Source organism: Oculina patagonica, chromosome 2 (genome assembly GCF_052425735.1).
Source record: "Oculina patagonica isolate OP01 chromosome 2, crgOcupat, whole genome shotgun sequence".
NCBI classification, from domain to species: Eukaryota; Metazoa; Cnidaria; class Anthozoa; order Scleractinia; family Oculinidae; genus Oculina; species Oculina patagonica.
The window spans coordinates 2,586,945-2,647,892 of NC_135759.1; the positions used below are offsets into that span (position 1 = coordinate 2,586,945).

A 60,948-nucleotide genomic window follows, 5' to 3' on the forward strand; every position below is an offset into this window, starting at 1 on the left:
GGCTGCCCTTAGCCAATCATAAGGCAGAAATGGTGTTTTCCCGCGAACCTAACTACAACTACCAGAAGTCTTTGCGCTTTTACGTCATAATGCAAATGGTCTATTGGGAGAGTAAAACAATTATCTTAGTTAAAATAACACACAAACCTCTTCTGACTAGTACTTTGCCCCTAGACAACAGACTACCAAATTTGACACTCTCTTCATCCCAATCCTCCTCCTCGCTCTCTTCTTCAAACTCATCTTCTGTCACTTCCTCACTGTCAATTTCTTCTCTGTTTTTCTCATCAGGTTCAGAGGGAAAAACTAGGGACATAAAGTTATACAATGAGGTTTAATCACATTCTCGTCCTCATAGCCCTTTCGTTTCTCTTAGCCGGCTAGGCCTTGGCAAGAGGAAACAAAGGGCTCTGGGGACACAGGATTTCCAGTCCTAGATTCTAGGACTTCCAGTCTTCATGAATTGTATGCAGTCATGAAGTTTCAAAAGAATGTATGAGAGAGTTGTTACGTTTTCGACTTCCGTTTAGGAATTCTTTGTTCCAAACAGCCAATCATAAAAATTCAAATTAATTCAAAAATCCTATGTCCCCAGAGCCCTCCGTTTTCTCGTGCCAAGCCAGCTAAGAGAAACGAAAGGGCTATGGGGACGAGAATGGTTTAATCACAGGTGGAACACTATGCACATGTACCTGTACATTAACATTATTAAAATCCAATTACAATAGCAGAGTGGTTTTCTAAGTTACATGAAACAATAGACAACAACTCTTTCTTAAGAGAGTTGTTCTCTTGTCCATGGATCTGGAAAATATTCATTCATTTCCACATGAATTTCTTTCAAGTTAAAAGAAATTATTCTCAAGGGTAACTAACGTCACATGGTCTGAAATGGGACAACAAACAAACAAATTAAAGCTAAAAGGTCTATTGTAGAGCCAATACCAGACCTGAAGATATAACAACTGCTTCTTCAAAAGCAATCAAAACACATTTTGGATTTTAAAATTTAATGCAAATAATCAGCAGTTGGTTCATTTCAAGATCAATTTTAACTGTACAACATACAATATGCATGTAGACAGTTTAACTCATTCCTGTCCGGCCCTTTTTAGAACCTAAATAGCCTAAATTTGTGTTAACTACCATTTATGTAAGAACCTGTTTAGGCTAACCTGATAAAATTAGGTTATCTATTTTTATTTACTTTTTTTTCATTATTATTTTAATGTATAACATCAACTAACCTCACTCGCCACTCAAACCCTAACAGCTCATACTCCTAATATTTAACATCTTACCTAGTTGAAGTCCAGCCTTTATAGTAGCAATCACAAAATAGCAAATAATCTTGTTGAGTGCTGCCTTAAGCATGGGAGGTGGGTCATCAGGCCCAAGGGTGTTGCTTATTCCTAGGGTGACTCCAATGTTGCCTTTCCGTCCACACTGTTGAATCTTTGACAGGAGTAGACCATTTAAATTGGCTGCCTGGATTTGGTACCTTGACAACTTTCGCACATTGGAATTTCTGCTTGTCTCATCTTCTTTGAGGCAAGCATTTCTTAAACTTTTCTCTTGTGATGCTTTAGCAAAAGCAGCCTTCAGATGCTTGGTACAGTCAAAAGTGGGTTCAATGGAGTGGTTCACAATTGCTGCCATCACATCAGGATCGTTACGGACATTTTGGATCCACCAACAGTACGAAGATGGGAAATCATGCTCTGCAAACTTTGAAATGCCCTGACAGAAACTTATTTTGCCAGTCTTCTTTAGCTTTCCTAGCTGTGTAAAATGCAACTGTTCAGCTACTCTCACATGATAGAGGTTTCCAAGGTTGCAGTCAGAACCATCTTTGTCTAAAGTCGAGCCATGTAGGAAGACCACAGTAAAGTGGTTTAGGTAATGTGCTCCAACTGCTCTGAACAATGCTGCCACTGAAGAATTGTCAGCTCCTAGAACCAGAGTAAGAATAAGAATACAAGTAAAAATGATAATGCACTTGATTTACATGTATCTATAGAAAGACACATGGGCAGTCAGTATAAAACACTGATTGGAGTATAAAAAGGGAGGTACAGACTGCAGACTAGGTATAAAATATAGACTAGGGTATAAAATGCGGACTATTAGCATATAAAATGCATATATAATCGAACTACAAAAATAATAATAATGACAACCGATCAAGGATGTAAATATAAAATCAAGGATGTAAACATAAAACTATTGTTTGCACCAAAACTGTACATGTGTTCTACATGTACCACAGTTGATTTCACATTACTTAACTGCACCGCATTGCCAAGTTCATTGGGAAATGATTGGGAACTATGTAGCGAAGTAGCCAATTACCACCGGATCTGCATAATTCTCCTTATTTAAAACTAGCAATGGTATATTGCAATTCTTAAATTTGGATTGGTTAACAGGCAATGGTATATGAGTTCATATACATGGAGCACAAAATATGGTAGGTGCACATGTCAATGAGAACAGCCAAGGAGCTCAAATATTGCAATTCTTTAATTGTTTTTAATATTTCCACTCCCACTTGTTGGACATGAGCAGAAAAATTCCGAATAGTATCCCACGTTACACCGCACAGACTATTCACAGCAAGAGATCGAAAATGGCGGCTTCGCACCGAGGAATGGTCCGTTTTTCTTTCGGGTAAATCTATGTTATTTGCTTTGGAAAAGGAAAGAAAATTTTAGTCAACTGAAGGTCATTTTTTAATCCCTCCGTATTCTATATCTAATGTTGATATAATGCACTCTACAATGTAATTTGCTGTTGAAAATATCATTGTTTTGACAATGTGTTCATTGACCCACAACGAGGTCATGAATATTCTTATTTATAATACAGATTACAAATCAATTCTTTGTTGAATATCAATAACATTTAAGTTATTTAGACCCAGCTTTATGCTTTGGCAGAGAAAAACCCAGTAGAACCCGCTTTTTGTACAAGTTTCGGGGGTTGAAAGTTTACTAAATTTTCACAGGTTTCGTTATTTTTCTTCACTGACACATGAACATGTGCTCACGAGTCACGTTGGGTTTCGACTTTATAAACCATTGAAAAAAGGCGTGGGATACTGCTCTTATTTTATGTTATTTGAAGCGGTCATTTTGATGAAAGCTAACCTTTTTCCCGGCTAAATGGAAGTAAATACAAGTATGTGTCCCAAATTATGTAACGAATTTATATACTTTGAATTCCTGACTTTTAGAGTGTTTATGGATCCATCGACAAATTGTTCGGGAAAAAGGAGTCACATCTCCACTGGCTCAACGCCGAACAAACCTGCAGAAAAAAAGACACGAGACAGATCTAATTGTAGAACTGGATCCCGGATTAGAAAGCCATTGGATTTATAAATAAAAATGTGCAGAATCCAGGAAACAGTCCATCAACCGATTTGCTTTCATCCCCTTCCAGTGTTCATAGCCCAAGACACAGGGTAAGCTTTTAATGAAAAACCAGGGTAACGCAAGTAAAACCTTTCAGGCAAACACTAAACTTTTCTTTCATTACACAATGAACGTAAAGTAATTCCATGTTATTGAAGGTCATACATGTAGCCTTCACGCCAAAAGAAGTTCGCATATGCAACATGGCGCCTGCTGTAGTTGTTATTGGTTCTGTGACTAGAAGACAATGATGACGTCACGATTCCAAGTGATAATATAAGATAAACCGCGGTGCATCCTGGGATATTATTCGGACTTCCTCTGGGATACGAGATAGTAATAGCCAACTCGGCCCTATGCATCTTTTTGGCTACCTACCATCTCATATCCATGTGCGCTCATGGAAATAATTGTTAAATATCATACGAAAGCTGAATTCAATAATATTGTTTTATTATTCATTTAAAATTCTTTCACGCACCAAAAACACAAATTGCATTTAAATACACTGTAGGTTCTCACTATGGGATAGAACTTTTGCAAAAGCATGGCCAATTCCTCCGCTGTTGCTATAATTTGGATGTTTTCTTCTGAAGGAAGATACAGTCAATAAGCTTTAAAAAATCAAATGATTTCCCTCCAAAGCTCTTTTTGTGTTTTTGCTATTTTTGTCAACTAATTACTTGGAAATTTTGCCATTGTCATTTTCAGGATTAGCAGGGGATTGTTAACAAATCAGAAATGAAAAAATACCTTGAATGAATAATAATGTAAATTATTTTGCACATTGTAACCTTTGCAATAAAGAACGATTATTAGCATGAAACATACCTTGAAAATAGGTGAAACATACAACTAAATTCTGTTCTTCGCATTTCACCACTGAATGGTAAGGGCTTATCATTCCTCTTCCCTGAGGCTTCACATGCTTTAATCTGGTGAACACATTGGGGTCAGCTTCCCTGAGCATGGTCAAAAAATAACCAAATGAAGCTTGGTCAGGGAGAATGATAGCATAGTCAACACCTTGCCTCAATTTTGCATCCTTCATACAATAAAAATAGTCCATTTGAACTTCTCTCCTCTTAACAAATGCATGTAAGAATTCTTTCTTGGACAGGACCTTTCCATCCCACTCCCATTTTCGACCTAGATCTTCCATTCTCAAGGACTCCGCTTTCCCTTTATGCCACACAAACTGAAGAGGTACAAGTACCACTGGACTTCCATCATCACGCTTTAACAAAGTGTACTGCTCTTGGAGTTTTTCCGCAGTATAGTACTTCTCCAACTTTTGCCTTAGTTTCAGTAGAATTTCAGGCTTTGACTGGGTGGCCTCTCTAATGATATCCCATGCTGATTTTTTTACAGTCTTGACAAGAGACATGGGGTCCTTTTGTTCAGCCTCGTGATGCTTCATAATTTCCTGAACTTTTCGATGGGTATAGTTCAGCAAGTAGGGCAAAATCCAAAATGAAAGAAAGTCAGAAATCTTGTTAGCTCCAATATTCCACTTGGAGTCATTAATTATCAAAATGGACATACATAAGATGCGTGACCCTTTTTGAGGGATCAAAAGTCCACTGTGAGGTGGATAAACTGTGTCATCATAGTTGCCATGAATGGAGGGATCAACCTCCATAGCCTGTGCTCTTTCTTCTTCTTGAGTCAGAGGGTCTCTTCCTGTTAGAGGATCATCAATATCCATCTTCTGGTCAAGATTGTGCAAGTCCAAAGCAGACAAATTGAGTATATTGAGCCAAGTCTTGGCATCTTTTGGACTCAATGCCATCCTGCCCTCCTTGTTAGCAGAGGTCCTGCCATACCCCATATGTAGACAGGTAATCTCTGGTACTTGAAAAGGCGTACAGTCTTTTGACTCTAATATATCCTTTGTCACAAGACTCAGGACTTTCTTGGCCCCCATTTCCAAATACCCTCCATGTCTTAACTCAGAATCTTTGAGGAGTACAGTGGAAGACATGAATACACGATTCTCTTTCTCATTTTTGCCATACTGATACAAAGGCTGAGCCAGCCCAAACTTTTCCCTCAAAACTGCCTTTTCTACACCTGTGATTTCTGATAAAGACGACATTCTGCAGTTCAGCCAGTAGAAATACTGTGTTTTGGCTCCACGTTTGTGTGACTATGCCCTATCTGAACAACCAGGATCTACACGGCAGAATGCTGCTAAAACAAACAAGAACCTTAAGTTAATTAAATTACAGTGTAAAAATGGCATTTTATTTCAGCCTTATACTCTGATAAAGATAAAGATCATAGCAAAATCATTACACTCCTGAGAGATGTCCAAGTGACAACCTGAACAGTAAGCTTAATTAGCTTATATGTAAGCTTAAATTTAGAAATGAACAGCTCCGGTCAAAAGATAAATAAAATTAATTTCGGCCACTCGATCTACGAAACCACTGTGTTTACGAGCCAGCAATCCCTGCTCCTCGTCTTCTAATTTTTCTATCTCTAATTCTTTGCCTATTTATTCACTGATAACTTTGCTCCAGTTTATTTCTTTCTGTTGTAAAGAAAAGGTAAGCTTAAGCTTATTGAATGCTGCCGATTTCGCTTGTCGGCGCGACATCGATGTCGTTGAGTGTTTTCCAATCAAACTCGAGGAGTAAACACATCCATTTCTCCTAAAGAAATCAGTGTTCGAAAACTGCTAGCAAAAATGCTCCTCCTCTCCTCATGTGTAACCTTAAAATATTATCACGAGATGTGCTAAAAGCGGAAGTGGCTTGCACGAAAAAGATAAACCGAGCCAAGCGTGACGGTTCTTTACATTGTACATTCACCAAACAAGACTGAACGATGGCACCATGCATGCCATAAATAGGCTCAAAACTAGTTTAAAACAAATATTGCGTTGTTCATACCTCTAATCCTTCGTGTTATTGGCGAAAATCATCCCATTCCATCCTAGTTTCGCGACACGCAATGGACATCAACATGAATGTAGGGTAAAATGGCGCCAATTTTGGTGTATCCCAAGATCCTTTTCCAATCCTGTCTCCAGTGTAGGTCTGCAATGCGTACACATATGTAATGCTCTCGTGTTTTATAATTAAGAACACTTATTTGAGAAAGTGAATCAAACTTGGAAATGAATTATTGAAACACCCCTTCATTTTTGGTGTGTAGGTAGGTTACCTTCGGGGATGAACAAAAACGAGCATATTTTGATTGACAGATCTATGGTAACCATGGTAACCGCACTTAGTCACGCAAGCCTCAGGTTCATGTTTTGAGTTAGAATTTCACTCTCAAAATATGAAAATATATGAGTCTAGTTCTCTAATAAGTGAGAACCAATTGAAACGAAATCCCAGCACAAAGTAGAGTCATTCTTCTAGTTTATAAAAATTATCGTGAAATTATGTTGCGATTTATGAACAAGGAAAAAACTGTCACTTTATCATAGTGTCTGTCTGCCATTTTGACAAGTGGGAAAACCAAGCACGACCAATTTCGCAATTTCTCACAAAGTGCTCAATTTCTTGAAACCAAATTAACAGCAGAATTAAAACGGTTATTGTAGTTTCTAAATATCATAAAATATTTTTGGGGAATGTTGTATTTTTGCCATGGGCGTTTAATACATACAAGACAAATTACAAAAAGTTGTAAGATTGGCCATTTTGAGTGCCGAACTATTTCGCCTAAAATGGCGCAATAAAAATGAAGTCGACTTTAAAATATTTTCTTTCACCTGGTATTTCACTTAAATATGACTAATACGGTTTTGGGCTTGCGAAATTGGTGAAATCTAAATTAATACAAAAGCCTACCTTGCAAGTTTTGGAAATTTCTTCAGGACGACTTGTTGCGAGTGTTTCGCCTCCGCTCCCTCCATTTTCTTGACCAAATTAGGCACAGCTACCAGCAAAAGGCCACATCTAACAGTTTGCCACATTAAAATCCATTTTCCCTGCTTTTAGACCACAACTGATGATATACATTATAATCGGCATGCTTGATAAACAAGAGTTCGCCATTTCACACTTCCCTGGTTTATATCGCCAGCCGAGTACCAAAATTCATTATACTGTCCATCCAGAGAGTTAAATAAACGCTTCGTGGTAACAGTACTCGGTAAATACGTGCCTGGGAATAATCCAGTCGAACATGCTTTGCTTAAATCGAAAGGTACGCGTTGATAGTGAAGCGAAGGACTTGTTGTTGACAAGGAATTGTACACCGGAAATGAGAGTAGCAAGACTGCTGACCGGATATACTTTCAAAATGTAACTTTCGGTTTTCTGTTTTATGTTCTGTTTGGTTTGATGACTTTAACCGTAACCTCATAAATACACTTAAATGTTGCACAACCTTTAAATTGTTTCTGGATTTTTATTTACTTGCTTATTTGTTGTTCGACATGAGTGATTTAATTTAGTGCATGTTCCGATCTGTCACATATCTGGGCGCAAGGGTACACATCAGAAATAACGAAGTTGGAATATTTAATCACCGTCTGCCAATTAGTAAAAAACGCAGTAAACTTGTCGAGCCACCTCTGCTTCTAAAAAAATATTTTTATTCTCTACGTCGATACTTTTATTAAGTAATTGTTACACGTATTTGGTGCTTTTCCGTTTTTTCTCTTTGATGGGGGAGTATCTGACCGGAAGTATATTTATCAACTTGTTCTGAAAAGAAAATTTGCATATTGGAAAGTGAGGTAAATAAACTGGTCACGTCGAAACAGTAAACATGGCCGAGAGATGTTCGTTTTCAAGTCACAAAGAGGAGGTTTGTGCGTGCACTGGAAAGAATGCAACACTAAGCGAATGTAACAAGGATATATCCAGGCACGTGCAAACATACGGACTTGGTAAAATTAGAGACGAAATACGCGACGAGATGGATCTGATTCTTTGCCGTGCTGGTAAGTAAATAAAACATTTGGCCTAATCTATTATTAGCTATTTATTCCTATTTGCATTTTCACACTGCGTGTTGTGCTTTTTTTAAGTCTGTTAACATCAAGGCACTCAACATCCGCGGACAATTTTTTTACTAGGATTTTTTGATGTTAATCAAAACGATGCAGGGAAGCTTATAATTTGTCCATACCACAGAGATCGCTTAGGAATTTACTGGAGAGGCCGAGGTAAATATTGTCAAGTACCACCTGAACTGGCGAACCACAAAAGTGCAGTAATAGGGGACCGTGGTCTGGTCAAACAGCAATCCATATACATCATGGAGACGACAGGAAAGCTAATTCCCGTAGGATCTGGTATGATAACAGAGACAACCAAAATTAAATTAAATTAATTAACTTTGTTTTATGAGGGTTATCACCTACTCTTTCGATTACTTTTTTTTATTCGTTGTTTCGTTCGTTGGTTCCTTCGTTCTTTTATTCCCTCGTTTATTCTTTGCAATTTGATTCATTCTCAACTCTTTCATTTACATTTTGTTTATTCACTATTCCGTTCGTTCGTTTTGTTATTCATTCTTTGATTCATTCGTTCGTTCGTCCGTCGTTGTTTGCTTTGCTCATTCATAGATTTATTAATTCCGCATTTGTTCGTTCGTTCGTACAGGTGCTTCTTCCGAGTAAAGACCCCCCCCCCCCACACACACACACACACACACCCCACCCCCACCCTCGATCGAGGGAACGTAACACATGCAGGGAAGTGTGAGTGTTGGTTTGCGGGTACATTCGTATATATCCGGCGGTTTACGGTCAAGAAATTATAGCCGTTACGGCCTTGAGGAGAAAAACGAAAGCTTCTTTGAGGTCTAGGAACTGCATAAAATATAGCATTTGTGGAATGCTCTCTACCCTCTTTAACAAACCCTTAGTGTGGAAGAGTAATAAAACGTAATTCTCGTAGATTAGGACCTAGAAGTACATTTAAAAATGTGGAAAGAATCACTTATACTAAAGTGTTAAAGACGATTTTTTTGAGTTGCATTTTTTCTGTTATATGTTGCAGCTGTCTGTAGAGAGTGCAGGAGGCTTCTTGCCGCATGCAAACAGCCAGAACTTCAACAGGTAATTACCAGTGAGTATATACTTAACAATTATTCCACGAGCGCGCGTTGGATGTGAGATGGTAGATAGCCAACAAGGCGCGTAGCGCCGAGTTGGCTACAACGATCTCATATCCAACAAACGCTGGTGGAATAATTGTTTTATCAAAAACACCCAAAGAATTGCAATATTTTAGCTCCCTAGCTGTTTTTGTTTACACGTATCGGCTACCACATTTGTGGTCAATGGTGTATGAGCTCATATACCATTGCCTGTTAACCAATTAAAATGCAGGGATTGCAATACACAATTGCTAGATTTTATAAAAATAATTCAAATCGTAAGCTTTCAAAGGGCTTGCATATTTATCTAAACGTTTGGACATTTCCGTTTTTTAGAGTCCCGTTGACCGCCCAAGTAAAACCGCCTGCATTCAGAGACTTCACGCAGTCAGTGCACTATCTACCACACCCAAGAAGCTCGATCTTTCCTGGAGTATGGCTGGCATAGAAGATGATGCTAGTGATGATAGTGACGATGAAGTCCTTTTCGGCAATAGTCGACAAAGAAGTTTAGAGAAACTAGAAGCTGTAAACAAAAATGCAAGCTACTGACTATAGAGGGCCACAGCCCGATAACCAGGACTCTCCATGTAGGATGGGTAGAGGCCACACCCAAAACTCAAAAGTATTACATATCGAAGATGGAAGATGTCGTAAGCAGTGTGCTCGAAGTAATTGCGCCTAATGATGCAGGGTTGTTATGGAGTGCTTTAAAGGCGTCGCCAGGCATCAATGATCGATACAACGAACCCAGAGCAGAATCATCACTGTTGTCCGCACTCATAGAAAGTTACAAGCAGGCCACTCATTCCAGTACGCGAAAACACATCCTAAGCGTCATAGCGGATAAGCTCTCATTTAACGATCTACAGAAGCTGATACCAGATCTTTCTCGAAGACGTTTCACTGAGGCTCGCCGTCATGGAATCCAGTACGGAGCAGAGGCACTTGCATCACAAATTGGAAAAAAGAATACGATACTGAGACAGCGGATTGATCCAGGTCAAGTCGAGCACTTTATTGAATTTATCACCGGTCAAAATGTAATTCAAGACTTGCCGTTTGGAAGGAGAACTCTGCGGCTAACGTCTGGTGAAAGTATGGAAATTCCTAACGTGATCAGGCTATTGATTCCATCTCGTCTAGTAGATCAGTACCTTCATTTCTGCCAGGAGACGGGATTCAAGCCACTTGGGAAAAGCACCTTGCTCAAAGTGATCTCTGAGAGCTGCGGTGCTTCTGTAAGAAAGTGTATGCAAGGCCTGGACAATTATCTAGCAGAAGGAACAAAGGCCTTTGATGATCTGAGGGTAATTGTTGACAAGCTGTCGCAAACCGGCATGACAAATGAAAAAGCGACTCAACTGAAAGAATCACTGACGGAAGCAAAGCAGTACTTAAAAGGAGATTATAAGGTAGAGTGTATTCCGTGTATTTCTATACAGTACTTTCTTTCTTGTGTGGTAACATCCCAACGTTCGGATTTTCCAGGTGCACGTGTCAACAGAATGCTCCGTTGCAGATCACTGCATCAAGTTTGCACTGAGTGATGGGAAAGACTGCCATTATCAAGCTCGATGTAATCACGAGCACAACCAAAACTGCGACAGGTGCTCACAGTTGAATAAGGTGCGTTTATTCTCATTTGCTATTTCAGAACAAAATACTTGACCAATATTTCAACCATATGACATGTTAATTTTAAAAAAATGGGAGTCACCGTGCTCGTTTAGAAGAGAACTGCCATATATTTTCCTATAAAGCTTAGCCTTAAGGAAATCTCGTAGTGCTGATCTGTGTGCGCGCGCTCGGACGCGCGCTAAGTGACGCGAGAACTTATGCGCAGCAAGGATTAGTGCAATGCAATTCAGTGGAATCACCTTGTGTTTAGCATTAAAATCTATTTTGTTAAGAACAGTTAACTATACTTACGAAGTTTGTATCATCATCATCATCATCGTCGTCGTCGTCGTCGTTATTATTATTCATATTACAATTATTCTTATTCCTATCATAATTATAACATCCAACAAAAGTAAACAAAAATAGCACTAGTTATTTATTTATAACTTTAATTGATTTTTAGACATGGTCTTTTTTCTAGGTTATTGAAGATGTCAAATCCGAAGTGGATGTAGCTAATTTTGAAAGTGAAGACGATAAAGATGAGACGGTCTTCCTTGTCCAGAAAGTTAGCGAGGCCATAGCAGCATGGAAAGCTCACCAGCTCAGAAGCATAAACCAAGATCGTGCCCGACTGGAAGTGCTGGAATTTCTGGACCCGACATGTGTCCTGATTGTGCAAGACTTTGCGATGAAGTTCATACCTGTTCAGTACCGCGAAGCCCAGAGCGATTTCTTTGGCAAGCGCGGGATGTCTTGGCATGTATCTGTGTGTCTTAGGAAAGTTAGTGGTAAGCTTGAATCCCAGACGTTTATACACATTTTTCAATCTGGTCTTCAAGATTCCACTGCGGTGGTCTTAATCATGGACCATGTGCTTCGGTTGTTAAAGAAGCAACACCCGGAGATTGTCAGCTCGTTTTTCCGCCAAGACAACGCCGGATGTTATCATTCGGCAGAAATCATACTGTCAGTGGATACCTTGTCGAAAAGAAGTGGCATTCAAATCAGTCATGTAGATTTTAGTGACCCGCAAGGCGGAAAGGGCTCATGTGATAGAAAGGCGGCCCAAATAAAGGCGCATATCAAGAGCTTCGTTAATGAAGGTGGATCGGTCACGAATGTTGGCGAACTCAAACAAGCCATAGAATCTAGAGGAGGCGTCCCAGGTGTCCGTGTCACTGTTATGGATGTGCAGAAGAGCGCAAAAAGCTACAAGTTGGACGGCATCAGTAAACTCAACAATTTTAATTTCACTAGTGATGGATTTACAGCTTTCCGTGCTTATGATTTAGGACCTGGCAAGTTCTTCCCATAGAGTTCGTTTGAATCAGGTATTCATTGTTGAAATAATAATGATAATAATAGAATTATAATCATATGGAGGGTTTTTTTTTAAATTTATATCGTCATTTTTCAAGTGACCGACTATTAATTAGATATTTTTCCATACCTGTCAGTGATATCGTATCATATTTGATATATTTGTGCCCCCCCCCCCCCCTTACACTCCCACCTCTCCCCCTCGAGGACTTACGATTAATGTAGACCTTTGAATAGTTCCAGGTCACACTGACTTCGCCTGGCTTGGGAAAGAAACTGAGAGCATTGGTCATGTTGACTTCGTAGAGGTTTTTCAAAGAGTTCAAAAGGTAAAAACAGCATAACAATGCAATACCGGTAATCAATAATTATAAAAGTAATATATAATTATAATAAAAACATTCCCAAAATCCTTTGCAACTGAAAAATTGTCAATGCCAAATAACTTGGTCAGTTTGAAGTCAGTAGAAGTAGTACGTCGTTTAGAAATATCCCTTACCATAAAGTACTTCTTGTGTAAGTCGAATGTCAATGACGTCATTAGTCACGTGACTTTGCTCAGAAGTTTGTATTTGCTCACTGTGATGAAAATAGTTTGTTACTGAAAAAACAGTCATTGCAGTTTGAAGCACATTGGTGTGAGGCATTTTGGACTGCCGGGGTACCGAAAAAGATATTAATATTAAGGGGGCTCTGTACAATTTTCAAAAAATGGGAGTCTGGGTACAAGTGCGTACTGGCGTTGCATTAAATGTGAGAAAGAAACAAATTACATGTTGGTAGATATTTATATGTTAAGTACATTTTTATCACTTTTACTGTTATGACGTCATCAGTCACGTGACCAGAACGGACCGCAGTTTTAAATTCGCTTGAAAACTTTACCTGTATCTCTCTCTTAAGATTTTTTTAAGCCAAGTTGTAGCTTTTTAAATAGTGTTTTTAAAAATGGCCATTATTACTTTTTCCTAAAAAAGGACGGCAGTAAAAAATACAACTGAAAAGTTTGTTGGCTTTCTTCTCAACGACCATTTGCGTTAGGAATAAAAGAAAATTTTGACAAAGGAAGGAGTGTATGTTCTTTATGATATCGTTGTCAGTTGTTCCTCATTTGAATTGGTTTTGGCGAGGTTGAACGTTATTTCTTTCAGACGAAAGGAGTGGGCCTGGGGAGAAGTTAAATAGCTGCCTCTCCCCCTCCCCCCTGCTGGGGGTCATCCCAGCGGATTCCCCACGCGGACCCTATTGTGGGCTCATGTTATTTTCAAAATGGCGACTCTGCGGTCGACTCTGCAAGTTATAGAAGACAGTTTTGTCGATGTTTTTCTTCTTGACGCGATCAAAACGAGTCCCCAAACGTAGGGTACACCTTCTTCATTTGTATTCCCGATAAAGAAGAATATGGAATGAGTAGAAACGTGCGAAAACGTAAAGGTGAGCGTTTCTCATTGAGGAATGATTTTTTTAGACTGGTAAAAGCTGATGTCTTCGACGTTTCTCATGATTATCAATTTAGCTTACTGACATTTATGGCTCTTTTATATATAATATGAACATCACAGAACCCAATAAGGCTACATGTAAATACTGACAATTACATGTAAGTTTTAAAACCATTCTGAGGTTTATGACAAAATGTTTTTGTTTCAATAAAAACATGCAAATTAAAAAAAATGAAATAGAATAGAGAATTTACGTTATTATTATGGCAGACCATAAATGTTACTCCAGGTTAATGTGTCCAGTTAATGTGTCAAGTTTTTTTTTGCAGCACAGGCTTGGTTCCACAGAGAGTCGTTTCAAAAAATATCCATACATGTACCTCCCCCAAGGGTAGTTCTTTGGTTTGGACCCTCCCACCCCCTGGGATTTCCAGTTTAGCTTCATACTTTCTTTTAAACTATTGAGACCCCCATCCCCCTGGGAATTCACAATGACCATCCTTGGGGTGGGTATGGATATTTTCTGGAACTGCAGAATGTAGGCATTTGCTTATGAAAGTAAGCTGCAGATTAATCTGATTGATACACACTAATCTATTTTCACATTTAAACCTGTTTTCTATGGGATATATAATTATATATTGCTTTTACCGGTTTCACTTGTAATAATAATAATAATAATAATAATAATAAGCGAATGTTTATCCAGGATAACCCTTCAGTACATGCGTACTGTTATCAACGGGGTCCTGCTAATTAAAAAATTTAAAATAAAATAAAAAGTATTAAATAAAATCACGAAATGACATCATGAAATTTACTCTGAGTTGGACGACGAGTAATAATAAACTCTTTGTAAATTATTTCCATTTCTCCGTATACAGCCCGTGTGTGTTGATGATAGCAGCAGTGACGCGGCCGATGGTGATCTGAGTGACTCTGATTTATCTGAAGGAAGTGCAAGCCTGAGCAGCGAGGGAGCTGGGAAATGTCAGACGACCAGAATGTTCACATGTCCTGAGCAAAGCTGTACAAAGACGTTCATTAGGTATTCAGCATTGGAGCGTCACTGTGAGTTTGGTGTACACACAAGATCTCTCGAAAGGATAACTCTTCAAGATCGGGCCAAGATTAGCTACGCTAAACATCTCCAAGAGGGGCAAACTAGAAAGCAACAAAGCCTACCAGTGAATGGCGCTGAGGCCACTTTTTGTGTTTCAGACAAATGCCAAATGGGTTGGGCCCTCAAGTCCAGTGCAAAGAAAGGGCGCTTCAGCGAGAAGCAGAAGAAGTTTCTGGATGCCAAGTTCGACCTTGGGGAACAAACAGGGAAAAAGAGCAGCGGTGAAGATGTTGCTAGGCAGATGAGGCGAGCTCGTGGAGAGGATGGAAAACGATTATTTGCCGTTGACGAATTCTTAACTCCACAACAGATTACCTCATACTTCTCGCGTATGGCTGCCAAGAGAAAGAGTGTCCCAGGGGCAGAGCTAGAGAATGAAGAAAGAGCAGAGATTATTCATCAGGTTGCTGAAGAAATTTCTGCTTCGTTAGCAGCAATGGAAGTAGAAGAGCAAGCTGTGTCCGAAGTGGAAAGCTGTTTAATCTACAAGAAGATGGTCTTGTGTTCCATGAACAAAGATCAACTCCGTGCAAAGCTTACACTGCCAAATCTGAAAAGCATATGCCGTAAGCACGGCGTTCAGGGCGTGTCTGGGGGCCGAAAGAAAGAGCCGTACGTCGACGCACTTTTCAGTTTCGTATCCACATGGCCATGTAATTTGCATAGAACATAGTGAATATTCTAGCATTTAGTTTAATCATTCCCCCCACCGCGGATCACTATAGATACGTGTCGCTGTGAAGGATGTAGCTTTCAGGCAATAGAGTATAGTAATCAACGAGTCTTATCTGACCTCTGGTAACATCATAGTGTAGTTAAAGTAAATACCTTAACAACTTCTGGTATTGCAGCTATAAGGGGCAGTCGTAGTTTTAAAGAATGCGACGCCTTTTCCAGTCTGTAATTAGTTTATCAGTATAAAAATAATCCTGCACATTATTTTGGAGACGACCCAGAAAAGACGGGGTTTTTTAACTGTTGTTGTTGTTTAAGATTCAGCTAATAACAAGCCTTTAACGAGAACAAGGACGTCGTTAAGAAATATGCTAGTTTCTGACCGATCTAGCACCACTGTGTTTACTCTTGTGCTGCGTCTGAAATGCAGATGGCAGTCATGACGCTCATCGTCAGTAAAATAAAGGTTCAACTTCTGTGGTACGATTGTATCTGGCAATTATATCTTCGTTGTTATTTTGTCGCTGTAAAAATAGCCAAAAGAACCACGAGATATCTTAAACACACTTACATCCGGCGCAACACCATTTGTATTGCGTTACATCCGGTCAGCAGTCGCATCTCCTTTAGTTCCGGTGTGTTGGTTTAGACAACATTTCAGCAATCGAACTCGCGCTGCTCGATTTCAGCCAAAAGTATCACTCTTTGTTGTTCTCAGATAATACATTTGCTAAGTACAGTGATTTATCTAGCTTTTTCGGTGGACTGTGCTTAACAGATTTGGTAATCGACGGCAGAAATCACAAACATTCATCACGGATGTGTTTTTGCATGACGGCCAGCTGTTGTTTATCGAGTCATGCGGATTAATGCAACATAATTTGCGGTCTGGAACGCAGACAAATGGATGTTGATGTGCCAAACTATTAGATTTGGCCTTTCTACTAGTTTCTGTGCTCAATTTGGTCAAGAACATGGAGGGAGCGGAGGCGAAACCCGCACGACAATTCGAGACAAGTCGTCCTGAAGAAATTGCCAAAACTTGCCAGGTAGGCTTTTGTTTTAATTTAGTTTTTACCAAATTCGCGATCCCAAAACCGTATTAATCACATTTAAGTAAAATACCAGGTGAAAGAAAATATTTTAATGTTGACTTCATCTTTATTGCGCCATTTTAGGCGAAATAGTGCGGCCCTCAAAATGGCCAATCTTGCAACTTTTTGTAATTTGCCTTGTATGTATTGAACGCCCATGGCGAAAATATAACTTTCCCCCAAAATATTTTATAATATTTAGAAACTACAATAACCGTTTTAATTCTGCTTCTAATTTGGTTTCAAGAAATTGAGCACTTTGCGAGAAATTGCGAAATTGGTCGTGCTTGATTTTCCCACTTGTCAAAATGGCCGACAGACACTATGATAAAGCGACAGTTTTTTCCTTGTTCATAAATCGCAAAATAATTTTACGATAATTTTTATAAACTAGAAGAATGACTCTACTTTGTGCTGGGATTTCGTTTGAATTGGTTCACACTTATTAGAGAACTAGACTCATATATTTTTATATTTTGAGAGTGATTTCGTAGCTCAAAACATGAACCTGAAGCTTGCGTGACCAACTGCGGTTGCCATGGCAACAATAGATCTATCAATCAAAATATGCTCGTTTTTGTTCATCCCCGAAGGTAACCTACCTACACACCAAAAATGAAGGGGTGTTTCAATAATTTATTTCCAAGTTTGATTCACTTTCTCAAAGAAGTGTTCTTAACAATTCAGGGCCGTAACCAGACCCTTGCCAAAGACGAGGCAAGATCTTGCTTGGGGGGTTTGAGGGCATACCCTCCCGAAAATTTTGAAACCTAGAGGCTTCGAAACCCTTTCGGAGACATTTTTCATGACGTATTTCTTGAGAAAACCCAATCTTGTTCGACTGCAGATTATTTTCCCAACAAAATATGTTTTGTTTTTAATTTTGGGCAAAAATCTGGACGAGGCAAGTGCCTCGTCTTGCCTCTTGCTAGTTACGGCCCTGCAATTAGACTACGAGCCCGAGTTTTCTATGAGAGAATAGTCAACAAGGCGCAGCCGAGTTGACTATCGCTCATAGAAAACGAGGGCGAGTAGTCTAATTGTTTTAGTAGAAACTGTAAAGAATTGCAGTCTAATTGTAGTCCAAAACCTACAATTTTATGTTTGACCCTGTAAAGAGCAACGCGCGCGCGATTGTGTTCTATCGGCGAATAGAAAACAATGGGAGAACCGATCAGATTCGTGGATTTCCAATAGAACACGGCTGAGTTTCTACTAATGGATCGCAAATAACCACCCAGACTCCTGACTCCCTCGCATTCGTTATCACTTGCGAGTACTTCTCTTTTACAAAGACGCCTAGGACCAGGCTGCTCTGGCTGCTACCTTAGTTTGTGCTGCATTAAAACAGTGGTTGAATCCCCGAAAAAATAGGGCTATTTTGATGTATCAATTCCTTGGTTGAAAGTAATATTAAGAAAAAAAAAGTATATAGAGGTTTAAAAATTAAGTTCTTTCGATTTCAAGTTGCAATTTGGTCTGTGTCGTCGCACCCTAGTCCCATGCATATTTACCAGGTGTTCGGAAGAAACCTGCGTGCGCCTAACATTAACATGCACATTGAGCGGCATTAAGATATTTTAATATCTTAATATTTAAAAATATTAAGATACCGGGTATTCAATACATTTGGCGTACTTCTAAAAATATAATATGCGTTTGGCTTACAAGGGAAGCAGATTCAGTTTTTTCCTGATGTTCAAAAATCCGACACAATTATTTAAAAAAAAAAACCCTGCTTATCACTGAGATCGGGATACGCCCATTTTACAAGAACCTCGCGCTGTTCAGTATTTGAGTACTGAGTTTAGTAGGTTTTGAGTAAAAAACAATTTGTTTTGTAGCTTATAGGTAGTTTAAATCCATAACAGCAGATTTAGACAAATACCTGTTTTATCGTTTAGGCAATCTAGAGAGATCACGGTAAAAAGAATACTGTCAGGAGGCGAACCAGTTGCCGGCTATTTACAAGCGAAGCGAAAGAGTTGAACTCGGGTCTACCTTTCCAGGCAGCGGTCAGAACAAGACTTTAACCCGGGATCTCTCGGATTTCAAGTCCGGCGCCCTAACCACGGCCATCCTTGACTCCCAAACAGAGTTTCTTCAAGCCATGGCCAAGCTGAAAACAACGTGAGTTTATATTATTTTTCGGGTTGCTGATAACTTTTATCCAATTGAAGCATTTTTCAGAGATTAAAGAATTGCATAACAGTTATAATCATTTAAAACCCAAGAAAACTCAGTCTACTGAACTGCAGTTACTAAGAGCAAATATAACTAGAAATTAAATGTAGAAAGTGTGGACATGGTGTCGTTACAAGTAAAATTAACATTTATTTCAGATGGGAAATAAAACGATGGAATTAAAGATCTCAGAAAATCTTACCATTAAGGTGATATAATTTGCTGGTGCGTACCAGCACAAATGTAGAACGGTGAAAAGGTACTCCTTGTGATAAAAACCTAGTTCTTGTGTTGACGAAAAACAGAACAGGCTTTGGGATAAAAAAAAAAGCTGATCAGCTTTCAATCTTGATCCCAAAGCCTGTTTTGTTTTCCGTCAACACAAGAACGCGGACTCTGGACAAAATCGATTTGAAAGTTGCAATTGTGATTTGCGCACTACCTGTCGTTGTGCGCAGTCTCAGAGTCTATTCTTCTCAAAGTGCCATTTGAAGCTGAGTGACTGACAGTTGATAATCAGTGCCCTTGCGTATGCGCAAATCGCACTTGCTCAAGGTGCGTTCTTGGTGCTGACCAAAAAACAGTGGGCTCTGAGGACGAGATTGACGGTAGCGTGAGTTAGCCAACTTAGCGTCATCGTAGCCTCACTCAACTATTTCTCTAGTGTATATCTTGATCCTGTATAGTTTTTTATTTATTTATTTATTTTAAGCTAGGCTTTCAATCAATTTTTAGTGAGGGTTGAAATAAATTTTCATACCTAGCTATTTTAAAAAAGCCCACGAGTTAATTAGTTTTGTAAGTATTAGGTGACACCCTTTTTAAAGGAACTGTGTCACGGCTGAGTAAAGTTTGTTTTAGTAGGTTTTTGCCAAAAACTCGCTATGAAACTTACTTTAAAAAAATAAATTCCTTCTCTGGATCAAGATGACAACACCATAGCTTCTTGGCAAACAAATTTGTCTCCTGGGCATTATAATTTAAAATTACAAGCAAACAAGCATTCACGTCTCTTCGCTTCTTAGATTGTTTACACTCGAGGGGCACAAAGATGGCGGATAGCAACCGTTGCCAAGGCCGGTGTCACGTGAGTGAAAACCAAGAATAACCCATATCGCAATCCGTTTCAATCGTCGTCGCTTTTGGCCATCTGTACCTTCTTTTGTATTTGCAGTGTTATTGAAATGTTCCTTTACTGTTCTAAGAATTTATTTTTATATCTCGCCGAATTTGATGCTCACTTCCCATGCCTAAATTTTGCTGAAACCCGTGACACAGTCCCTTTAAATATAGCTTGATTTGATTGATTTTTAATTTTATTCAACTCAGCTGTCTCGCAGTCGTTAATGTGCCGGATGAAATAGCGAATATTCAGGTGTCGACTTGCAGAGGGGCGTGTTATAGGGACAAAATCACGGGTACACATGCAGGAAAATGTAGGAGGGGCATGTTGCAGCGACACGTCCTCTGTAAAGTATCAGCACATATGCGGGGACGTGTCGCTGGAATATGCCCTCTCCACGTTTTCCTGTATCGTGGATGTCGTGGTCTTTAATGTCAGGGCGGTTTCCCTGCGCGCGACATTCGAAAATCATGAAAAATCGCGAAATTGAGTGCACTCGAAAATCAATACTGTGTCAGTTATAACACGTATCCTAGTAAGGTAAAGGTGAATTTCTTATTAGAATTTGCAAATATAATTGTGCTTGTATAACTTCTCCTTATTTCCGACAATACAAGATATCAATCTTTATACCATGCCATAGAAAATACAGCCAATCAGAAAACAGGAAATTAAGCCGTTGTATATTAGACGGTATTCAACCCAACCTTCCCATAGTGCGCTGACAAAAATAGTTTCACAACACTTTCTCGTGGTATACTATGGAATATCCCACTTGTCACTTGTATTTTCTTGGCATAGGCGAGTATACCGAGAAAATACAAGTGACTCGTGGGATATTCCATAGTATACCATTCGAAAGCGTTGCATAACTAGTATATAATTTACTCGGTCTTGTGCCATTACATTGTATACCTAGCAATAAAGAATTTCCAGTCATTTCGTGGTCCTTTTTTCTGTAGATTTTGTTTCACTGATTTGCAAAATTCTTCACTAAAATGCAAAGTGTGTCAAACAGACTTGTTTCCCGTCGAAAGTAATGGTAAACGTACAAAACCCCGTATTGTCACGCAGTTATATTTGCCATAAGTGATACTCGGTCGCGTTCTATTGAAAAACCGCCAATTTGATTGGTTCTCCCACTGTTATCCATTTAAACAATAGAGTGTTTCTGTCTCGGAACTATTGGCCTGATAGTTGCCTCACGGAAGATTGAAGTTCTTAAAACAATTATTAGCCCCAGAAGCGAAGTTTCAAGGGCTTTAAATATGCTAGTTTTAAGACATCAAATTTCCAAGGGGCAACTAGCAGGCCAATAGTTCCGAGACATAACACTTTATCGTTTTAATTGTTCACTAAATTTTCTTCCGCGCGCCCATTCAAAAACGAGCATCGTGAATTTTTTTCTACTTTTTAGGATAAAAAACTCCATTGAAATCTAAAATGTAACAAACAAAACCAGACAAGAAACCCACTAAGGGCCTGATAATCATCTTAAAAACATGTCTGCGATTACATGAAGAAAGTTTCATCCCGGGCTGAAAGTGAGCTTGCGGATGCGCAGTAGTGATTTTCAACGAAAGAATAATAATAATAATAATAATAATAAATAATAATAATAAAAAAAAAAAAAAAAATAAAAACTTTATTAACCAATTTCTAAAAGAATTACAATGATTTGACCATTCGAATAATAATAATAATAATAATAATAATAATAATAATAATAATAATAATAATAATAATAATAATAATAATAATAATAAACATTTTTATAGCGCCTATCCAGGTCTGCTCTAGGCGCTTTACAAATCTATAAAAATTCGTTAAAATTAGCTGAATAAATCTTAAAAATTAAAAATGTACATTAAAAGTAATAAAAAGTAAAAATCGCTAAGAGTAATAGGTTTTTTTAAAAAGATAAGTTTTGAGTTTTGATTTAAAAGAACTTAAATTGTCACATGAGCGGATAAAAAGAGGTAGACTGTTCCAGAGTTCAGGCGACGAAACAGCAAAAGCTCGAGACCCATACGACTTAAGGTGAAATTTGACAGGGTTAAGGCGTGAAGAGTGTGACGATCGGAGGGTTCTTGAAGGTTGGTAGTGCGTTAACAAATCTTGAATGTAGATAGGAGATTGTTGATGGAGAGTTTTGAAAGTAAGTAGCAGAATCTTAAATTTAATGCGTTCAGAAACAGGAAGCCAGTGTAGTTCTTTCAATATCGGAGTGATGTGGTCGTATTTTCGGGAACAGGTGATGAGTCGAGCAGCGGCGTTCTGAACAGACTGGAGCTTTTTTAAGGCATACTTCGGCACATTGTATAAAAGAGAGTTGCAGTGGTCGAGTTCGGAAGACACAAAAGCATGGACCAAGATCTCGGTTGTTTTCGTGGATAAGTACTTCCTTATACGGGAGATGTTTCGGAGATGATAAGAGGCTGCTTTACAAATGGAACTGATATGCGGAAGCATAGTCATATTGCTGTCAAATATCACACCGATGTTTCTAGCAAATTTAGATGGCTGAATTATGTCTTGACCAAAACGGATTGGAGGTAGAGACTGCTGTAGGTTGTGTTTTGAGTAAAGTAAGAGAAGTTCAGTCTTGTCCTTATTCAGCTTTAGCTTGTTGAGAGACATCCACTTGTCAAGATCAGACAAACATTCCTCGATTTTTCCAAATGGCGGCTACAATAATTATTAAATTTTAAAAGTGTTCAGCCCGGGCTGAAATTCGCCATATAATCGGGCACTAAATGCAGTAAGCTTGGTGGTTTTGTTTTTTGGTCTTTAGGATCGCTTGTTTACAAAAAATTTTCACGGATGATCCACCCGGGCATTTTTCTCGGACGGGCACTATGGGCTGATAGCTGATAGACGGCTCCTGGATAGCCTGCAACGCAGGAGGAGTGGGAGGCTAGCTCCTGGAGAGTGCGCTCAGTTTTTTGCTGAATTTTACCAATCAAAATCTTGAGTGATATTCTGTGTTTAAAAGATCAGCCGCTGGGTTATACTCAAACAATTAGACGTCCGCTCTCGGTCTCTATCGACTTTGATAGTTGGCCGATAGAAACCTCGAGCTTGCCGTCTAATTGTTAATTAGTATTCATTGCGTGCATTAGGTTTTCTACTTCTACCCATACTACTTTTCAGTCTTGTCGCGTCATCCGACAACGTTTATTAAAATAGCTGTATATCTATACATTACATGTACTAAGGTTTTACAATTCTATAAAAATACGTTTTTTAATCACTTGGAGTGATTTTTTTAAATTATTTTTTGAGGTTTCTTGCTTTGATCTTTTACATGGATACCATGATGGCTAAACAATTATCAAAAAATAATAAAAAATAATACTTTATAAAAACAATTCTTTACAGTATGTTACAAACTCGAAACTAAAAATGATAGCTAAGTCGTTGATCGCACATTGTTTTTACAACAAAGTCTCTCTATGTACAGTCATAACAGTTCTTTGCAATGTTTCTACTCAAAGAACCAATATTGATTGATAGTTTGCTCAAAGCAACTTGCAATTTTGAATTCAAATTTGCTCGACCAAGTTGCTGCTTTCTTTTTTTTCATAGAAAATGTAATAATACATGTACAACCCAAGTCACAGGCAAAGGTTCTATCTACATAACCATTACTCCGACAATTTTAACAATTCCCAAAATTAAGGTTTCAATACACTTGTAAAGATCTGATCTTTACAACAAAAACAAAACAAGGCAAAAAGACAAGCTACATGTATAATCCTTATTAGTTTGCAAACCTTATTATTTCTCACAACAGTATTTTTCGGCCAAATCACTGCGACCCACCAGAGGATGATTTAAGGCGTCAAATAAAACCTGGTACGTTGCAGGTGCAACAGGTGCATTGGTCTGCCTCCAATGCAAGAGCGTCTTGTAAGCCTTTTCGCACAGTTCCTCATTTTCTTTATGTATGGCAGTAATCTTTGCCTCTGCAACCTTTAAGCGTCGTGCAAGTTTCTTCCAAGATTCAGCTATTTCATTTGCCAACTCCTCCAGTTCATCATTAGAGGGTGTGCCCACTTTGACTGCAAAAAAGGAATGGCATTTATAAAAACAAAATACCGAGTCGGCAATGTGCTCTCATAACCCTAATGCAAGAAGAATAGGCAACCATTTAACCGTGAAATCTGATCTCATTTAACATAGATTTTTACGATTTTATTTCTCTGTTTACTCGTTAGTTTTAATTCAGATTGAAAAGATATATCAAATAATCAAGAAAGTATTTAATCACAATTCTTAACGCCATTTCTTCCAAAATAACCTGCTGCACGTGGTAGTTTAAACTCTCTTCTCGGTGTTAAGAAATGTGAAGAAACATTACTACTACTCCTACTGCTACAGACTGAAACATAAAGTTAGGCTATGTGTGCTCATGCATTGCTCAAAAGGCGCTCTCTGAGACAAATTTTGCTAACAAAAATTCAAACATTGCTAAAACAAAGGCAGCGCAGCGTTTTGAAATGTGGGTTAGGGGAGAGGGCCAATCATCAAGCCAAACGCACACCCCTCCTGAAATTCCCCAAAATTTCCTTTGTGTAGTTCGTCTTTAAAAGGTCCATTGTCTCCGTAATTGATTCGTGACAATGCATAAGTACGCAGATGATCCTACTTCACGGTGTTTCTCAGGTACTACTTTCCAGGTTTGTCATCGGAGGACAGAAAATATGTGTAACACAGGTATATCAAATATAATCTTGACTTTTAGTGGATCTCTCCTAGTAGCGTTTTGGAGAGAGGAGTTTTGTTGAAAGAGTTATAACATTGCTATTATTTTGCCAAGTGCGATCCTGATGAAACCATTTTTGAAAAGATCACGAGAATGAATAATTATTATTTTGACAAAACAATTTTCTACCAAGCACAATCAAGAAAAGTAGCTTACTGCTCTCTTCAAATAAACCTGTTCCGACGAAACTGCATATGTACTCCCCCCATCCCTCACAAAAAACCTACATACACATTCAAAATACCTGTATATTGGAATTAGAGGTTCATAATTATCAGCCTTACATTGTACAGTTACCCACTGTGCATTACAGGGGGCGTTTGCAGAACCCACTTGCCCTGGAATTTCCAAGGTTTTTTTTAGTTAAGGGACTATGTCACGGTTTTTGACAGCTATTTGAACAGACAAAATTTATATTTGTGTCACAGGAAACTTAAAAATAATGGTCCATTTTATATTATTAACAACTGCTATTTTAGAGCACTAAAACTGTTTAAAAGCACGTTTGGCTGCGGATGGCTCGGATGGGAATGGATTGCAATTTGAAAAAAATTGATTTTTATGGCCGATGTTTAATTTCTATCCCCAAATAAAGGTTATATGTTCAGTTAAATGTTCAAAGATAACTTTTTTCATGGGTAAAGTCTGCCTACCACTTATTTCAGAACAGTTTAGACCAAAAATCTGCGAAATCCCCGTGACATAGTCCTTTAAAAGATCACCCTACCCCCTACCCCCCCCCCCCCAAAAAAAAAATCTAATAATTATAGCAATAAAGTCTTGCCAATTCAAATTCTCTTCACTTGAATGGAAATGTAGATGAAATTGCTAAATAGCATACTATGTTTTATTTTTCTTTATCCAAATTAATCTGTTGCAATTTTTGGTTAAATAGACAGGGTCATCAAATAGAACCCTTTTGAAAAACAACATTGTTTTCGGGGGTGGAAGAGGAATAACGGAATAAGAATAACGGCTATTTTTTAGCTGGAATAATGGAATAATGGCTTTATTTTTCTAGGAATAATGGAATAACGAGTTTTGGAGGGAATAATGGAATAATGAAATAACGATTTTATTTTAAAATAATAAATGATAGTACAATTGTGCCATGTCCAGTGGTGAGTTTAAAATGATTGAAAATGAAGCGGACCCATTGTTGTGACACTAATCCCAGAGGTGTACACTTTCTGGAGGCAAAATCGACCTGGATGCATTGAATGTCCTGTAGACCTAACTGTTCATGAGGTAACTGGGCGTCTCTTCTTTACAGACCTAAAAAAGAATCAAGTAACGACAAGTGACTTTCACAGTTCATCAAATGTAGCTGTAGTTGCTGGAACAGCTGGTAAACCAGGGATGAAAGATGGCAGACGAGCTCATTTCGCAGATCCTTCTGGAATCTTCATTTGGGAAACACTCCTTTTTGTCTGTGACTCATCCAACGGTTCTGTGCGTGTGGTTGACATTGAAATATTTGTATCCAAGGGTAGAAGAAGTCAGCATGCTGCAGATATAATTGAGTCTGGAGAAAACGTGGAAGAGGAGGATTGTGACCCGGCCAGTGACCCAAAAGAGAAAATTGCCCCTGTGAGTACTCTTGAGCTTATTTCATGGCAACGTCCAGCGGTGTGTTTGCAGCGGCCATTTGGGATTTGTTCTGGGAGACGAATGGATAAAGAGTATCCGGAATTCTATGTCACCGATACGAAACAGATTTGTATTTTCAGAATTGAAGACGTCGTTGCTCTGGAAAAAGCGAAGTTACGTGGAAGACTATCCCAGATGACCCTGGCACCAGTTGACAAAGCATGTTTTATTCCCGTTTCTGTCCAATACATCGACCTACGACTGTTGGTGGCAAATTCTCATCCAGCAAAGCCGGAAGTCCTAGTGTGCCATGCGTTCACCGGTGCTGTACTGCAGGTCATCACATCGCCTCTTTTGCGCTGCCCGTCAGGAATCGCCATGCCAAAAACGGGAACCAAGTTGTTCATAACAGATTCTGTATCCCATGTTGTCTTGGAAGTTCAACAATGGGGGAAGCCCAACTACACTGTTGATGTTTGGGTCGGTCAGGACAAGAACTCAGGGACTGTAGATGGCACTGGCCCCTCGGCTAAGCTGAACTGTCCTCATGGCATTACCCTGTTTGGCAATACTGTTGTTTTATGTGATAGTGGAAACGGGGCTATACGTGTTGTTACTTCAGGCGACCCATTGTGAAAGATCTGCAGCGCCTTCTATGAATACGCAAAACTTTTTTCGTCTGGACCATAAACGCGTTAATGATGGTAACCCTCCAAGGAGTTTTGAAGAAGGCACGAAAGTGGTGGATGGAGTGGTCGACTTTAATTCTTTTCAAATGGGAAGAAGAGAATCGTAAAAGAAATGGAAGGAGGTCAACGCAAGGCCCTGATCAAATCATTCCATATGCCACCCGAAGATCATTTGTACTCATGCACAAGTCCCTTGGGCGCTTGGTAAACCTCTTTGAAGAGATCCATGTAAGTTCCATTACACAGAAAATCTGTTTTGCATCTTTGGTTACCCTAGGTATAGAGTCTTTCTTCTCATTAATGCGCGAAGATGATCCCATGCCAACACAGCTGGCTTACGGAACCAGAAGATCAACTTCTTTAAGGGAACTAGACAAACGCATGTACGATGGAGAATTTGTCTACTTCACTGGCCCATGTAGTTATTACCCAGAGAAAATTATTCATGCATCGCCACCATCTTACCCTTCCAAGGTTTCAAAGCTCCAAGAAGGAATCAGTAAGTTGTCTTTGACTGACAAGCTAACCTTGCACGACTTTGCCGGTGTTTATGGTCGAAGTGTTCGCCAGAATTCTGTTCGGGAAAAAACGAAGGAGGAGACATGCCATCTTCCCTACGAGGTGTCGTTCCGTCTTCAAGCTGAAAAATCGGGAACAGTAGTCCATACCCAGTCGATTGCTACCGATGGTGGAGGTGGCATTGTAGAGGAAGGTGATGACAGGGATGATATAATAGGAGTGCGTCAAAGTTTAATAATGCCTTATAACGTGCTGTTTTCGAAAGGTGATGTAGTGGCCGTCAGGCATGCTAGAAAAAGGGAACAGTGGGGATTTTTCCTGGTATTGTTGAACAAAGACCTAGTTGTAAAGCAAAGATCATCCGTTGACATTGTTTTCCTAGATGGAGCTATGGATATCACATGGCTTGAGAATTCGTCTTCAGATGACATATTTTTCTTTCGCGAAGGAAATAGGGGCACGCATAATTCGCCATACACCGTCATTGACGTAGGATTAGGTGAAGATGATCAAGGGAGATTTTACATCATTTGCCAGGCAGACGTGAACAGACTCGAGAGGCAGTTGAAAGGAGGTCCAGATAGCGACGTCGCTTCAGAATCATCCAATGATGAAGAAAACGGTGAGCCCGAGTCATTCGAACCAAGAGTTTCTGTAACAACTAGAAGTGGTCGCTTGACCTCGAGACTGAGGCTTTGTTGAGTATTTATTCAAAGTTTCTCGCGACAGTGTACATTACTTGTGCATTGATGAAATGGCAACACCAGGTCAGTCGAGAATACAGTATGTAACAAATGAGAATGGTCGTGGTGATGATTGTTGCGATCCGTAGAGTTTCAGTTATTTGACTTTAATTTGTCGGATCTATAGGTTTTTTTATCCACTCAGTTTTCGGTGGCTCGTCAAGATATGTACTGTGGAATGGTTTTTAAGGATACTCAGTATTTTACGATTGAAGTTGTTAGCCGATTTTTTTGTCATGCAATTGCTATTATAGGATCAAAGGAAAGGTTTTGTAAACTGTTTTGACTTTTATATCACGTTAACACGATACACGATGTCAATAGTCTGACTCCAGATTTGCCTAAGAGAGAGTTTGATAAGGACGACTATTCAGCTTGAGAACCGTTAGATGCTAATGCGGTAGGCGGCAACGACAAAAAGTTAGTTACAAGTGCATGGGTTTTTACTGGTTGATTAAATTTATATCATCTTGTTTTGATTTACGTAACAAAATACTATCAATGTAATTAATTTTATATGTAATCATTTTTTTCTTTACTATGTTATTATTTTATTATTTTTTTTATTATTATTATTACTTAATAAGTTTACGCTTTTGCAATATTGTAACAAATTTACAGTCATGCAAATAAAGCTTGTTGTTGTTGTTGGTTTAATTTCTGACGATCAATGTTTAGATTTTGTCCTCGACTGTTGTTATGTTATCTACTTCATTGTGGCCGAAATCGCCGGATTCGAAACTAATATAAGCATTAACCTGTAGAGCGGAATCGTGTCTTTTTGATGTTCACAGCTAAGTTATACTGAAGAACGACGATTTATTGTTACCTAGTGGTTATAAATGGAACGCAGTCTTGTTTATATCCTAAAAAAATAACTGGAAAACAGTTAAAGGTAGAAGTTTGCCATATAATCGAATAAAGGTACTGTTTTTGATATTCTTGAGTTTAAAATTAGCATAATCCAGATAACTCCAAGAATACTGCAGACGACTGTCAGTTAAACGAAGGTAAGTTAAGCTTCTTTTTTGCGGAATAAATAGACTTTGTCGAACGGAATAATGATCTTTTCGTGCCTGGAATATAGGAATAACGGAAATTTTTGAGTCGGAATAATGGAATAATCAACATCACATTATTCCTCTTCCACCCCCGATTGTTTTGCATTAACCACCATCTCCCTCTTTGGAATGTCAATATGGGGTCCATCCATGTTTGAGGGTGGGGGGAGGGGGGTGGGCTTGTAATATGCAGTAAACCTCAAGTGCAAAAACTAAGAACACTTTATGTATGCAAAGGATGATTCAAATACAGGCCTTTACCTGTTGGTGCTGTTTCAGATGACGAATTGCTGGCTACAATTCCACTCTCACCAGAACTGGTCAATCCTGAAGTGTTCGGCTGTTCATCGTCAGATGTTTCGTCATCATCTTCGTCTTCTGATGAGCCAGATTCTTCATCTCCATCTTCTTCGTCAGGTTCAGGTGGATATACTGCATTTTAGACACAATAAAACAACTTAAAACTATTAGAACTATGAAAATATATCATTAATAATAGTCTTGCCTGTTTACAGGCAAGTCATGTAGCCTCCAATAGCATAATACCATTTTATTTTATAATACATTCAACATTATAATTTTACTATATATTAATTTTTATTTCATTATACAACTATTACCCAGTCTTCACCCCGGGCTTGTCAGCTTGTCATGGTGGTGATGTGTCTTTAGTTAATTATCCCAATAGCTATGCTGGCTAGGACCCATGCCCCTGGTAATTTAAACAATAAACAGAATTTAAACAATAGAGTGTTTCTGTCGAGGACCTATGGGCTGATAGTGTCTCAGCAGATGAATACTATCATGCATGTGATCAGTTTCAACCAAACAGAATTGAAGAAAATATACTATACACCATCATAATGTTCCACTATCTAGAATACAATTGATTTAACAGACCTTTTTATCTGATAGCCATTTTGATTACTATTGTTTTAAATGGCATTATGGGATGCTTGGGGGCAATCGAATTATATATTTGCCCCTGGGCATCCCATAATAGCTATTTGAAACAATAGCATTCAAAATGGCCACTGTATTGGTTAAACAGCTAAAACTGGCTGCTGACACCAAAGGATGTTTTGCTACTCATTCTTTGCAGAGGCTTACATGTACTAGTAATAATATGAAATCCACTTGGGCCAACCCTCTGACCCCCATCCCTCTGATCTCCCCCCCCTCTCCCCCCAAAAAATAATAATACATTTACAATGCACTAACAGTGTGTTTTCAATGAGACAAATCTTCGTCAGCCAGTGTGAATCATTTAACTCACCTGAAGGAAGACCAGCAATTATGACGGCCTGTACAAAATAGATGATGACCCTCTTCATGGCTGCTGTAAATAGAGGTGGCAAATCATTATCTGCATCTGGGGTAAGGGTGTCATTTATGGCTAAGACAACACCAACACCATTTTGGCGTGTATTGGCTATCCTAGACAGCAAGCAACCATCCAAGTTTGCTGCTCTCATGGTGCAGTTTTTCAACTCTTTCTGGGTCTGGGCTACTGCAGCTTTTATCAATTTTGACGGATGTTGATGTTTGGTGTAAGCAACCTGCAGCAGAGTTTGGCGCTCATATTTTGGAGGATGTAGCTGGCCTTTTGATTGTGAGATTGTTTTCTTCACCACCCAATCATGCTGAATTGCTTGTTCCAAGGAGTTGAATGTTCCTGGAAACTCAATTCTACAGAAATTGCCAACATCAAACTTCATTCTTTTCTGCAGTTTACCACCTTTAAATGAAAACCTTCTGCAAGACTCAACAGGGTACAGGCTCAGTAACCTGCATCTAGGATCACTATGACTGATACTTGCACTGTGCAAGATAGCAAGTGTAATACAACTGAGCCGATTTGAACCAATGACTCTGAGTGATGCAGCAACATCCTGGTTTTGAGATCCTGAAAACAGAATAAAACTGAATATTAAATAATTTACCATGGGCCTATGTGTTGATACATGTACAAATGCAGGGCTGCAAACAATGCAAAAACACTTGTTATGAAACACTTAAGTGTTGTTTGGGCGATCAGTGCTTGACATGATAAAACAATGGATTTGTAACTGATCTTAAAAAATGGTTTAAAAAAACTTATAAAACTGAATTTTTGAAAATGCATGACAAGGTTTGATAAGCTGCTTGTCTCTAGGGATGTTCCTAATGTAAAATATATTTGGCAATGTACACAGTTAATGTCCCTGATGGAATGAAGCGCTTCCAAGAAAAGGTGTTGTTGCCTTTTGTTCACATTTCTCTCTAAGATTCCCACATAATCTGGACGAATGTCATGGGCTATTGTTTCCACATGATTTTTAATTGCGCTTTCGATGTTTGATCGTTTGCCAGGCTTATGTTCTGCACCTAGTGAATTCCATGATCTTTTACTCTCTCCTACACAGGTGAAATCACATGTTTTGACAATTCCCTTGATCTAATTTGCAGCAGAGCAGTCTTTTGGCTTCTTAAAGATACTGCCTAGTGTTTTAACAGGTTTGAAATTGGTTCTAATGTTCTAATCATTTATGTCTTTTCAAGTCAAAAAGACTGCATTTACATGTACAGCACCTCATTGTTTACAACATGAAATTGCAACAAATGACAAACTTAAAAGATGCTAGCACAAGACTATTAAAGCTGATCTAGAGCTTTTTAAATCCATGCATGGTCTAAAGTGAACTGCAAAAAAAAGTTTTACATAACACTTCCGCATTAAGTTAAACTCAAATACCCGCCACCCTTGAATAAGCACTGCATTTGTGTCAAAAAAATTATTAGCTGTGAGTAAAAGCTACTAGCGAGGGGGCAAAAACAACAAAAATGCCGACAAAATATAACTATCTTTTCAATAACTGAAAGAAAAATATAAGCATACCGATACTTCTTTAGTTTGAGCGACGAAGAGAGCCACAGAGAGCGAGAGTGAGTTTTACCTCCAGTGTTTTTTCCCTTGATTATACTCTTTTTTGAATAGTGCTTAAAGGCCATATAATTAATAACTTATTAACCTCGTCCGTTCGGTCATTACAGGGGAATCTCAGACCTCGACCTTGATGATTAACCTCGCTGTCGCTCGATCAATACATCAAGGCCTCAGTCTGAGATTCCTCTGTAATGACCTCACTCTCGGTTAATAAGTAGTATATAATAAAACAATAAATAAATAAATAAATATCTTTATTTAAGTGTCAATGTATTTAGCACGGCTGTGCTAATTGGGGACACTGTAAATAAATAAACAAATATTATAAAGCGAACATAAACTAGTTAAAAATCCCAGCTGGCAGGGGCTCACTAACTGGCTATTAACAAAGCGTGGAGAATTTGAATTTGGGACCAGCAAAAACAAATCCATCTAGTGGCAGGGAGGTGGATTTGATCCTGGGACCTCCGAATTACAAGTCCAGCGCCCTACCTCTAGGCCACACTGCCTCTTATATTGAATTTAGTTTTCGGATGATATCATGAATTATCAAAACTCCGTGTCTGTACTTTTACACAGACCTCGGTTTTGATCATTCATGATATCATGCTCAACCTCCCCCAATAACTGCTTATCATGTACATGTACATGAAAAAAATTACCTAATACCATTAAATTTAACCTAAACTTAAGGGTTGTTGCTGTATCCTACCTTTAAAGTAGGAGAAACATACAGACCGATTCCCTTGTGTATGTTTGACCACACCAACACGGGGAGACACAAGGTTTCGTCCTTGTTTTGGTACACGCCGAAGAATATCAGGATGTTTGTCCTCAATTAAGTCTATTAAATCGGTAAAGGTGTCTTCATCAGGAAGAATAACTCCATAGTCTGAAGTAAATGTGTCTTTTAGATATCCAAATGAATTTAGAAAATCTGTTTGAATTTCTTCATTCTCAATGAATTTGCTTATAAACTCGTCAACAAGATGAACATCACCAATTTCCTGCCACTTAGTTCCGAGATGTTCAATTTCTGCTGGCATGTCTTCAACTTTATAGGACAAAGGGACCAAAATTATTGGCGTGCGAGCTCTGGTTGTAGGTAAATTGTATTTTCGTTTCAACTGTTCTGTGCCGTAATACTTTCTGTATTTATCCATAAGGCTTTTTTCCAGCGGTGGTGGAACTTTACAGAGTGTAAAGACTCTTTCGAGAATATCCATTGTAGACTTCTGCACAGTTGGTACCTGAAATAGTTTACCTTCCTCTCCACTCTTCGACTTTTCCTCGTGGTGTTTATTGATTTCATTGACCTTTCGGTCAGTAAAGTTCAGCAGATATGGTATAATCCAAAAGATCAAAAAATCAGATACTTTGTTTGGACCAATTGACTCTTCTTTGTTTTTTAAATACTTTTTTTGTAAAATATCAGTAAAATGGAAAACAACAGCAAGTATGAACCTTTCACTCGACGTTTTAGTCCACTGTTGCACGGATCAACCAGTTCCTCTGCGTCTCCTTTTTCAAATTCAAATGCATGGTAGTCTTTGGGGCGTTCAGGTGTTGGAAAAGTAACGTCTTCTTCCATGGGAGTTTCACCGACTCTCAACACTTCGCCAGGCTTCTTTCGGCGTGACAGATCTAGAAAATCCATCCAGACCTTGGCTTCCTTCTCAGTTAAAGCCATGTTATGTTCCTTATTTTCTGAAGTCTTCCCATAGCCCATGTGGAGATAAGGAATTTCTGGCACTTGAAAGGAAAACCACTGTTTAGATTTTTTCTCAGACAGTATATCCTTTGTCAGACGTCCGAAAACTTCCTTCGGACCTCTGTCCTTGAAGCCGCCTTCTCGTAGTTCCCTGTCATCCAAGAGCACGGTGGGAGAAAGGAAAACCAAATTTTCCTTATGATGAGGGTCGCAGAACCAGGGTTCCAGGTTGAACTTCTTATACAGCTCATCTTTTTTAACACCAACTATTTCTGATAAAGTAGTGATCGTAGGATCATTGCTGCTAGTCATTGCTAAAATCTGCTCAAAATGGACGACAACAAATCGAAGATGTTGGGAAAGGATCGCGGGCGCACCACAAATTTCGCGGGTTTTTATTTAGGTAAGTACGTAGTGTAGTCATCATATAGTGGTTTGACTAAATTCTATTTAACAATTAGACTACGAGCCCGAGTTTAACTCGCGCGCGCGACTGTTTTCTATTTTAACAATAGAGTGTTTCTGTCGAGGAACTATCGGCTGATAGTTGCCCCGCGGAAATTTGATGTTCTTAAAACAAATATTAGCCCGAGAAGCGAAGCTTCGAGGGCAAATATGCTAGTTTTAAGAACATCAAATTTCCAAGGGGCAACTATCAGACCGATAGTTCCGAGACAGAAACACTCTATTGTCTTTATTGTTCACCACTAAATTTTCTTCCGCGCGCACATACAAAAACAAGCATCGTGAATTATTTTTACTTTTGAGGATAAAAAACTCAATTGAAAGCCGAAATTTAACAAACGAAACAAAACCAGACGAGAAACCCACTAAATGCAGTGAATTTGGTTGGGTTTTTTGTCTGCAGGCAGCTTGTTTACAAAAAACAGTCACGGGCGGGCACTATCGATCCGGGCATTTTTCACGGGAGGGCACTATGGGCTGATAGTGCCCTCCGGCGGACGGGCACTATCGCGTCACGTGTTCAATTTAAACCAATCAGAATCGGAGAAAATTTAGTGGTGAACTATAACGGCGAATAGAAAACAGTGGGAGAACCAATCAGATTCGCGGATTTCTAATAGAACACAGCTGAGTTTCTACTAAATAGGGATATTAATAGTTTGTAGTAAATAATAAAGATGGTAAATTTTAAGCTCGGTGATAAATAATGAAGAAATTGTTCAACATGACACGAGCGTGGGACAAAGAAAAAATCCGAGTCCCCGACGGGAATCAAACCCATGGCCTCCCAGATACCCCGGGTTGGGTGCTCTAACCAACTGAACTACGAGAGACTCGTTGAGAGCTAGGCCTTTTACTACGGTTATTTATCACCGAGCTTAAAATTTACCTTCTTTATTATTTACTACAAACTTGATGATTTCGACATTGCTGATCCTAGCAGTATGCAGGACGCGTGTCACATATCAACCTAGTAAATGGCCCAGCTCCCAACGAGTCTCTCGTAGCTCAGTTGGTTAGAGCACCCAACCGGTATCTGGGAGGCCATGGGTTCGATTCCCGTCGGGGACTCGGAATTTTTCTTTGTCCCACGCTCGTGTCATGTTGAACAATTTCTTCATTATTTATCACCGAGCTTAAAATTTACCATCTTTATTATTTACCATAAACGAAGTATTTTCTAATTCCACCCTTCTCATTGAACTCAAAAGATGCCATGAATAAAAAAGGACTTCCTTTAAATGTCGACTGGTCGATTCTGAACGGAGTTTTAAAAACTCTCTATATATATAGAGAGGAAGGCAATGAAACTATAACTCACTGGAATCGCGCTAAATCGGCTAAAAAACCACACAACACACAAGGAGAACAGCAAAGGAGCTAAGGTGAGTGATTTTTATTGTAATTCAACGGTTATTTTTCGTTCTTTTCGGTCATATTTATTTCCCCATACAAATCCTTTTAAATATGCTAAAGAAATAAAAAACGCACCCGAGTGCATTGTTGAGTTATTTAAGCACGCGGGAATTTTTAAGAACACGAGAGAAGTGCATAGAGAAGCACGAGGCGCAGCCGAGTGCTTCTCGCTTGTGTTACAGCGAGGGAAAGACTTCACTTTCGGTTAATAAGTAGTTAATCTCAAACTGAGGCCTTGCCATATTCACCGAGCGATAGCGAGGTCAATGCGGCAAGGCCAAGGTTTGAGATTTCCCGTAAAGACCGAACGTTCGAGGTTAATAAGTTGTTTATTATAGACATCTTTCATAAATGGCGGGTCTAATTGTTATTCTTTTATGTGCATGTAAATTAGCCTTCCTAGCCTCGTCAACATGTGTAAAAATAAAAGAATTTTTAGTCAAAAACGAGTCTAGGAAGCCGCTTATTTGCATGTGCACAAAAGAATAATTATTATGCTCGCCATTTATGAAAGAGGTCTTATTATATGGCTTTAAAAAAGTTGATTCAAGCGGAAATGACCACTTTACATCCGGTGATGCGCGCGCTTGTCAGTTCATTCATTTGAAACTGCACAAGTCAGATGAACTAACGCGTACTCCGTCAAAAAATATATTTAGTTTCGAGATCTTTCGAGACAAATAATTACTATATAGTCGTAAAAAAGTCAATCAAACAAGTCATTTATAGTTGTGTTACAGTTTGGCAAGGTAACTTTTGTCGACATTCTCAAGAGTCAACGGCCAAACTTCTTCAATGCATACAAAGAAGTGCTTCAAACGGCCTCTTTGTAAAAGCAAAGAAAATGCATGTAACGGAATGCACTGTTCAGAATTTTTCAGTCTTCGTCGTCACTCTCGATAACAAATCCACGACGTTTGTGCAATTCTTGTATGATCTTTACTGGGCCGTTGAAGATCTGAAACTGGCAACCAGAAGTACTGCTGATGTTTGCTCCAGCAAAACCCGCTCGGCTGTTTACATCTGACGTAGCCTGTTCCAGGCTCTCGGTAGTTGAAGGGGAAAGCGAAAAACGCGGGCGAGCGAGAAAAAAACGAGGGGAGACGAAGGCGTAGTTAATCTCAAACTGAGGCCTTGCCGTATTGACCGAGCGTCCCGCCTCATTTTTTCCTCGCTCACCCGCGCGCATTATTTGCTCTCCCATAACTACCGAGAGCCTGGAACAGGCTACATCTGACGCTCCTGGAAGTTAATGAAGCTGGTTTAAACTTGCTTGTATTACAGCGAGGGAATTTGTTGATGCTACCGCTTGTCTGCGAGAACTTTACAAAACATCTCAAATTTCTTATATAGAAGAATGTTGAATGGAGATTTGCTATCGGAAAGAAACGACTGAATGCTTCGCTGTAATCGTTAACCAGACACCGTGTCATCGAGGGTCAAGTTCGCCCTCATCGCCATAAATTTTACGGACATCTTAGTTGAAAAACTTTCCTAAAAAGTGATCAAGATCGCCAGCTGGTAAGTCCAAAATTTCTACGCTCCCAGTAGTTATATTTGACGATATATAACGTTGAATTTTTTTTTTCATGTCACTGGCAGTTTTCTTGGTTGTGTTTTTACTTTTTCGCTCTTTGACGAAAGTTTCAGGTAATTTAAAGCTGTACTTTCACTTTTTCCCTAAAATTTAAGCTCACACTCTCAGAGTGTTCATCGTCACTCGTCATCTTAAGCGGCAGCAATGTTCAGTAAATAGAAACAAGGTGGTCTTTGAATGGCATTTTGTTATGTTTTCAGTTTCTAATTTGCATAATCCGTAATCGGCCCGTGGGCATTACGGGAGAATAATGCCCTTGCGCTTAGCCAATCAGAGCGCGCGTTATATCGACTCCAAGCACTAGCCATATAATAATTTCCCGTAAAGACCTCACTCTCGGTTAATAAGTAGTTAATTCATTCTACTGAATTGCGGTCACATCGCCCCATGGCTAGATCGCTCCCAAGCAGATCGCTCCCAACCAAAGTTAGATCGCTCCATCGAAAAAGTCAGATCGCTCCTAACAGAAGTTAGATCGCTCCATGTTAAGAATAGTGTTATGTTTTAAAGTAAAACTATAAAGCTTTCAACAGATCGACAAATTTCGATCGAGTTCTCAATTTACGATCTCTCCGTGTTTGTCAACTTTCGATCGCCTTATGTTCTAAAATTATTGTGAAAATTATTGCTTCGCTCTAATTTGAAATTTTGGTTCAGGTATTAAATCCGATCAAACCCAGTCCTTCTCCGGCCAGAGTTTTATTGCGTTTTGAAATGGCCAATCTTTAATTAATAATAATAATAATAATAATAATAATAATAATAATAATAATAATAATAATATCTTTTATTCAGACACGATAAATTTACAGCATAGCTGATGTGGTCGTGTTTAAGTTACCTAAGAAATAATCAAAACAAAAATAACACTAAGACAAATACGAATACTAACTAAACTTATTTACAATATAAAAGATATTTACAATATTTACATGCACTAGCCTATTTACAATTTTCTATTTACAATATCGAGATTTTTGAGGGCCTTTAGTTCCCTATTGAAGGATGCTAAGCTTTCTTTAGCCCTCCAGGCATTGGGCAAATTATTCCACCTTTTTGCGCCAATGTATGAAACTGATTTCAGTTTAAGGTTAGTTTTTGGCTTGGGCAGTTCTGACGTCTCAGGTCATATATATACTTTGCTGATTCCGAAAAAGAAATTGGATACCCAATGGAGCAGTTCCTTCAAATACTGTGTATACTAGAGTTAGAATTTTAGTGTTATAGTTAGTTTCTAGTGTTCGCCATTTTACCCTTTGAAGGACATCCACAGAGGGTGTATACCAGTCTAATTTATGAATTACTTTTGCTGCACGAACATGAATCTTCTCAAGTTCTTCAAAGAGAGTACTGCCGCAAGAACCCCATACAGTTATGCCGTATATAACAGATGGTAAGATGACTTTAAAGTAGAAATCATTTTTGGTTTATTAAACCAAATTTTGGTTTAACAGATAGATCGTAGCAAGTTTAGCTTCTGGGTGTATGACTTAATGAGAGCGTTTACATGAGTGTCCCGTTTGAGTTCATTATCCAGGTAAACGCCCAAACACCTGGAAGAAGTCACCGTTTTATCGGATTACCTCCAAGTGATACCTGCCCTAGAGGTCCAATGAAATGCCGGCCCCGGGATAACATCATATACTCGGTCTTCCCTGGATGTGGAGTTAGCTGGTTTTTGCAGCACCACTTGTATAATCTCTCTAGAATGGCGTTTAGCTTCTCTGCAACCTCTGTGCGGATTGAGCCATTAAACAAAAAACTCAGAGACTCAAAGGACATTGCAGAATGCAATATGGCCAATCAATCGACAGCATGATAATAATTTTCCAGGGCAATTTCGCTTGAGAATAAGTCAAATGAGTTCACCTTTCAGTTCAGTATTGAAGCAGCAAACGTGATATTTGTACTTTTCGTGCAAAGGTTTGTAACGTGATACCTTTGTTTTTCTCTTAGACTGCTATGGATTCTACAAGAACCATACTGCATTGTCCCTTCAGCATTTAGGAAAAGACCTAAAACATTACAAATTTTCAGAACAGCGCACGAGCAGAGCACAAACTATTAATTACAAAGCATTAAATTTCGAAATAGCGACTTTTTCCCCCGAAATTGTCGCTAAAAATTGCGGCTTTTCCCCCGAAATTGTCGCTAAAGGATTTCGTGCGCCAGTTCGGGTGTCGGGGTCGGGGTCGGGGTCAATTTTTTTAATTTTTTTTTAAAAAATTCACTGATTCACTGAAAAATACACAGAAAAAATACAAAGTTTTTATTAGCGTGTGGGTCATAACGAGTCGAAAAAAAGCATTTTCTTCACAAATTCGGCACAAATCTTGATCCTTGAGCGATCTAACTGGGAGCGATCTAATCATGGACCGATGTGACCGGCGACCATTCTACTATCAGGCGTTTCTTCCCGCTCACTCGATCTAGCGCGAAATTCAGTGTTGTTTTCTGTCAATGTAGCTGAATACTTCGAGGTAGAAAACAAACTTTTTGACGAAGAAGATGGATGAAGAAGAAGATGGGCATGATGCTGTTTACTACTGTCAGCTGTTCCATGAGACGCGATTTAAACAGAATACAAGGTTTTTTTGAGGTACCTGTTCCCACCTATGACACCGATGCACCGAGTAAATTTCGCAGTCGAGTAACATTTTGTACTTTTGAGCTAGATCCTGTCCCGAGAAAAAAATATGAACACGCGAACAATAAGGATGGGCCGATACTCGATACCAAACATTCGATACACCGATATTTTGACAATTTTTAAAAGTATCGATACTTTCGATACGTTTTCGATACTGCACACGTGACCTGAGCCAGCGGTCTTCTGGTCAGCACCTGAGGTTTAAAAATGCAATTTTTCTCAAAGAAATATTGATGCTCTTGTCAATATTTGAATTTTTCTTGCCTTGACTTGATGTCCACACATTGCTGATTCAACAGTGGAACAAAAAGACCAAAGTCAACATTCTTGGCTAACATTTATAATGCCAGGTCTGTCCTTTGTATGGTCACGTGACAAACCAATGACGACAGGACGGAAATGACGTCATAATATCGATATCGATATCGATAAAAAAGGCAAATATCGTATCGATATCGTATCGTTTTGAAAAACCTGTATCGGCCCATCCTTAGCGAACAATTCCAACGTGGAATACCAGAGACAGGCAGCTTGCTTTTCCTGTTTAAAAAAATTCTCTAAAACCGCGCGTAGGTGCTAAAAAGGGCCTGGAAACGGAAGATTCGTACAATTCAAATGGTAAGAGACGGTTCGTACCAACCGGAATAAAAGGACTACGAGCAGTCCCTATTTTTTCGCAGAGTCCGTCGAGCATTCACCTAAAAAAATAAATGACCGCGCCTCGTCCCTATTTTTCGCACAGTCCTTTATTTTTTAGGCGAATGCTCAACGGACTCTGCGAAAAAATAGGGACTGCTCGTAGTCTAGGCTCTGCAAGCAGCTGCAAGCTATTTGTTATAACATTGATTCGTCACTGTTTTGATCTCAGTGCTACCAAAAATCAGCATGAATCGAAATTAATAAAAAGCCTTTCTCACCTCCAAAACGTTTCATACAAGAAAACTAGTCTTATTTCTTGTATATTATTGTGCTCAATCCACTTTCTCGTCGATATTCTTACTTCAGTCGAAGCGGGGAGAGAACACCCATGAGCATTTGCAAGACTACTACGCGGGAAAAGTCAGCCTGCTGACCGGCCAGCAGGCTCACGTGTAGTCTGTGATCGTGAATGCACGCGCAAGTTTCTCGCGAATGCAAAAGAACGATAATCACACTACAGACTTGTACCCAAGGGAAAATTGACGCGAATTCGCCCAAGATAATTTGACTTTGGTTTCACTTGACTACAGAGAAAAGGTCATGCCCGCCAGAAATTTTGAATACATGTAGGTCATGTAGAACCCTCAAAACAAATCAAAGTGGGCGTGGCTCAAGTGAGACCAAAAATCGAAAATTTAGGCCACTCACGAGTCGATTAACATTTTATTTAACCAGAAATCAACCCTTATGGGTTTCTGATTTAACTTAACTGAGATATCCAGATCACGATGAGCCTAAATATGTATTGTTTAGTGCTTTATTCATAACCGCAATAAGTTTCTTAAATTTCTATAATTCGGCGATCTCTAGCTGTCACCAGAGATTGGCTCCTTCTTCGTGTAGCACAGAACACGTCACAATCGAATACTGCATCGCAAACCTTTTGTTTTTATTATATTCCTCGTTTTTTTGTCCTTTTGTTCTCTATTGTTATAGGTGAACTGTGTCTTCTACACGAAGTAATAGTCCGGCGGCTTAGCTCAAAATTTTAGTTGAATTGTGCACTTTTTGATACAAGCATGAAACTTGGCACAATGAAAGTGGTCACCAACAGAAGTTTTTTCAGATATAGTGCCAAGCCCGAAAAACACCGGTTTCCATGGAAACCTTAATTTATTAACCCTATTCAGACCGGGTTTTTTTGGATCTTTTTAGACCTCCGTAACTTCCAGAATATTTAAGCAATCACAATGAAACTTAGGGAATATATAGTATGTCCAAACACCTATCTTTTGGTATACGTCACGTGGGAAGATGACGTCACATGACGTGACAACTACATCATAATGTCAAAACAGCCGCCATCTTGGATCCGCCATCTTGGATTTCGAATTTTTTCCAAAACGTCATAAAACCGCCCAAAATTACTGCAAAGTACTCAAAATCAATAAAACTGTGCTTAAAAACCGTAAAAGGATGAAAATAGTTGCATTAAAATTATTTCTCATTAATAGAAACACGAAAATTACAAAATTGGGAAAACATGCCTGTCAAAATGCCGTTGCCATGGTGACGTCAAGTTCCTGACACAACAACTTACCCTACCAAATTATTTCCAGATAAATTTTAGATAAACTCGCAAAGTTTGGTAGCGTTTGGTTGAATCTTGAAAAAGTTATAAGCTTTCAAAGTCAGCGCGGGCACTTTTCGCCCCTCCCGGTCTGGATAGGGTTATAATCAATTAAATTTCGTGAACTATTTGTTTGTCCTGGTTTATCGACAAATACTATTATGCCAGGTAGTGATACCCAGTCGCACGTACAAAATGTAGAATGAAATGCTGTAATTTAGACTGTTCACAGCCCTATATTTTCCTATTTTTCTTCTGTTAGCGAACGGTTCACCGATCGCGAGAGACCTGGACGCCAGCGCAAAACAAAAGACGCGAGGGAGCAGAGGGCGGGGAACGAAAAATCTTTTCCCATGCAATAATTTCCTATTAAATTATTGGTATCAAACAGATGGTAAAAAATAACAATTGTAAGCCTAATTAAAAGCATTCATATCTGTATTTATGAATGAAAATCAACAATAAAAGATTTATAAAAGTACAAGAAGAAATACTTTGTGGGGAGGGGGCAGGGGGGCCTCTCGGCTGAAAATTTCATTGCTGTTTACTAGCTGAAAATAGGAAATTGGCGTTGGCACTATATCAAGAATTGATTAGTATGCGAATGCTTGTAATCCTGCAAAGTTTGGTGCTTGTATCAAAAATCGCACAATTCAGGAGCTAAGCCGCCGGACTATAAGAGCCTAGATTTCACCGCGAACACATGGATAGGGTGATCAGCCTGTGGGGGGCCGGGCGGCAACGGCTAGCCCCGCTGCTAGCGAGGAATTATATTAACGGACTCAAAACCCCATCAAATCACAAAATACCACGCAAAAAATACTGAAACAACAAAACATAAGTGAACTTTATTTATCTGGCTTACAGTAGATCACGATTTGGAATCAAAAGATGCAAAATTCAGTATTTTAAGGGGCATTTATCGCGACCAGTTCAATCAAGCCGAGGTCAATCGCTACAAATTACAGTGAACGAATGAGATCAAATGGCCTAAAACACGGAGGATTATCTGCCTGTTATCTGCTGTCCACTTGATTGAAACTATACCGACCTATACCACTCAGTTTTCAAGTAATGCGGATTCGGATTTGAACAAAAATAGTGGCGGATTAATACATTTGGCCAAAACATAGACCGCATCGGCGGATTTGCGTACCCTTATTCACCCCCACCTTTCATTGTACCCTACACATACAAAGCCTGCGAACGCAGACGTATTTCCGGCTGCAAGACTTACTTTTCGGCGGAGAGAAACGACAGCCAAAAATACGTCTGCGTTCTCATGCTTACACACACAAAGCAAAGTCACTTTATTGACAATAAAATTGTCTTTTATTATTAAAAAAATGCTACAGTAGAAAATGTTTACTTAGGGAGGGACCATTATTATTTTTTTTTTTTTGGGGGGGGGGGATGAAAAATTTTCCTCTGCAAACTTTTTATTTTAGTTCATGCACCTCTGGAAACATTTTTTTTTTCGAAATTCTTACTATTTTTTGTTATACATATCGTTTTTTCAAACAATTTATTTTGTCTTTCCAGGCCCTACAAACAATTTTTTTCAATATTTTTCATCCCACCCCCTTCCAAAAAATAATGGTCCGTCCCTTACATAAAACCATATATCCATACATCACATGTAATGACAGGCTCTTTATTTCTAGAAAAGCTAACAGAAATAACTTTTTTTAACCACTTGGAGTGAATTTCTAAACTAATTATTGGAGGTCTCTTTTTTCTAAATTTAAAACTACACACTATTTATAAAAAATAAATATACATTATCAAACAATATTTACAGTGTTACAAACTCTGAGCTAAAAACTGTGACAGTGAAAGTTATAGGTCTGTATTTCTATTGATCTTGTATTCTTTTTTACTGTAAAATATATCTTGCCACTACTTATGCGGGTGTCATACCTTTCAAGTCTCTATTAATTTAACCTATGAATAATATATAAAAAAGTGTCTTTAGAGTGTCGTAAAACAAAGACCAAACTCATTACTCTAGCCAATCACAAAGGATAAAGACAATCTAGTGAACCAATCAAAACTCAAAGCAAATACATGTAGCCGGCACGAAGCGCGGGAAAACCATGCGAGTGAGTCACGATTGGGTTTGGTTTTGGTTTTACTTCTGATTGGCTGAGAAAGTGGCACAAGTTTTTTAAACCAAAAACTATGCGTTAAAATGCAAAACCACAGAAAAAGAGAATCACTTTCGACACTCAAGTAAAAATCGCTCTAGATCAGCTAGCCGAATTGTAGCAACAAAAGAAGAGCTACAAAACAACCCATGCATGAGGGGAGGTAAAGTCTATGCCTGCAAAAAAATAATGCAAGTATCTACTTTCCAAACAAAGGAGACAATACTTTTTTAATACCAACCTTAAACAATGGTTTTCTACTTAGCATATACAATTATTAATACTGGTTAATTAACTTTGGCATAACTATAACTCCCTTTTCACTCAACTACTGGGAAATGAAGGGTCATTGTCCTGTTAATTCTTCTCCCAGTTATAGAAAATATACAAATATACAAAAAAAAAAAAAAATGCTTTTAGAGTGCACACTTCGGGAGTAGAGGATACTCAAGATAAAAAGGTATCAGTGAGATGATTAGGTATGTCTTGCATGTCTCTTACTGGCAATTTGGGTATTTTTCTGTCATTCTTGCAGTACTTTTTGGGGCAAGTCAAGCGTGTGGTTATTGGCATTGTTCTTGCAAACGTTACAGAATTGTTAGAGTTTTCATCTGAATGTTAGACCTGGTGGTATAACTGTCCCCACTGACACTTTTTCCCTGAAGTACCCACCCCCCCCTCCCCCCCCCGGGTGATACTTAGCTGTGTGCACTAACAAGATAAATAAATGTAAGCAACAGACAATGAACTGTTTTTGCTTACTGGTTCAATAAACCACTTGTAAACTTCACTTATTGTATAAAAACAGTTAGCGGTCATGTTTTCAAAGCAAGTAATGCATGTTTGACATAAATAAACTGCTTGGCAGTCAATAATATTATTGCTACACTACAAAAATGATTTGTGGTAGCAGTTATCATGTTAAATACCCGTAACTACATTATCTTTTGTAAATATGTAATTAAAAGTAATTATTCATAATAAAAATTTTACTTAACACATTTTTCTAACCACCGTTTTGCTACATGCTAAACAACAGGCACGATAAGTATAGATTGATGTAACAGTAGGTCTTTGGAGTGTTCAAAGATCCATTTAAAGGGACTATGTCACAGAGTTTATCAGATTTTTGAGCAGCCAAAGTTTATATTTGTGTTGTAGGAAACCTAAAAATAATAGTCCATTTGTTATAATTATTAGAGCACTGAAACTGATAACAAGCATCTTTGGCTGCTAATGGCTCGGATGGAAACGGATTGCAATTGCAACTAGCATAAGTAAAGCTTACTTCTTCAAGTTGTTTACACGCATCTTCCAAAAAAAATCGATATTTATAGCCGTAGCTTGATTTCTATCCGCAAATAAAAATTATCAACGTTATATCTTCCTTAACAAGTTCCAAAAATCTGCAAAATCCCCATGACATAGCTCCTTTATAAAAAGTTTATCAGGATAAATATTTCAAATACACTACATGTCACATTAAGTTTTGTAAAGAATTAAAAATATAGGCTGAGTCAAAATAGGCCTGTAATATTATTGTTGTATAACTTCACAACTTACACAGTTTACTACCCTAGGGCCCGGGGGGGGGGGGGCACTCCCATATATGAGCTATATAGGTATGTGCCGCTGTGAAGGGTATGGTTTTCAAGCAGTTTAGTCTGGGATAGGGTATAGAAATCAGCGAGTTTTGGTCTAGAATAGGGTATCATTTGCCGGAAAACTGATCTGTAGTAAGTCCAGAATAGGAATAGAAACTTGGAAGAGGAAGAGGCCTTCTTAAACGTAAATTATATCATCGCAGCATCGTTGTTCACAGATGGTTTTCCATTAAAACACTGATAATGATACAGTTCTAACAAAATGCAAGTCTGGGATAGGGTAGGGATTTTCAGTGTCTAGTCTAGTATAGGGTTGCAAAAATCAGCTGAACATGGTCTGGTATAGGGTAAGGGCTTCAAATTCCCAGCGGCACACCCCCACCCAGAAAAATATAGAGTACCCCCCCCCCCCCAGGCCCTAGGGCTAGAAACATAATTTGTCACAGTATTTGCCACCTGGGCAAGTGAATTCCCAAACTACCGTCGCTTGCATCTAAGCATGAACACGTGCCGTCGAAACATGATCTAATTGGGTATCAAACGTGGCATGATTGGTCATGAAACGTTTGAAGTTTAGCAGACCGTAACGGCAACTTTCGCGCCAAAACTTCAACACATTCCGGTTTCGAAACAGTCGAAATGGCGGAAAGATTGGATATCAAGACTTCCTTCAACAAATTGATCCTGATCTGTGTCGATATGCATTTGTCAGTTCACTTGAATCACTTCTGGTGCAAAGTTTCGCCTTTTCTCAGTGTTTATGGTGAGCATTTTGAACGTGAAAGTTGTCGTTACGGTTTGTAAACTTCAATGTTTCATGACGAAACATGCCACGTTTGATACCCAATTAGATCATGTTTCGGCGGCTCGTGTTCACGCTTAGATGCAAGCGACGGTACTGCACTACACCAAAAAAAACATCACCTGAAAACCCTGTGTAAGTGCTAATTTTAAACCCTGACTACATATACTCTACAAACATTCACAACAAAATTCTTCACCCAAATCTCTGTGGCTCACCAAATCATCTTTTAAGGCATTAAACAAAATCTGGTAAGTTGCAGCTTTTCCATTTTTTTGTTTCCAGTAGGAGAGCATTTGGTACACCCGTTCAGAGAATTCAGGAATTTCTCTTTCGAATGCAGTAAGTTTTGCATCTTTAATTTGTAGTCGCCGCCCAAGTGGCTTCCAACGTTCAACACCATCTGCCAGCCTCTCTAATTCTTCATCTTCAGGTGTACCTGCTTTGACTGCGACAATGAATAAAGTAAGTTAACTGAATTTAAGTGCATCTATGTAAAACATATTTAAAGCTTCACTATAAACTTATTAATACAGTAGAAAACCGATAACTCGAACTTGGATAACTCGAACACCCCGCCAACTCGAACTTCCATTTCCCTTGGATTTGACCCCACTTTTCAGTCAACTTGGGAGGCACGGTGGCCTAATGGTGCTATTAAACTTGAATTAATTTTTTTTTTCGGTTCCCTTCAAGTAATTGGGGTACGGTTCTACTGTAATTCATAAAGTGATAAACCAATTGCATGCCTGCATTTAGGTCGAACACATGCACTTTGATCCAGCGGTAAAGAACAACATGTTGTGAAAACTTTAATGGCCCACTTGTCTTTGTACTGTGTACTTTTAGGCTGTGACTGTGCAAGGAAAAATCTTCTTGTACACTTAAACAATTAAAGCCCTTGGCGAGCTATGGCCTCGGGCTATCATCATTTTTCTCATGTTTGGAAACCCCAGTAAAACACTTGCACTCATTTTTGAAATATTACATCCAACATAGATGAAAATTTTCATGTTCCACAAATGGATGCCCTTTGTAATTGGCAACATGACACTTTTAATAATAATAATAATAATAATAATAATAATAATAATAATAATAATAATAATAATAATAATAATAATAATAATAATAATAATAATAATAATTCATTTCTCGCGTGTTACATAAAAATCTAAATGCTCTTACATTGATGTTATGGTTTAAAACAAGGTCCCCTCCACTTTTTTTAGCCACTGGTCACAAATGCAAGGTCTTAAAAATAACAAAAAAAAACCTGGATGGGCTTAATACAGCTTTAATTTATGGTACCGTATCTGTTTGAAGTATCATGGCAGAGAATGATTCACATACCTATTGTTGCTGTTTCGGATGATGAATTGCTGGCTACAATTCCACTCTCACCAGAACTGGTTGCTCCTGAAGGGACAAGTTGTTCATTGTCATCATCGTCATCATCATCAGAACTTTCTTCATCATCCTCTTCTACCTCAACTCTGTCTTCTTCATCCGGTTCAGATGGATAGACTGCATAAAACACACTTAACATCAATAATAAAATTTATATTGGTATACAAGCCAGCAATAATATTATAAAAAATGCCCCAACTAAATAATAATAGTAATAATAATAATAATAATAATAATAGTAATAATAGTAATAATAATAATAATAATAATTATAACAATAATAATAATAATAGTAATAGTAATAATAATACACAGGCTATACCATATATAAATCATTTAACTCTTGTGGGTATCTGTTACAAGAGTTAAATGATTTATATAGCCTGTGTACAGCCATCCCACTCCGCTCAAAAAAATCGCAGAGGGAATGTCTGTGTTATGGTGTCGTTAATCCGCTTCCAGTATCCTGCTGCTCCCGATTTAAATTTCACATAAACTATTTTATTTTTTTCTGGACCGCTCACGGAGCAAAATCATTTTGCAGCTTCGGTCTCACAAACACATGAAAGATTTGCTCTCCAAAATCGAACTAGCTGTTTAACTAACTGTTGTAAATTTGAAAGGACAACACAGTCCTCACCAAACTATGGCTCTTTCTTATATTGGCTCTAAATAATACAGCATATTGCGCCCTTTCAGAAACAAGTGAGAAGCAAAAGGTCAAATGCTTGAATAGGCAAAAATAATTTTGAACACCACAAGCTTACACGTATGGCCTGCATAAATTAAAGGCAATTACAACACATTTATGAATGGTATTCGTGTAATTAAGAACCAATCAGAACATTTCCCACACATTCCGGGGAAACCACCTGCAGCCAAACTCGATTAAGGATGCTATAAACACAGACATTCCCTCCATGATTTTTTTTTTGAGTGGAGAGGGACGGCTGTACACAGGCTACAATATGGACACCAAAGAGAAAAGGAAGAGCATCCACATTATGGAGGTATCTACATTACAGAGGTAGAGTTTCTATGAATTTTTGTCCTCTTTAAAAGAGGTGTCTTTAAGGAGAGGTTCGACTTTACAGTGTAAGAAACAGCCACTACTGTTCAAGAAAAAAAGTTCAGGAAAAAAAAGTTCAAGGAAGTAGTTTACTGTTCAAGGAAGTAGTTTGCGAATTTTGTGCAATTTGTTCACATATTTTTTTTTCAATTTCTTTGATTAGGAACATAGTATCTGGTTCAGTTTGTAAATTTGGATGCAACACTGCAACACTTTTGTTTAGATCCAATTGTAGATTGAGCCTTTCTGTTCATTCAAGTTAAAGTTTTGTATTCGTATTTCCCAACAAAACGGATGCGGAAGTTTGCGAGTTTGTTCAGCCCAGACCAACTTGCAATATTTTACGCTTGAACAAACACAGTAAAATTTTAGCCGTCACGGAAAACACTTCAATGCACTTAAAAAACATATTTTAAGATCTGTAGTATGTTAGAAAAAATCATTTTATTTTATAAGCGATTGAGTGACTAACAAACAATTGACATTTTTCACAGCTTGAGCATTGCGAAACAATTGTTTTACATTGTCTGTAGTTCTGATTATTTGTCATTTAGTTGATGGAGGGTGTTACCCAGACGCTTGCCCGTCGTGCAAGTGACCGTGAAAAGTTACTTGCCCAGCCTTGAAAACTACTTGTCCTGGACGACCAGACGGGACTTTTATTGAGCCCTGCATATAGAAGTGGGGTAAATCTGAGCAAAAGCAAAGAAAAATGACCTTAAATTCAACATAGGGGGAGGGGGGTATGCCCTCACCCCTTTAATTCAGTATACATGTACATATATACATGTACTAATAATTTAACAGAGTTGCAATGAAATAAATGTCCCTTGTTCTGTCTGGCATGTTATAATTATTTTCAAACTGTATACAAAGAAAGTTATGACAAGAACAAAATCTCACCTTTAGGGAGACCAGCAACAACAACAGCTCTTGCAAAATTGACAACAATGCTCCTGATAGCCTCTGTTTGATTTGGCAAACAACTACCATCCTTTCCACAAACATCTTTTATGGCCAGGACAGGAGCAATGTTGTCCTTGCGCCCACTTTTTGCAATCATGGAGAGTAAGAATCCATCCAAATTGACAGCTCTTACTTTGAACTTTTCTAAGCTCTCTTTGGTCTGTGCAAATGTGGCACCAAATGGAGTGTCGCCCCCTAACTTTTTTGCACAGGCAGTTTTGGAGTATGCAACTACGACAGGTGCATTGTGGTTAAATGCTGGATCTACTTTCAAATTGCCTTCGGTCCGTTTAATCAGATCGTCTACCTTGGGATTGCTTCGAACTTCTTGTTCAAACGATTTGTAAGTCTCAGGAAATTCAGCTTTACAGAATCGACCTTGACCCTCTGAGAAGTCTTTCTTTTCTTCTTTCTTCTCTTTTGATTTCTCTTCTCCTTTCTTCTTTAGTCGGCTGCCCTTAAACAACACCTTTCTGGCACAGCTCACAGGATAAAGGCTGCCAACTTTGCACTGTGGATCGTGAGGATTAAGACATAATCCATGCAACAGAACAAGGGTAAAATGATCCAAATAATGAGCTCCAATGGCTCGGAACAAAGCAGCTACCTTTTTGCTTGTATTTCCTAACATAGAATCAAAGAAACATGAACAGTTAAATCACCAACAAAGCCATGCTGTTGTCTGAAGTGTGTTTGGATAATTTTGAGGATCCCAGTTCTTTTAGCTAACTAAAAACGCCGAAATTATGTAATTCTCTTTGAATTACTCTTGGGAAATGATTTTGGTCTTAGAAATAGTCTACACTGAAATTTTAGGAGTCAAATAAAAGCCTTAAGCTTCTTAGTGACTGATGCAGGCCTGTGGCATTTCAACGCTGCCCTAGATGCTGTGGTAGCAAGGTAGAATAGGTCTGTTATTTGTAGACGAATACTAATGCTTTGTTAATCGTAATGTCATTTTACCAAAGAATTTACCTTTGAAACTTCAGAAAAAATGAAAATGAGTTTTAAATGTACGTAACTGGTGCTTATAAGACCAATTTGTAACACTTTGCCGATACGGTTTTAGATTTACAAGCCAGTAGAGTGTAACTGAAACTGAATTTCCTTATGAAACCACAACGTTCAGTGCAGAAAACAAAACAAAATGGAACATGTTTAGCATTTAAAAGAAAAACAACGAGAATTATCTTTGTAATAACCACATTTTTTGAGCGGATTTAAGTATAGCAATGGCTTCACCCGATTATGTCTCAAGCGTGACAAATTAAATAACGCGTGACGGGCCGGCGGTTAATATGAAACTATTGCAAACGACGTTTTTATATACTAAATCGCAGTTTTCTGTCCCAAATGGAATCATTATTCCTTAGTTGAATACTAGAAAGTTTAATAACTGTAAATACTGTGATTTTGAATGGTTCACAAGAGGATCTGTGGTTATGTTCACTGTTAACAAACCGTTCACAACGGTTCACAGCTATTTATAAAAGAACTGTGATGATCATCTTTTATTGTCGTTGTGAACCGTTGTGAACCGTTGTAAACCGTTATTTTTCGCTTCGGTTGTGTTCAACATACAAAGTGAACCGACTGTTAACCGACTGTTACTTAGATTCAATCATTGCTTTCCGAAATCTCGGGATCTCAAGTGTTCACTTCCCGCCGGTAACGCGGGATATCGACACGTGCAGGTGCTATCTGCCCTTTTTACAGTGATTGATTATTGCACAATACTTTCTACCCATTCTTCTAGAGTAAATTCTTCGGTAAAAGAAATTTCAAATCAATATAGCATCAGCATCCGTCTAGAAACACGCTTATTCTACCTACGAGAGCATCTACGGCTGCCTGGAACACAACATTTCTGTGTCAGTCACTTGGGACTCTAGTTTTTGGCTTGTAAATTCTTAGTGTAGACTAATTTGGTGGTGAAGTTCATTTTACAAAAGCAATTCGAGTTGAAATGAATAAATTTGGCTCCTTAGATTACCAAACGAATGTAGATTATCAAAATTCCTTAAAACACACCTCAGACAATCCCGGATGAAACCTGTTGAGACAAACGCATTTCACAGATTTTCGCGAACGTCTTGACTGGCAAGCTTTTTAAAAACATGTTATCCCCCTCTCCCCCAACTCAATGTTGTTTTACGGGGTTTGCAATTCACCAGGCTTTGTTTTCATAACACGACAACATTGACAACTTTGAAATAGGGGAGCGGGGATTGACAAACATGAGCTGTAGTACCAAAATTGGTGAAAATTAGCAAAGTGTCTCAACCCTTTTGGCCGGGATTGTAGCTGGTGCGTTCCCGCAGATTTGCTAGTCATATTTGCGGGATGCATGGAAACCATGGCTTAAGTGTAATGAGCACATTAAACATTGTGTTGTATTGTATTGCTACATAGCAGAAATATTTCCTGTTTCCATGTGGCATGGAAGCATGGCAAAGGAGGAAACAATTATGGAAACATATTTCCTTGTTTTGCCAGGCCTTTAGCCAAATGACAAACACCCACCTTGCAAATAGGAAAAGCAGACAGCCAAATGCTTCTCTGTACTTGTAACCAAACAAATGCGGGGAGCAATTAGGTTACGTCCCTGCTTTTCAACACGTGTAGGACTACTTAAATATTCAGCACTGTTGTTTTCTACATCTCTGATCAGTTCGTTGAATGTTTCTTCATCTGGGAGGAGAATTGCATAGTCCACACCCTGGCGATGTTTTAAGAGAGGTAAAGAATTAAGGAAATCCTTTTGAATTTCCTTATTTTTAATGAGCTTGCTCATAAACTGGTGAAACAGCTTTACATCACCAAGCTCTCTCCATCTGCTACCAATATCTTGAAGTTCTGCTGGCATTTGCGTTACTTTGTAGCGCTTTGGGACAAGGATTATCGGTGCACCATTTTCAGTCACGAGCAACTTGTACTCATATTCCAGCTGTTCCGTGCCATAAAAATCTTTGTATTTAGTCATGATGGCATGTTTAAGTTCAGGTGAAACTTTGCAGGATAACATTGCATCGTGGATGATGTCAAATGTGGACTTTCTTTCAAATTGATCGAAAACACGGTTATTATTACTGTGGTGCGTGATGATTTCTCTTATTTTCCGATTAGTGTAATTAAGTAAATAAGGAAGGCTCCAAAACAAGAGGAAATCAGAGATCTTGTTAGCACCAATCTTAGGCTCGTCATCTGTCGAACTTTCTGATTTCTTCCGGTTTTTCTTTTCGAAGAAAATCAGCAGGATCGAAAACAATAACATGTAGGAGCCTTTCAAAGGAATTTGTAGCCCATTGTCGCCTGGGTTAACCGAGTCTTCAAGATCTAAAGCTTGTGTATCCCTTGGTGTTGGAAAGTCAATTTCCATGGGAGTTTCTTCCACAACTGAAGCTGACCCTTCGTCTTCCTCGGCGGGATCTCTCTCACGGCTTTCTTCCCCTTCTGCAGTCGACTGTTCGTCTTCTTCGGCGGGGTCTCTTTCGCGGCTAAAGCGCGACAGATTCAGGAAGCTCATCCAGACTTCGGCTTCCTCCTTATCAATTGCCATTTGACATTTCTTGTTTTCCGAATTCTTTCCATATCCCATGTAAAAGTAGGTTATTTCCGGTACTTGGAATAGCGAGGAATCTTTTGATTCGCAGATGTGCTTCGCTACGCGACTCAAAACTTCCTTTGCTCCTCTCTCCTGAAATCCTCCTTCTCTCAATTCCAAATCTTCAAGGAGCACGAGTGGTGATAAGAAGAGCAAATTTTCTTTTTGATTCGGGTCATAACAGATACGCGGTTCAAGGTCGAATTTCCCTTGCAAAAGCTCTGGATCCAACCGCGTGATTTGCGACAAAGTTGCCATGTTGATCGCTGAGCCGAAGAATGAAGAGAACTTTCACTTGACTGTCCTTTCACTTTGCATCCTTGCATTGAGCATCATATCCCATAAATATCCCATAAGGACTTTCGGGAATTACTTCCTGTCTGTAGCTGTTAGAAATGACGTCATCACTTAATGCCGGCATGCGAGTCGGACGATTTTTTGTTGGATTTTCACCGCGATCATCAAACGTCTCAGGCAGTTTTTCCCTTTCTATATCGGGAAATTTCATATACCTTATTACATGAAATTTTCGCGACACTTTGAAGTGGGCATATTTCGCGACACTTAATTTCGCGATTTTGCGAAAATGTTGTATTTTGCCACTTTAATTTCGCTTTTTACCGAATGGTAATGAGGTTGTAGGGATCATTCGCTAAGTCACGTGTTTCCCTCACTCACTCGAACACTCGACTCTGATATTAAACCGCACGTGCTGACAGAAAGGTTCTTTAAAACGCCATTCAGCGCATGTCAAAACAAATTATTCTCCAACCTCGTTCCCAGAGTCTCTCTCTTTCAGGGAACTTAATTGAATTTTCACAAAACAAATCGAAAGAGGATCAGTTATTTGACTAAGACACAATTTACATTTCCTTGGCAATATTATTTATAAACGACTTCATCAAAGGAACAGCAACGTCAAAAGAAACAAAAACGCAGGGGCTGGACAAAAATTTGGCAACAGGAACAACAAAGCAGTTCTCAGGGCCTGTTCATATGGAGGATAGTTGTCCCTTGTAGGAGGGTTACCCTCCATACCGAGCCACCCCGGCGAGAGAGCTTTTCATACGTTTCTTTATAAATAGCTGCAAACCGTTTACATGGGAAATTGTTAAGTTGGCTCGGGGGGTAGGGTTGCCCTGGGTGTAGAGTCACTCGCTTTGAAGGTAGGGTGACCCTGGGGAGCGAGTCAACTTTTTCTCCAATGAACAGTTTGGTTATTTTTGCCTCGCTTACCAGGGACAAGTTGACACATAGGGTGATACGGAGCATGCGCAAACGCTACAATCAGAAAAAACAAAATTGCAGATAAATTGAAATCGAAGTCGGTGGTAAATTAGCCAAAAAAATGGTCTTAGTCGATGATTCAGCTTTCCTGATTTTAGAAAAAAGCATCCATAATAGACGTTTCAAAACAACGATAATAAGAACAAAAGTTCCAAAGTTCCTTATTGTTTCAAAACAACTCTCGTCAGTCTTGAACCGAGAGGGACAAGTTTTGGCTCAGTCAACAGGGACAACTTTCTCATATAAACGCTCGGCAAAAGATGGCTCGGGGAGAGAGTAACACTGCTACCAGGAACAACTCTCTTCCATATACCACCTCTGTTTCATATACACGTGAATTATTGTTCTTGAATCAATTGACCACAACATCTATTTATATTGAAAATTCCTTCCTTCAGTGGTACTTAACTCATTCTTTCTTGATTATTGACATAATATGAGTCTAATAACGGAGGCTTTCGTTATACAATTTAGAATAAAAATCAGCGAAAATAAATGACGTTTCGATGAATCGCGGTTCATCATTATCAAATTCTAAAAAGTCAGATTCTGATAAGTTCAATATATATTGAGAATGCGTGTGAAAATCTCGTTGCATATGATTAAAGACTCTACAATGTGAATTGTAGAGAGTGTTAATTACGAACTAAATAGTTTTGCTTTAATTGAGTCAGATTGAGTGTTTGTAGTTTATTTACCTCTTGATAGCATAACAATAACAATTTGTCAACATTTTTTTCTCACTTAACACACAGATGGATGAACGAATCTCAGAGATAGTTAATACCTTAAGAGTTGTAAACAACCAATTCAGCCAGAGGGAGGTGATTGAGTGAGTAACAGTAACAGCAACACAGGGACGGCGGAGCATTTTTCCAGGTGGGGGGGGGGGGGGGGGGGGGGGGGCTGACTAGTGACTTGAAGTCGGGGGGCTTAAGAGACTCTTCTCTTAGTAAGTCTTTATTTTTTCGGAAAAAGTGGGGGGGGGGGGGGCTAAAGCCCCCCCAGCCTCCCCGGCTCCGCCGTCCCTGCAACAGTATACTGTATCTTTATTGCGCCTTTCTCTCCAAAGGGAAGTAGTGGTCCACAGGGAGCAGAGGAGCCAAATTCAGCCTTCCTTAATATTTAAATGTTTGACCTATTTGGTGGCGCTTATCATACGTTATCTTTTGTTTACGCGACGGTTAAACCAGCTGGAATCCTGTATAACCAATTCGATGTACTGGATTTTAATCTGTAGTGAGGTATTCTTCTAATTGTTAGTTCTTTGTTGCCTCTTTGCGCCGTGAATTTTTCTCTAGAGCCGACTGACACACAATTTCGCACCTTTGACCAATTTTGGAAATAATTTTTCTTAACCGTTGTTTATTAAATTTTAGAACGTATTTGTTAAAAGTTGCTAAGCTGATACATGTATGCCACGATCGGAGTAGTGTGTGGGTGAACGAGTGAGTGAGTAAGCCGGAGTAACAGAAACGCCTCTATACACGTCCAATATACACGATCTGATACGGATCGTAAAAATCATCAGACGAATCGTACAGTTCGTACGGTTGGTACGAGTCGTGAAACAATAGTTTACGAGTCGTTCAGTTGGTGAAGTGCATATGATTAGTGAGCCAAAGTGGGTCCGAACAGTGCTACGAATCGTACGGTTGGTACGGTTGGAACGAGTCGTGAAACAATAGTTTACGAGTCGTTCAGTTGGTGAAGTGCATATGATTAGTGAGACATAGTGGGTCCGAACAGTGCTACGAATCGTACGGTTGGTACGGTTGGTACGAGTCGTGAAACAATAGTTTACGAGTCGTACAGTTGGTGAAGTGCATATGATTAGTGAGACTTGGTGGGTCCGAACAATGCTACGAATCGTACGAGTCGTACGGTTCGTACGAGTCGTGAAACAATAGTTTACGAGTCGTACAGTTGGTGTAGTGCATATGATTAGTGAGACTTAGTATGATTAGTGAGACTTAGTGGGTCTGAACAGTGCTACGAATCGTACGAGTCGTACGGTTCGTACGAGTCGTGAAACAATAGTTTACGAGTCGTACAGTTGGTGAAGTGCATATGATTAGTGAGACTTAGTGGGTCCGAACAGTGCTACGAATCGTACGAGTCGTGAAACAATAGTTTACGAGTCGTACAGTTGGTGAAGTGCATATGATTAGTGACACTTAGTATGATTAGTGAGACTTAGTGGGTCTGAACAGTGCTACGAATCGTACGAGTCGTACGGTTCGTACGAGTTGTGAAACAATAGTTTACGACTCGTGTAGTTTGTTAACTGCATAGCATTAGTGATAAAGCGTGATACTGTAATCAAAACACACCAAGCATAATGGCTGCGGTCACATCTACGACGTAACTAAAGTTTAACTATAGTTAGTCTCAAGTTACGTGACGTCATACTTAACTAGAGTTAGTGCTTTCGGTCGTCTTTGCGGTCACACCAATGCAGTTAACTATAGTTAGTTCTGATTAGCTTTTGAATAATTTCAAATTTAAGTTAGTTCATGACAGCCGTTGTTGTTGTTGATCTGTGTCTAGTTGTTCCTCTATTTTTTTTTCTATTTTTGGACGGCATCTCGGCGTTAAGAAAATAAAATGATGTAAGGATGCTAGACGCCGAAGAATTCAAGCTTTATTTTTACTGTTACTCACTTTTCTTGGCATGTTGTTTTTCTTTTTTTCCATCCCTTCACGCTTTGTTTTGCATATTTATGTTAATCTCGCACGCGCGAAAAGAATAGTCGCATTCTGATTGGTTTTTCGTTTGTAAACTTAAGACTAACCCATGAACCTTGCTTGGGTATAACTATAGTTAGTCTGTATTGTTTTGGATCAGCGAGGCGTAACTTTTCTAACTATAGTTAGGGTGAACAGAGAAGCGGTCACATTACCGAAATAGCTAACTATAGTTAACGCCGTCTTAACTATAGTTAGTAGTCTAGATGTGACCGCAGCCATATTTCACACGCTTTAGAAAATGCATATCCTTCGACGCAGTAAACACAATGTATATTCTTCGTTCTAAAAGCGTGTGATGGCCCAAACACGCTAAACGCAATGTGTCCGTCAGATTCTACTGGTTCTATATAAGTGTTTTCAGTTAGCGAAACTCGCAAAACACAACACACTAAACACAATGTATATTCCTCGTTCTAAAAACGTGCAAACCCAAACACGCTTTAGAAAATGCATATCCTTCGACACAGTAAACACAATGTATATTCTTTGTTCCTTGTATTAAATGGCCGACACATGTTAAACACGAAACACACGGTAAACAAATACACTTTTTTTTCGTTCTAAAAACGTGCGAACCTGAACTCGCTTTAGAAAACGTATATCCTTCGTTTGGTAAACACTGGGAGCGTCAAAGCCCAACGTACACGGCCCACGGTAAACAAATACACGTACTTTTCGTTCTAAAGCCTTTTCAACCCGAACACGCTTTAGTAAATGCATATTCTTCGTTCTAAGTGTGCTAGCGAAGCTCGCTAAACACAATGAACATGTATGTCCGCAGTATTTCCCTGGTCGAAACATCTGAAACATACTAAACGCAACTGAATGTTTATATTTTTCGTTCTAAGAGTGTGCACAAAACACGCTTATTAAGGTGACTCGATCGAAATAAATGACCTGCTGTATGCCTGTCAAAAATGTCTAATTACTTCACCATTTCTGACTCGATTACCCTCAGACTTTCGCATTTTACTCGAAATTTATCGAAGATTAATACACACGCCAATATGTCGATGTAATGATTGCGAGTTTTGTGCGATGCTACTTTTATTGAACACACCTATTTGGATAAAACTGCTATTTACAGAAAACTGAGCGCTAGGATCTAAACTACTGCTCTTATTATGACTCTCTAAGTTTCCGAGAAATCGTCGGAACAGAAACCTCGATACAATTTGATCATCAAAAAGTTAATCTCGGGCAAACCTCGAGGCTGGGAACGCTCCAGCTCTTCCACATTTCGCCCAAAAGTACCCGGCATACCCGAAGACAAAGAAAGTTCAATGCATCAGTTTTGTTAGCTCCAAATCACATTCGGTTATTTGCAACGATGAAAAAGTTTGAGCAAATACTATAAACTCACCATTTGCGTCAAAATGTAGGAAGGTCGCAAATTAACGTTTTTCTAAATTACATGAAAACTATCCGTACGAATTCCTTAAAACAACCGGAACATTAAATTGAACATCTTACACAAACTTTGTGCTACTCTACATTTCTGGAGCTGCCTTGATATGGATGAATTATTTTTTTAAAGTGAAGCACTACTCCAACTCTCTATTGAACACGGCCATGTTGTCGTTTGAATTCTACAGCTGACGCTATGCAAATTTCCTTGGGTTTGATTAGAATTTGAAGAATTCACACATGGATAAGGGGTCTCCTCTACTAAGGGCCTGTTTATATGGAGGAGAGTTGTCCCTGGTAGGAGGGTTACCCTCCATACCGAGCCACCCCGGGCGAGAGAGCTTTTCATACGTTTCTTTATAAATAGCTGTGAACTGTTTATATGAGAAATTGCAAAGTTGGCTCGGGGGGCAGGGTGACCCTGGGTGGAGGGTCACTCGCTTTGAAGGTAGGGTGACCCTGGGGAGCGAGCCAACTTTTTTCCATATAAACAGTTTGGTTATTTTTGCCTCGCCTACCAGGCACAAGTTGACACATGCGGAGCATGCGCAAATGCAGCAATCGGCCAAAACAACATTGAAGTCGGCAGTAAATGTGTCCAAAATAGTCTTCGTCGATGTTTCAGCCTTCCTGATTTTAGAAAGGGCCGCCATAATAGATATTTCAAAATAACGCTCGCCAGTGTTTTGAGCCGACAGGGCCAAGTTTTGGCTCGGTCAACAGGGACAACTTTCTCATATAAACGCTCGGTAAAAGATAGCGCGGGGGAAAGGGTGACTCTCCTACCAGGGACAACTCTACTCCATATAAACAGGTTTTTCATGATTTTACCCCACAAGACAGCGGTTATTTGAATAACAATAAACAGACTACAATGTATTAATTTCAACTTTATTACCAACCCTTTTCAAATTTCATGTGGCATAAATTAAGGACACCTTTTACATCAGAACATGAAGCAACTGAACACTGTCAATGCACCCCCCGTATCCATGTGCAAATTTTTAAAATTCTCGTAAATTCCAAGGAAATTTGCATAGCGTTAGCTGCAGAATCCAAACAACAACATCATTGGCCGTGTTCACAATAGGGTTGGAGTAGTGCTTCACTTTAAAACATTATTTCATCCAAATCAAGGCAGCTCCAGAAACGTAAAGCAGCGCAAAGTTTGTGTAAGATGTTCAAATTAATGGCCCGGTTGTTTTAAGCAATTCGTACGTTTAGTTTTTATGCAATTTAGAAAAACGTAAATTTTGCGACCTTCCTACATTTTGACGCAAATGGTGAGTTTATAATTTTTGCTCAAACTTTTTCATCGTTGTAAATAGCCGAATGTGATTTGGAGCTAACAAAACTGATGAATTGAACTTTCTTTGTCTTCGGTTATGGTACTTTTGGGCAAAATGTGGAAGGGCTGGAGCG

At 38.9% G+C, this 60,948-nt stretch overlaps 5 protein-coding genes across 7 annotated transcripts in view; 1 reads left to right on the top strand and 4 right to left on the bottom strand.

The window, feature by feature from the left end:
- Positions 1-6,460, bottom strand: part of LOC144642577 (uncharacterized) — a 14,455-nt gene extending 7,995 nt beyond the window's left edge. For all 3 annotated transcript variants that reach the window (XR_013568751.1, XM_078501561.1, XM_078501559.1), the window contains exons 1-4: positions 6,314-6,460; positions 4,248-5,606; positions 1,302-1,952; positions 148-306 (exon numbers count right to left, since the gene is read on the bottom strand). Coding sequence is in view for 2 of the 3 variants with exons in the window: in XM_078501561.1 (XP_078357687.1) it covers positions 148-306; positions 1,302-1,952; positions 4,248-5,514 (2,077 nt within the window). In the remaining variant the exon portion in view is untranslated. The remainder of the gene's footprint in view (positions 1-147; positions 307-1,301; positions 1,953-4,247; positions 5,607-6,313) is intronic.
- An 8,444-nt stretch (positions 6,461-14,904) lies between these two features.
- LOC144642623 (uncharacterized) lies at positions 14,905-15,883 on the top strand. Its single transcript, XM_078501645.1, has 2 exons — positions 14,905-15,690; positions 15,864-15,883. Exon 1 carries the CDS (start codon positions 15,109-15,111, stop codon positions 15,670-15,672), a length of 564 nt encoding a protein of 187 aa, XP_078357771.1. The 5' UTR covers positions 14,905-15,108; the 3' UTR covers positions 15,673-15,690; positions 15,864-15,883.
- A 5,899-nt stretch (positions 15,884-21,782) lies between these two features.
- On the bottom strand, positions 21,783-23,028 carry LOC144642610 (uncharacterized). Its single transcript, XM_078501624.1, has one exon. The coding sequence runs from the start codon at positions 22,713-22,715 to the stop codon at positions 21,969-21,971; it is 747 nt and encodes a 248-aa protein (XP_078357750.1). The 5' UTR covers positions 22,716-23,028; the 3' UTR covers positions 21,783-21,968.
- Positions 23,029-23,218: 190 nt separating this feature from the next.
- On the bottom strand, positions 23,219-30,820 carry LOC144642629 (uncharacterized). The gene is made up of 3 exons (XM_078501651.1): positions 30,722-30,820; positions 29,707-29,877; positions 23,219-24,139 (listed from the first exon to the last, which is right to left on the bottom strand). Exons 1-3 carry the CDS (start codon positions 30,777-30,779, stop codon positions 23,856-23,858), a joined length of 513 nt encoding a protein of 170 aa, XP_078357777.1. The 5' UTR covers positions 30,780-30,820; the 3' UTR covers positions 23,219-23,855.
- Positions 30,821-47,202: 16,382 nt separating this feature from the next.
- Positions 47,203-54,342, bottom strand: LOC144640649 (uncharacterized). Its single transcript, XM_078499744.1, has 4 exons — positions 53,001-54,342; positions 50,415-51,101; positions 48,386-48,559; positions 47,203-47,480 (listed from the first exon to the last, which is right to left on the bottom strand). The coding sequence occupies exons 1-4, from the start codon at positions 54,337-54,339 to the stop codon at positions 47,203-47,205; spliced, it is 2,478 nt and encodes an 825-aa protein (XP_078355870.1). The 5' UTR covers positions 54,340-54,342.
- Between the last annotated feature and the right edge of the window lie 6,606 nt (positions 54,343-60,948).

Excerpts from the sequence above, each read along its gene's own strand:
- LOC144642629 (XM_078501651.1), bottom strand. The coding sequence starts at position 30,779 with ATGAAGAGGGTCATCATCTATTTTGTACAGGCCGTCATAATTGCTGGT. Across the intron at positions 29,878-30,721 it reads AATTGCTGGTCTTCCTTCAG|TATATCCACCTGAACCTGAC; the intron begins GTGAGTTAAATG and ends TCTAAAATGCAG. Across the intron at positions 24,140-29,706 it reads ATCTGAAACAGCACCAACAG|TCAAAGTGGGCACACCCTCT; the intron begins GTAAAGGCCTGT and ends CCTTTTTTGCAG.
- LOC144640649 (XM_078499744.1), bottom strand. The coding sequence starts at position 54,339 with ATGGCAACTTTGTCGCAAATCACGCGGTTGGATCCAGAGCTTTTGCAA. Across the intron at positions 51,102-53,000 it reads CTGCTTTTCCTATTTGCAAG|GAAATACAAGCAAAAAGGTA; the intron begins GTGGGTGTTTGT and ends ATTCTATGTTAG. Across the intron at positions 48,560-50,414 it reads TGTTGCTGGTCTCCCTAAAG|TCTATCCATCTGAACCGGAT; the intron begins GTGAGATTTTGT and ends TGTTTTATGCAG.
- LOC144642610 (XM_078501624.1), bottom strand. The coding sequence starts at position 22,715 with ATGTCTCTCAACAAGCTAAAGCTGAATAAGGACAAGACTGAACTTCTC.
- LOC144642623 (XM_078501645.1), top strand. The coding sequence starts at position 15,109 with ATGGGTTGGGCCCTCAAGTCCAGTGCAAAGAAAGGGCGCTTCAGCGAG.